The sequence below is a fragment of the Nuphar pumila genome, chromosome 16, assembly GCF_984573655.1.
Source record: "Nuphar pumila chromosome 16, dmNupPumi1.hap1.1, whole genome shotgun sequence".
NCBI classification, from domain to species: Eukaryota; Viridiplantae; Streptophyta; class Magnoliopsida; order Nymphaeales; family Nymphaeaceae; genus Nuphar; species Nuphar pumila.
In genome coordinates, this window is record NC_143264.1 from 41,658,882 (window position 1) to 41,730,970 (window position 72,089).

Sequence of the window (72,089 nt, forward strand, 5' to 3'; positions counted from 1 at the left end):
GACTTCGGACCCAATTCCATTTAGGATTTATATTTCAGATTCAAATCCATCTAGGACTCTAGATTTCAGATCAAATTCTATTCCAGATTTAAAATCCAGTTCCATTTGTAATTCTCATTTTCAAAGCCAATTTCAAATCCATTTCTCAAATCTAAATTCAAATTCAATTTCTGTTTTATGTTCTGAATTCAAAATTTTCTTTTTCAAAAATTGATTCTTGAAAATCGATCCAGAATCAAAGTCCATTCTGACTTTGAAAATTCATTCTTATTTCAAAATTTCAATTCTAAAATTCCTTTTCTCTTTATCTAAAGGCTTATTTTTTCAAATTATGATCACTCCAAGACTTGAAATTTCAAGTCTCTTCTTTTAGATTTATTTCAAATTTTGAGTTAGATTCAAAATCTAACTTTTTTAAACCAATTTCAAAACTTTGGATCATTTCATCACTCCATTATCAAATTCATTTAAGAATCACTTGGAAAATCCCAAAATTTCTAAACCATTTTCTCAAAAGCATACATTTCTGCATTTGCATCGCACAAGCATGATTCTTTTTGCATATTTAGACTTAGAATAAATTCTTAGACAATATTTAGGCAAAGCAAAAAGGCATAAGTTCGATCCTTGGATCGATTACCCCTGGTAAAGGCGCCAAGAACGGTCGAACCTTGTACCGACGAGTGAATCTCATCTCTCTATGTTCCCACAAATTTTTAAAATACCGAGGCAAGTAATTTCAAAATATTTTCAAAATTAAGGTCAAGTGAGACCTTTGCAAAAAAGTTCCTCTCTCTTTCTTTCTTTTCTCATTCTCTCTTCTTTTCTATCTTTTGTTCCCCTTTCAAAAAGGGAATAAAGGCTAGAAAAGCAAAGAAAAGAAAAAAGAGGAACACAAGAGGAAAATTTTTGCAATGATCACAGGTTTGGCGAATTTATGCCTTTTTGCTCTGCTTTGATATTATCTAAGTCTTTATTCTACAAATGTAAGCTTCATTTCCATGCAAACCTTAGGAACCTAGACTCTGGCCTAGCTGACATAATGCATATAGGATTTAAGTATGGTTTGGTAGGACCATATTGAGGAGATTATTCCATGTTCACTTAGACTTAGGTCTGAAATACAACTCTCCTCAATTCTAGGGATTGAATGCAAACAATGTATGCAAGTGTATGCCTCTCTTCATTTTAATTTCTATCTCTTTAGGACTTGTATTAGAAACATCTGATTTCTTGCATGTTGAACATGTTTTCGAAAACATCCCTACCTATATTGTCCCGGTCTTCACGTTGCTGGGCTGTCTCACTGAACCATAGTTCGGAAAAGAGCCTCACAACTGGACCACTTATTTGGGTTAACACCCCCCTACCACGTACCTAAGGGCCATAGTCCGAGGTACATCGGTAGGTGCTCAAGGATGTTGGGAGCCATTATCTTAGAACCGGAGAAATATTTCTATGCCACATACTTCGAGCTTCGGTTCGGGTATATCAGCATACCATGATTGGAATCAGATGATCTGAACCATAGAGTTAGGATTAAGGTCCTACAAGCCATTTCAAATATTGCATTTAGAGTCAGCCTTTAGGGAGTGCTGTATGCGCATCATTGTTTGTGCAGCTGTGATTATGCGATGTTTTCTTGTATTCTCCTATATATATCAAACCTTTTCAAACCCTGGGTAAATTATTCAAAATTTTCCCTTATTTTCAAAAACCCAGGTGTATATTTTTTCTCTATCTACATTCTTTTCTCTTTTGTATCAAATTTTCTTCAAAATCCTAGAAATTCCTTTTCTAAATTCTCTTGATCTTTCAAAATTTTCAGGATTTGTGCCTATTCTATTTTCTTCAAAATTCTATCCGTAAGTCTTGCATTCTATCTGATCTTCTTCATTCTTCTTTGCTTTAGTATTATTTCAATGGCATCCAATTCCCTTGATGTTGTCTTTCCCAGAGATCATGTCTTCTATTAGATAAGGGATGGATCCCTAGATCATCGGGTTATTCAGACTCATTCCTTCTTCGCTTGGTGATATTATTCTTGGTTCGCCACCTTCTCGCGTATGTTCCCAGACCACTTGGATGACTGTGGATTGTAGATGGCATCAACAGTAGGCAAGCGGACCATCAACAGAAGTCTGATTTAGGCTATTGCAGAGCGGTGGAATCCACATACCTGCACATTTTGGTTTCCATGGGGAGAGATGACTCTACTGATGGATGAATTCAATGACATTATGGGATTGTCAAAGCCAGATGATCCTGTCGAGTAGCAGTTCCTGATTAACATCAAGGGGGTCGATGTTCGAGAAGCTTTAGCTAAAGTAACAGGGAGCAGATCTTGGCTTCTCACCGAGATTAGTGGAAATCAGTTCATTGACCTGTTTGAACTCTATCACAAGTATGGAGCTTACGAGGAAGTTGACACCTTGTTCTGATAAGCGAAAGAAAGAATTCAGCATGCCATGGTCCTATGCAAAGTGGGATTAGCATTCTTTCAGGACGGTTAGAATTTTGTTGATGTCAGAACTGTTCAGCTCTTTTGAAGATGGGGAAACAAGCAGACCCATCATCTCTCAGTTTCTATGGCCGCTCTAGCCTTCCTCTACCGAGGCTTGGCTCGCTTTGCTCTTGGAGAGACCATTTTGGTGGAGGAATGCACCTATGCCTTGCAATCATGGTTTATGCGACACGTGCTATCAAAAGCCAGTTCCTTCAGGTTCAACAGTAAGAAGCCGAAGTTTGCCATTCAGTGTCGAGCTTTGATCGAGGGTCTGCATCAGGAGGAGATCGTTTGGGATTACTTCGACAGGCAAGGATCAAGTCCTCGCTACACTTATGCCCATGACAAACGTTACAGATTGTTGGGGCCGTTCTTCTGTGTCGATTATCAGCCCGAAAGGTGTCTTAGATAGTTCTCACAGTGACAGGTTCATGTCAACACTCATTTTCTGGTAGGCAATATGCCAGAATTTGATCTGTAGTCAAATCAGTGGTCTGGGCATACCATGCGGCCAAATACACTTGGGACTCTTTCATTTCTCTTTATGTATTTTATGGACCCAATGTATCATCTGAATATCAAGAGTGGTGGCAAATTGTCTATCCACCCTCTCTTTGTCTCTGAATCTATTATCAATAAAGTTTGCTTTTTGTTCTACTAAAAACTTTTTGGGCCAAATGTTATTCTTATATTCATTTTATAGCATAAATGGTCATGATTCTTGTGATAACCTTATGGGACATTCTTTTAAATATCTCCCTCGTTCTCCTTTAATATCTTTTAACATGGTTGACGACCTCGCCTAGTGTGATCATCGCAAAATTTTTCCTCTTGTATTTCTTCTCTCTCTTCCTTACTTTTTCCTTTCCAACCTCTATTTCCCTTTTTGAAGGGGAAAATAAAAGACAAAAAGGAAGAGAGAAGAGAAAAGAAAGAAAAAGAAGAGAGGAGGAACTTTTTTGCGAAGGTCTCACTTGACCTTAATTTTGAAAAGATTTAAAAGATTACTCACCTCCATTTTTAAAATATTTGTGAGAAAAATTGGGAGACGGGACTTGCTCGTCGGTACGAGGTTTGACCGTTCCTGGCGCCTTTACCAGAGGTAATCAAACCAAGGATCGAATTTATGCCTTTTTGCTTTTGCTAAAATATCATCTAAGAATTTATCCTAAGTCTAAAATGCACAAAGAGTTATACTTGTGCAATGCAAGGATGTATGCTCTTTTTGAAAAATGATTTGGAAATCTCCAAGTGTTTCTGAGATGAAGTTGATAATAGAGTGAAGAAATGGTTTCTAACTTAGAACTTGAGATAGATCTTGGAAAGATGTTTGAAGTTCTAAGTTTTTGGAATAATCAGGATTGAGAAGATAAATCTTGGTTTAAAAAGAATAAAGAGAAAGAGGAATTTTGAAGCTGAGATGGAAAAATGAAGTTTCAAAGTCAAAATGGACTTTGAATTTTGAAATTTTTGAAATGAGATTTTGAAGCAGAGATGAAATTTAAAATGGAATTGAATTCCAGATTCAAAGATTGAAGTCAGGATGGAGTTTTGGATTTAAGATATCCAAATAGAATTTGAAAATAAAATTGGATTTAAGAAGTCCAGATGGGATTTGAAAAAGGAATTCGGTTTTGAAATCTGAAGTTGGGAATAGAATTGGATTTGAAATCTAGAATCCAAAATGGAATTTGGATCCGAAGTCTGGAATCCAAAATGAAGTTGGATCCGGGATTTGGAATCCTATTTGGAATTGGATCCAGAGTATGGGATCCAAAATGAGGTTGGATTCGAAATCTGGAATCTTAGATGGAATTGGATCTGGAGTCTGGGATCCAAAATGAAGTTGAATTCTAGAATCCTAAATGGAATTGGATCCGAAATCTGAGATCCAGAATGAGGTTGGATTCGAAATCTGGAATTCAAAATGGAATTGGGTTCTAATTTTAGAATTGGATTTTGAAAATCCAAATGGGACTTTCGAAGATGGATCTGGGTTTTAAAAACCCAGATTGAACTTAAAACTTTAGGAAAAATCAAATTTTGAGATCCAGAATCAATCCCAAAACTTGGATTTTGAATTTGAGAATCAAGACTCAATAAAAAATAAAGGATGAACTTGATTTAAAGCTTGAGTTTTGAAAACAGAAGATGAATCAGAAATTTCAAAGTTAAATTGATCTTTGAAATTGAATTTTGAGATATTGAATTAAATTTGAATTTGAATTTGAATCTTGGAAATGAATTTAAAATTCCAAAGTTGAATTGAACTTTGAAATTTGATTTAAATTTGAAATGGAACTTAATCACCTCTTATGACCATTACTGCAAATCGTCAACTTAGGATTTAATCACCTCTTATTAGAATGGTGCACGTGCCATTCGTGTTTTCATTCGTGAATTTTTGAAAAAAAAAAGAGGAGAATGATATGAAAATGGATAATTCATGATATTTACATGCTCATTCATTCTAATCTAGTGCAGGAAAATAGATATTTTCATTAAGATCTAGCTATTACAATGTAGAATTTAAAATTTACAAGAGTCTCTAATTCTAGGAAAGAAAAATAGACATGCTCATGTATTTCCTGCAAAATACTGAGTTAGCACAAGATAAACTAATGAGAAAATAGGCATTTAGAATGCTTATATGATGTGTCATTCCAATGGGAGGATGCATGTTAGAATGTACATGTGATGCACTATATCAATGAGAGAGTGCATCGTTAGAAGACATAGATAACAGTGAAAAGTGTAGAAACTTGATAGAGTACTTGCAAATGATACACAATGATGAAGCCAGTATAGAAGGTGGGCACTATATTGTAGCAAAACTCTATGACAACACATAGGGTTAGGTTTAAGGAGATGGCTGAAAAGATGTTAGTACTAGTGACAGAGAGTGTGAATGCCATAGTGCATTAACGTGCAAGACTTGAAGTGCTATGCCAGTGAAGGAAGATGAAGTGGATAACTGCAGAAAATGTTAATGGAGCCAGTGTGGTAGCAGTTGTGACTGACTGCAAGTGAATGTGCTAATGGTGAATAGAGGGTGCAGGGAGTTGATGTGCTACATAGTGCAGTAATGTTAGTAGTGAGCTATATACGAGCGAAGGTACAGAGCTATTGTGCAGTGGCTAGATGTGAATGTAGTGAGGATGCTGCTATGTTGCAGGAGGTAAGTATGAATGCTATGTAATGCTGTGCATAGGTGTTGTTGTAGAGATCACAGTAGGTGGTGTGTGATAGGTGCAACACAGGGGGTCAGGAAAGCTACTGCATGCCTTGGAGCTGCTGTGCTATTAAAGCACAAGAGGTGCCAACAGGAATGGAAGTGCTGAGATTTTAGCATGCATTCTGTGAGATATCGAAGGAGGCCACCTTGACCAAATGAGTCAGTGAATATATGAACAAACAGAAAATGTGTTGTAACAGTGCCATGGGTGGATGAATGGGCACAACAGATGTAAGTATTGATGTGTAGCATGTAGAAGCAATGAAGAAGGTATATGAGGATGTGAAGCTGGAGAAGGTATCATGCATGCTGTGTGATAATCTGAGCATGGATGTTGTAGGTAAGTAAAGGTGCAGCAACAAGTGGGCATAATGGGGGTGTAAGGTGGTTGATGCCTAAATGCAGAATACAGAAATGTGAAAATGCAAGGAAATGAAGGGTGATTTTTAATGGTGCTCTGGAGGTACTATTGCAACTAATGACAACAGCAAGTGAATGAGGTGCGGATGGTATGACAGGTATGCTAGGACTGTAGTAGGAAATGAAAATGCCTGAAGATATGTGTAATGGTGTGGTGTAACAAGTAGGTGAATATGTAGTGGTGATATGTAGGGAAAAAAATATATGGCTGAAATGTGCAATATGAGATTGTGACAACAATGTAACAGGGGAATGAGCTGGGAGTGCTCGTAGAGTGGTGGCAGCACTGCGTGTACATAATTTCAGCAGATAGTTATGAAGGTAAAACATGTGAAGGCACACTTGGAGAAAAACATATATGTGACTACAGTGGATGTGTGGTATATGGGTATACCCTATGAAATGTAAGTGTAAGAGGAGGAGTGAAGTAATGAGGAACAATGATGTTGTACCTGTTGGTGGAGCATAATGAAATGGTGTGGATTTATGAAAAAAAATAACTGTTATGCTGAAGAGCACGAAGAAAAAAAAAAAAAGAGGGGGGGGGGGTGTTATGTGAGTGTTAAGAATACAGGGTGTTGAATATGAATGCAGGAAGGATGGAATGAATTGTGACACTGAAAATATAGGTGAAGGGGGTATGATTACACACGTTGCAGTTGGGGGCTCCTGTTTGTTACCCATTCTAAGAGTAGAATTTCAATGTTTTGGGCATGTCCCCTCAAACTTTTCAAAGTTATGAATGTCTAACTCATCATTGAAATCTGATGTAAATGTAGCTTCCATCTGATACAATTTGTCCCACTGGACTCCTTTAAACCATGAGTGTGCCTCTATTTCATGAGCTCCTCTTGTACCCAGCCTTTTGTTCAACATTGCATAGCAATTTATTCATGAGTTTTTTAGATTCAGCAGATAGCTTGGCTTCCTCCGAGAATTTTAAGTGAGTCCTCGAATTCACGACCTTTCTATAAGTTGATATTGGTTGATCAGGATAAAATGGTGGATAACCCACAAGCATTTTATACATGATAGCTCCTAGTGACCACCAATCACACTCCATCCCATACCCCTTTTTTTTAGCAGAACTTCAGGAGCAATATAGTCATGCGTACCAACAGTAGAATAAGCCAGCGTGTGCATGTTCCTTTGCCAATGTAACAGCTGCTCCTGTTGTACATGTTTAGGTGTCGGAGAGTTGTTTGAATGCCCCTCATTCTCTAGAGAGGATTTAACACTTAATCTTATTGTAAATTCATTCTCACTTAGGATTTGGTAGGTTGTTGTAGGAAAGTGCAGGTTGTGGCTATGATTCCTTTCTTTAAGGATACAAGGAATGATGTATTGCACTGTAATTCTATGACCTTCCTATAGTCGAATGTTACCGTGACAATATCATGTGACCCTAGTACACCGACTCCTTGATAAGTTTTTGTTACATCCAAATCATTACTTGCAGACATGCAGGTCTCCTGTTCACTATCAACCATTTGGTCCTTGCATACTTAACCTTGACATCAGAGGACTATCCTTCAGCCTTTTTAATCATACCTTCTAAGTTACAAGCCTCAACAATACTTCCGTGCATAGAAACCTTAACATCTTTCTCAGAATCTAATGAACAATATCATTGCTTTTTAAAATCCTGAAAGGGGTTGGGCTTAATGGAATGAACCAAATCTACTGTGAGATTGACAAATATATTGTTGTGGACATACATGTGAAATTATTCGGTTGAGTGTGATCATCGCAAAAATTTTCCTCTCTTGTATTTCTCTCTCTTCTTTCTCTTTTCCTTTTCTAACCTCTATTTTCCCTTTTTTGAAGGAGAAAAATAAAAGACAGAAAAAGAAGAGAGAGAAGAAGAACACTTTTGCGGGGTCTCACTTGACCTTAATTTTTTTGAAAATATTTAAGAAAATAACTCACCTCCGTTTTGAAATATTTGCGGGAAAAATTAAGAGACGGGGCTTGCTCGTCGGTACGAGGTTTGACCGTTCCTGGCGCCTTTACCAGGGGTAATCGAACCAAGGATCGAATTTATGCCTTTTTGCTTTGCTAAAATATTATCTAAGAATTTATTCTAAGTCTAGAAAAATGCACAAAGAGTCATGCTTGTGTAAAAGATGTATGCTCTTTTGAAAAGAATTTAAAAATTTCCAAGTATTTCTGAGATGAACTTGATAATGGAGTGAAGAAATGGTTTTAGACAGTTGAATCTGACTTAGAACTATGAGATAATTCTGAAAAGATATTAGAAGTTCTAAGTCTTTGAAATAGTCAGAGTTTTAGAATAAATAAATCTTTGAATTTGAAAAGAATGATTTGAAGCTGAGATAAAAGAAAAGAGAAATGAAGATTCAAAGTCAGGAATGGACTTTGAATTTGAATTTTGAATCTGGATTTGGGAAAGGAGATGAAATTCAAAATGGAATTAAATTCCGGATTCGAAGTTTGAAATCAGGATGGAATTTTGGATTTTGAGAAATCCAAATGGAATTTGAAGATAAAATTGGGTTAAAGAAGGCCAGATGAAACCTGAAAATGGAATTGGATTTGAAATCTGGAAATCAAGATAAAGTTGAATTCTGGAATCCTAAGTGGAATTGGATCCGAAGTCTTGAATCCAAGATGGAGTTGAATTCTAGGATCCTAAACAGAATTGGATCTGAAGTCCAGGATACAAAAATGAAGTTGAGTTCTGGATCTAGAATCCTAAATGGAATTGGATCTGAAGTCTGAGATCCAAGATGAAGAGTAGGTCTGGAAATCTGGATCCAAAGTGGAATCGGGTTCTAACTTTGGATTTAGAAAGCTCAAATGGGACTTTTAAAGATGGATCAGGGTTTTTTGAAAACCCAGATTGAATTTAAAACTCAGGAAAAATCGAATCTTGAGATTCAGAATCAATCTCAAACTTTTGATTTTGAATTTTGATAAACAAGACTCAAAAGGATGAATCTTGTTTTTAAAGCTTGAGTTTTTTGAAATCAAAAGATGAATCAGAGGTTTCAAAGTTAATTTGAACTTTGAAATTGGATTTTTGGGATATTGATTTGAATTTTGAAATTGAATCCTAAAAAATGAATTTGGAATTTTAAAGTCAAATTGAGCTCTGAAATTTGATTTGAATGGGAATTTTAAATATAAAATGAATTTGAAATTTCAAAGTCAAATTGGACTTTAAAATTAGATTTTGGACTTTTGAAATGAGATAGAATTGATGAGTTGAAATGGAAATTTGAAGAAAAAGATATTCAGGATCGCTTGGATTTTGGAAAAATAATTTTGAAAATATGATGCAATTCTATCCTAAATGATGAAATGAATTAAAGAATTTTGAAAATTGAATTAAAAGCATATTTCATTCTTTAAATGAATTAAAATAAGATTGAAGATACAATACATTCCTGACTATGGTCATTGAATGTATTATATAATAATCTATATTTAAATTCACATGAAGAATAAAACATATTTTGGTGCCTTTATAGAGTTTAAAATGAAATTAACTCTCAATATATTCTGACTATGGCCATTGATATATATCTTGAGTTAATTTTAAATTAAACTCTAATAAAGGAAGTTTTTTTTTTTAAAATATGATGATTTTTAAAGGCGATCCAGTGTAGATCCAGTGTTATTCCATAAGAGATAAGAATCCTAAGCATTGCCCACATTTTGACTATGGCCATCAATGTGAGTCATTTGCTTAGGATTAATCACCTCTCATTAGAATGGTGCATGTGTCATTCGTGTTCCCATTCATGAAATTTTTGAAAGAAAAGAGAAAAATAACATGAAGCAAGTATTTCTAGAAAATATGCATGCTCATACATTCTAATTTATGCAGGAAATGTAAATTTCTCATTAATATCTGATTTATTTACAACTTTGAATTGCAAATATCAAAAATTTCTAATCTAAGACAGAAATTCAAGCTTTTCATATATTCCTGCAAAATAGAGTTAGCATAAATACAAAGAGGGATGACAAACATCTCATTGGATCTAGAAGGCAAATAATAAAATGTGTTTAGAATGCCTATGAGGTGCATACATTCAATGGTAACATGTACATGACCATGTATGAGCAAGATTGATATCTGATGTAAGTGTGTAATGTGAAATCATAGATGTAACAAATATAAATGTATAGGATGCAGCAAATTATATGTTATTGGGGATGCTTGGGGATGACTGGGATGATGCAACAAGTGAGAAGTTTGAAGGAAATTGTAGGTGCAATATGGTACACATGCCAACGGATTCCATTGTTTCTTGGACACCTCATTTAGCAAGGCAAGAGGATAATAATCCTATGTCATATCTACAAATTGGACTTCTTTTGTAAGGTTACTAAGTGAAATACTCTTAAAATGACATAATCTGGATATAGGTGGACAACAAGTAGACTACAACAGTGCGTGGCACTACTGTAAATGCTATGGAGGAGTACATCAAGGAGGCTGAGGCTGTTGTGTGGATAATATAAGCAAATGGGAAAGGTTATAAGGGATGCTATATATGCATACTATGCACGATGAAATATAGTAAACTTAGCAGAGTATTTGTTGAAGATCTCTGCTGAAGAAATGCTACTACTAAGAATGCACTGACAAAGAGATCACTTCATGGACCGGAAGAGGGGTGATTAAAGATTTTCAAAATTTGGTTATATTAGTAACAGTTGGTATGAAACCTTGTGTCCTCGACACAGGTATCCGGCCAACCCAACTTGCTGTAATTGCGTAACACCTATGTAAGTATGGCTTTTTAGTTAATACTTATTGTAATTTGCCAATAAAAGTGTATGTTTGGTCTTGACTTTGGTTGATAGGTCCAAGCAGACTTATTAATTGCAATATTATTCTATGTCAGTGTTGTTACAAAACGATGTAGGAACCAAAAGAAGGTTGACACTAATATTGAGAAATATAAGAGCTGGTTTATGATTTTTCATTCACACTGGCATGGCCTTGATCTAACATTCTCCTAGAAAGTTGCTTCTACCTTGCCATTAATTTCTTAGAATGATTAGGACTTAATAAGACAGCAAATTGATTAGATTCGGCCAGACCTTGAGGTTGGATACATGCGAGTGCTTATTAAGAGAAAACTGAAAAAAATCGGGACCAGGCAAAACATAAGCAATGTTTATTTCATATATAGACAAATGATCCATGGAACATGTGGATCCAAGAAAATGATAAGAAATTGTATCTGTAAAAGAATATGGTAATGACACACTAAAGAAATGATAATAAATATGTTATCCATGTTCAACTGTAAAAGAATATGGTAATGACACACAAAAAAAATGTCACAGCCTTACCTTACCAAAGCCTTTCAGCAACAGGCAAACTTTATTCTTAAGCAATAACACCACCCACCAAGTTACAAAATGTACATCTGAGTAATGACCACCTGCTAATACCTCTAACCAATCCCCAAGTATATCCAGCAATTACAGATTCCCTGAAACCAACATTGAAGCTTTCCTGTGCAGAAGCTTCCTTCCCTGCCATCAACCCATCTCTGTAACCAATTGTATGGAATTGATTTTGCCTCCTATTCCATTCCCTATTAAGTTCTGATTTTTCATCAATACCACCATCCCTACACCCATCAAAAATCGAATCCTCACCCCAAAGAAAGTTGTTGTCACCTTCATCCACATAAACTTTTCTCAGAGTTAATGCCACAATTACATCATTTTCAACCTTTCTGACAAAGGCAATATTGTGTCAGGAATTATCCTTTCGAGCTTAGTCCCTGCATCCAGCATCCGGTTCATCAACCAGCTCTCTATCAATAAAACGATATTACTAAAATCTGACTCAAACATTCCATGTTAATCAATTTCATAATCTTTCTCATGCTTCCTCATTAAAAGTGTCCAAAAACTGAAAAATAAACCCTGGTATGTTGTTTCCAGACATGGATCTGGAACAACAACCCACATGCTAGAAATAGAGCAGTATCATTCCTTCATTGATTGACAAGCAAAACAAAAATTACACAGAAGACAACATCAATATCTCCTTCTTTTCACTGTATAACCTACAAAATTCAATCATCCCAAGTGCTTCCCCCCTCAGAAGATCTCAGAAAAAGAGTTAGCTTAATCTAGCTAAAAACTTATCAATAATGTCACCATGATGACACCCAACAAGTGACTTTAGTGAGTTCATAACAGAAAAAGACGTTAGATGACCATCTGCCAGTGAATGGCATCTAAACACTGTCTTCCAATGCATATTACAGAAATGCCGAACAATGATTTGAATAGCCTGTTGTAAATACCTCTTCAGCCCAATAGCCAGTTGCAAAGGGGTTTCTCACAATTTTCTAGGATCCATTGTTTTGAACGTTTCAAACTTAAGAGATCAATGACGAATTCCAATGAATGCCGAAGAAAAGGCATGAAGTATGGTCAGTGATGATAGAGGCTATGTACAGGGGGTGGGACGGTGATTGATGCCCTACTGCAAGACCCCAGTAGTTTGGATGCACAGGCTGGTTGGAGGGGAACGATTAGATATAGATTATAAAACACGCTGAACTGGTCCTAGAGAAATGGGATTTCAATATAGGAATCAACAATGCATTAGAGCCGATCTTTGCAAGTCAATAGTGCATTATGCAATACACAGCTACTGAGACTCATCTGCTGATGCACTCTACAGGGGGCGTGATTATAATGAGCCGATGCTATGGCACAAATGCACTATACAGGTATGATGTTGATTCTAAAACATGCGAACGAATGGGAAATGAAACCAATCTAAAAGACACACGGTGACCTATAGCAATGATGGGTTACTGTGAACTAAATGCAACCCAAAATGGGGGAATAGAATGCCATAGTATGAATACAAAACACGTATTGAGGAACATGGATGAAGATGCAATAATAAAAAAAAAATGAAAACTGATGAAGTGAGAACATGAATGCAAATCAATCCAGAGATAATGATCAGAGGTCATTGACAAAATTTGAATTCAGGCATCGAAATGCTGAACTGAAACTCAAGGAAGGGATACGTGTAAACACCCCAAATTATTCAAAATCTTTTAAATATTCCCTTTTTGCCCCTAATATTATTTTCTGAACAATTGAGTCACTTTTTAAATCTAAATTCCAGTTCATTTCTTAAGTTTTACTGAAATTAAATTTATTTTATATGTCTGACTTGATTTTGGATCCAGATCCATTGTTCAGATCCAAATCTGAGTCTCGTTGCCCAACTTTTAAATTAAAATTACAGAAAATACCAAAAATAGTTTTAAATAGCTCAGACAGTCCATCTGACCTCCGTATGGATCCATTACGTTGTATTTCTCGATTCGAGTTTCAAAACTCTTACATTTTCTCAAAACTTGGGTCCAAACCCATTCTTCTGAAGAATTTTCCCCAAAATGGCCTAAAATTCTCGGAAAAACACTTTTGTAAATATTTCTCAGAAAAATACAAAAAAATTAGTGTTTAATCTTTGTTTTCTCGTAAAATCTTAGATTTTTATTCCAAAAATACAAAAAAATGAAAAAATAACACAAAAATCAAAAAAATTGGAAAAACATAAGGAAAGCAAATGGTTTTAAAGCTTGAAAGAGTTGAACTTTGCTAAAAACCTCATTTTAAAACCACTTTTCAAAAATTTTCTTAAAAGGAGACCCCTCTTTGGAAATTAAGGAAAGATGCAACGGCTCGTTCCCGCGCACATCTTCCTCTCGCTTTCTACCCTTCGATCTTCAATGAATCCCTGGGTTCTCCTCCATCCATCTACAACCAAACCCCTCTTTGGAATCCTCCTTTTGCTCTTTAAAAGGGGAGCACGCAAGAGGGAGAGGGGATCCGTCTCCTACCTCTCCACTGTCATCCATTTTCTTCACCTCTCCACGATTCCTCATCCATTCGCACCCATCCTCCTTCTTCTTCTTCTTTATCCCTTTCTTCTGCCTCATTACCCTTCTTCCTATTCCTCAGTGGTAAAAGACCTCCCCGATAGAAGAGTAAGCCTAAGATCCCTCTCCTCAAAGGTCCCTCTCCTCAAAGGTCCTTTAAACAAGAGGAAGGAGGCCTAGCTTTGCAATGGTGCCACAACCCTTTTCTCGATCGATTGAAGGGAAAGTTGACCTCCCTCTACCAAAGGGCGTTGCTCTTTTCTCTGATCGAGGCCCAGCTATCAACAGTAGAGGAGTTCCACGAAAAAAAAAAGGAACCTCCCCTCCTTCAGAATCTTCGGCAAATTCAAGGTAAGAATCGCTTCTTCCATTTGTTAAAATTCGTTTTTCTCTTCTTCTATTTTTTTTTTGTCTTTCTTTTCTTTCCTTTTTCTTCTTTTTTTTAGCAGTCGTTGTAGTGTCGATCTGCTCATCACAAAATTGGCCTACACATATGCCATACCAAAAGGAATTGTTATATTTCGATATCCCCTAATTTTTTTTTTCTGCATCTCGTTGATTTTCTGTTTTACTGTTCCATTTTCATCTCTGTTATCCTGCAAATTCTTGATCTTCTGTTTGTATATGGCCTTCATCTAATCGTTGATTGGCATTCGATCTCTTGTTTGGATGATATTTGATCATTCTTCTGATGACAATTTTTTGTGTTCTTTTTTTTCCTTTTGTTGACCTCTTACACGTTACTTCTCTGTTTGCATTGTGCACATCGACTATCAGCAATTATATCAGTTTGTTTGGAGCTTCTTTTTTTTTTGTGATCCACGGCCCCTCATTAACTCTTCATCAGCTGGTGAAATTCGCAAGGCAGGCCTAGTAGGTTTTTCTTTTGGGACCCTTTGGAGTGACAAGAATTCTGTCACTCTTTGAATTCATCGTTGATGGTTTTGAAAGTTAAGGGCCCGAATCATTTTTGAATCTTTATTCATCATTCTTTGATCTATAGAATTACTCTGAAGCCTTACCTATTGCCAAGAGCAACAACTCTGGATGCTCTTTGTTTCGAAATCCCAACACCTTAAGATATATGTTTTGGCTTCATAGCATTCTACCCCTATTATTTTATTTTCTTTTGCTGTCTAGTATTATTCGTTCATAGTATTTGATGATGTATTACTTTCTCTTTATGTTGCCTTATGAATGCTAACAATTGTGTATTCTATAGCAATAATTTTTTTTTCCTTTTTCCTTCTTGCTTTCTCTTTCCTTTTATGCGCATCCATCTATCTCATGTCCTACTTATATTGTCCTTCTATGGAGGTAGGATGTCCAATAAAATGCATACCTCATTTGAAGAGACGATGCCCATGTTTTCTATCTCAGAATTGATCTAGAAGTGTTAAAACTGAGGTGCCATTATCTTAGAAAAGGGGGTGAGGGTATGATTCATCGTATGAGGTTAAATTGAATATCAGTAGTTGCTCTCCCTTAGTATGCTACATAATCGAAATGCTTTATATTGATCTCTGTGTGTAAGTTTTTCATATTCCATTATAAAAACATTCTGCATTGCTTGTGTTACAATGTGCTTTAAGCATTTGATGCCTCAGTGTTATATCCCATACCACCCTGTTACTGGGCAATGCCTCTTGGTCTTTATCTGGGAGCGTTAGATTCTATCCATGAGCAGATGAAAATATGCTCTGTTCAGCGCCGACAAGCAAGGATACCCTGGGAAGAAGCCTTCTGCTTCCAATGGAATCTCAAAAGATTAACCCCCAGCATGTTGGTCTAAAGCATTAGAAGCAAGAGGTTTAGAAATTTCATGCAGAATTGCACTATTGACAGCTGTGACGTTGATTGATGATACAACACCCAGCAACGATGCTCCTCTCCTTCAAAAAAAAAAAATCAACCAGAGTGTTTTAAAGCATGAACACAGGCTAATTAATCAGGGAATTATGAATGATAGTCTTATACAAACGACATTGATGCTGAATGTAACACTCACCTGCTTGCATCCATTTCTTATGTGTTGTTATAGCCATCTTCATGTAGCATCATCACCAATCCACTGCTATCACACCTCATTAACAGTAGTGTCATGTCCGGTTGTAACCCATTTATCACCTATCTCTATCTACACTTTCATGTCTCCTAACTCCCCTGCACAGCATCCTCCAACACACTTGTCACCTCTCATCCCTATTACCTGTATCTTCAGCTCTTCTGCACTGTTACCTTCCTCCACAGCTACCTTCACATGTTATCTCCATATGTCTGCTACACACCTATCCACAAGCATTAATCTACCACCCTCCTTCTCACACTATTCTTCACTTACACAACATACTAACTTCTCTGCAAAATACACATTCCATCCACTATCACATCCTCACTTCCTACATTTTATTATTTTACAGCATCATTTAGCATCACTTCCTTAAACCTATAAAACCTACACCGGCAACATTCTTCCCATCAGCACTCAATCTCCTATGGACTCCATTGCATAAACACTGTTTACCCCACTATAGTCGCACTACAACCGTCACCATACCTGCTTCCCACCATGCTTCCAACCACCTACAGATAATACACTGTGGTACTTCTGTCACAGTAACATCCACAAGTCCCTATTGGCACCATTATCAGCTACAATATGTCCTTCATCCTTCCTGTTTATTTCCAGCCATTACCTCATTGTATACCCTACTATGTGCCTGTTTTCACTCATTTCCAGTTGTCCACCTTATAGCCTCTACACTCCATAGCACATATTACTCATTGTCTACATATCATCACCTCCTGCATTTACCTTGTTTTAGTAAGCACCTGAAGTATATTATCATCTTCCACCTGTTGCACATGGAATCTACAAATACACACCAACATTCAACATCTTCATTTATGCATAGTATGTAGGTGCCAGGTGTACATCTTCACATTGATTTACATAGGTGTCATATTTGCATCCTCCTATCAATTCATGCATAGTACCTAGCACACCCCATGTACATTTCCTTAATTAGTTCACGAATGGCATTCCAACACTTTGTATACATCCTCTATTTAGAGTAGGCATAATCATGTATACCGCTAACCTGTTTTGCAGGTATGCATGGCAAATAATGTTTCCTTTCCAAGTTTAGAATTTTTTAGATTTCAATTCAAACTCCAAGTTGTAATAGCTAGAAAGTAATGAGAATTTATATTTCCTGCCTTAGATTAGGATGTATGAGCATACATATATCTTGAAAATTGTTGTCTTCATACCATTTTTTTTTCTCTTTCATTCCCGAATTCACAAATGAGACCACAAATGGCACGTGCACCATTCTATAGGAGGTGACTAATCCCAGGTTGATGATTTATATCAATGGTCATAGTCAGGATGTGAACAAAACTTGGGATTTTCATCTTTTATGGAATAACATTGGATCCACACTGGATCCTCTTCAAAAATCATCATATTTTTCAAATATTTCCTTCTTTTATTAGAGTTTAACTTAAAATTAACTCAAAATATATGTCAATGGCCATAGCCAGGATATATTGAGAGTTAATTTCATTCTAAACTCTATAAAAGCACCAAAATACATTTTATTCTTCACCTGAATTTAAATATAGATTATTATATAATACATTCAATGACCATAGTCAAGGATGTATTATATCTTCAATCTTATTTTAATTCATTTAAAGAATGGAATAGCTTTTCAAAATCCAATTTCAAATTCTTTAAATTCATTCATCATTTAGGATAGAATTGCATCATATTTTCAAAATTTCTTTTCAAAACTCCAAGTAATCTCAAATATCTTTCTTCAATCTCTATTTCAATTCATTCTTCTATCTTATTTCAAAAATTTAAAATTTGATTTCAAAGTCCAAATTGACTTTGAAATTTCAAAATTCAATGTTATATTCAAAATTACATTTCCAAATTCAAGTCTAATTTCAAAGTTCAATTTAACTTTGAAGTTTCTGATTCATCTCCAAAATTCAAAACCAAGTTTATCTCCTTATCTTCAAAACCAAAGTTTGAGATTGATTTTGAATCTCAAAGTTTGATCCTTCTTAAATTCTAAAACCAAATCTGGGTTTTCAAAACTTAGATCCATCTTCAAAAGATCCCATTTGGACTTTCAGAATCCAAATCCAAAAGATGGATTTTAATCCCAACTTGGATCCAGATTTCCAAGTACAATCTTCACCTTTTGGATCTCAGGCTTTAGATCCACAATCCATTTAGGATCTAGAATTCAACTTCCACTTTGGATCTTAGACTTCAGATCCAGAATCCATCTTAGGGTCCAGAACCCAATTCCACCTTTTGGATCTCAGACTTCAGATCCAATTGCATTTTAGGATCCAGAACTCAATTCTACTTTGGATCTCAAACTTCAGATCCAATTCCACTTTAGGATCTCAGATCTCAGATCCAAATTCCATTTAGGATCCAGAATTCAAATTTCATCTTAAATTCTGGATTTCAAATCCAATTCCATTTTCAGATCTCATTTGAACTTCCTAAATCCATTTTTATTTCTAAATACCATTTGGATTTCTCAAATCCATCCTGAACTCTAACTTTCAAATCAATCCTATTTCTCAATTCTATTTAGATTTCCCAAATCTCTTTCAGATTTCAAACTTCAAAGCCAGAGTTCAACTCCATTTCAGATATTCATTTCCTTTCCTAAATCCAAGTTTAAAATTCAAAATTCAAAGTCCATTTCTGACTTTGAAACTTCATTTCAGCTTCAAATCATTCTCTCTCAGAAATCAAGATTTATTCTTCCAATTCTAAATTACTTCAAAGACTTAGAACTTCTCTGATCTATCTCAAGTTCTAAGTTGGATTTTATCTTCCAGAAACCGTTTTCTCACTTCATCATCAAGTCTATCTCAGAAAACTTGGAGATTTTCAAAACATTTTCTCAAAAGAACATACATCCTTGCATTGCACAAGCATGATTCTTTGTGCATTTAGATCTTTAAGATAAATCCTTAGATAATATTTAGGCAAATCAAAAGACATAAATTCGATCCTTGGTTCGATTACCCCTGGTAAAGGCGTCAAAAATGGTGTGAACACCCAAAATTTTTCAAAATGTTGGGAATATCTCCTTTTTACCCCTGACCCCATTTTCTGAGCAATCAAATCAGCTCAGATATAAATTTCAGTTATTCCTCAGATTTTATTGAAAGTTAGTTCATCTTTATACATCTAACTCAGCTTCGGATCCAGATCCAGGTAAAAGATCTGAATCTAAGTCTCGTTGTCCAATTCTCAAATTAAAATTATAAAAATACCAGAAATAGTTTTGGACGGCTCGGGCAGCCCATTCGGCCTCCGTTTGGATCCACTGCTCTATATCTTTTCGGTTCGAGATTCAAAACTCGAAAATCTGCCCAAGTTTTGAATCCAAAACCCGGCTTTGGAGAATTTTCAGAAAATAGCTTTGAACTCTCAGGAAAACTCCTCTTTTTGTGAATATTCTTTAAAATATATATATATATATAAATAGTTTTAAATTCCTCATGTTGCCTAGATGGTAGAGCTTTGAAAAAAAAAATTACAAAAAAAAAAGAGAAAAGAAAAGAAAAAAGAAAATCTCTAGAAAATACCCAGCAAACAAACAAGGGAAATTGCGAAAAACTATTTTTGAAAAGTCTCCAAAAACCGGGGAACCCTCTCTCACTCTCACCCTCTTTTCCTCTGTCTCGTCTCGGTCTCCCTCCATCTCACCTTCTTAACTCCGCCCTGCTTCTCCCCATCGCACAGGGCCATCTTCCCCACCGATTTCTTCCACCCCTCATCTACCAACGACATCTCCTCCATAAGCCCTTCATCACCAATGACCCAGCCTCGCACGCTCCCGCTGTAACCCCCTTTCTTCAACCCTCAGATCACTTTTTTTTCTTCTTCACCCGTAGATCGCCAACAAACCCCTCTTCTCGATCTTTCCTCCATCGCCTATAAAAGCAAACCGCAGGAAGGAGGGTGGGGCATCCATCATTCTCGCATCAGTGATTTGCATCGATCTCCACTAGAGATTTCAGAACTACCCATCGACATCGAGGAGCTTCATCATCTATTGCCCCTCTCCCCTGATCGACCGGAGAATTCTGCAATCCTAGCCACAGCAACAGAAGGTAAGCAACTCACTCGCCTCCTTCTTCTTCGGTATCGTTTTTTTTTTTTTTGCTATTTCCTTACTGTGTCTTCTCCTATCTTCACTGTTTTTCCTTTCTCCTTATTTTCATCATTCATCGAAGGCAATTTTGTATCATTGATCTGCCTATCGCAGCCTCAAGGATACATATTGCTACAATAATGACACCTCCAACTCAATGTTCACTACATTAAAGGCTACAACAAATATATATGTAACATTTCTCATCTTCTGCGGATTTGTTTTTTTTTTTGATAGATTGATTGAGTATAATTGTTTATCAGATTATAATCTATATTTTAGTATCATTGTTGTTGTTCCCGACACTTGGTTTAATTTGATTCTCCTCTTATCTGTCACCAATTAGTATAAACATGTTTTTTTTTTTTTTGAAATCTCTCTTTTGTTTTCAATTTCCTGTTTATATGAGGGTTGGATGTTCTCTCTAATACGATTTCCTGTTTTATATCTTTATTTTTCTCTCTGATTTCTTGCTCCTTTCAGTAATCGTCTTTTGGTTTTTGTTATCATCGCAAATTTTTTTTACTTTTTGCGAGTCAAACTGACATTTGAAAAAGTTTTTGAAAATAACTCGCCTCCATTTTTAAAATGCGGGATAATTCCGAAGAATGGGACTCGCCTGTCGGTACGAGGTTCAACCGTTCCTGGCGCTTTTACCAGGGGTAATTAAACCAAGGATCAATTATGTGCTTAACTTTGCTCAACTTGTCTAAATCATATTCTAATTCCTAAATGCACAAAGAATCAGGTATGTGTTATGAATTTCTGAAAATGCATATTTGAAAACATGATATTTGCTTCAAAGATTGGAAAATATTTGGAAAATAAACTCTTTGAAAATCGTGAATCATGATTGAGATACTGTATTTGAGAAAGTGAAAATCGATTTCTGAAGAAATATAAGGATTTTGTGAAAATCGATTTTGAGAAATGTGACATAACTTTGGAAAACTTGATTTCTTTGAATTCAAACTTTGAAATTGAAAATATAACTTAGAAAATCGAATTTGTAACTTGGGAAACACTTGAAATATCATTGGAAAATCAATGTTTTGAGAAAATCGATTTTTGAATAAGACTTAGAAAAATTTTGAGAAAATTGATTTTCTGAATTGAAATTGGAATTTGCAAATGAATGAACTGAATGAATATGGATTTGAAAAACTTGATTTTGAGGAATTGTGGAAATCCTTTTCGTATTTTTGAGAAATGCAGTGCATTTTTGAAGTTATCCTAAGAGTGTAGGCTGAATGTGGCTAATACGAAGATTACAAATCTGGGTCTCATTCGTATTCTGACTATGGCCATAAATACAAATTCCACCAAGTTTGTCAACTCCATAAGAGCTAGTGCACGTGCCATTCGTGTAGACCATAGTGAATTTATGAAAATGTGCATGAATGATACATTCATCAGACATTTAATATTTGCAGAATTAAACTATATGCAATGCAATCCTAGTCTAAGCTGAAATTTAAATTTTTATTCCAAATTTAATTTAATTTACATCACTATTGAATTTAAATACAAGAAATTAAAGGAAAGTAAAGTCTTCAATGTCCCTGCAAAACTAGAAAACTTTGTTAGTGATGATATGTTGGCTTTTCTAGATTTATCCACCAATATCTGGAAATTGCTGGATTTTGCTAGACATAAGCCTTTTTTCATGATTCCCTTAAATTAAAATGATAAAATATGAAATAAAATTAAAGAAATAATAAACATGGAATTTAAGAATTTGAAATTGGGGTCAAAATGACCAAAATGCCCCTAATAACAAGACTATAACCTTGAAATTAGGGTTTTTAGAAAGATATTTGTTAAAATGCAAGTTTTGACATTCAAATGAGAATAAATCAAACTAAATATAATGTGAAATGACCAAAAATATGAAAATTAGGGTTACGGATTTTGAAGTTGAGGTCAAATGACCAAATTGCCCCTGATAGCAAGGCTATGGCCTTGAAATCAGGGTTTTTTGAAATAGATTTTGGTAAAAAAAAACTTAGGTTTTAAGGACTAAATGAAATCAAATTACCACAAAATTAAATATAAAACACCCTAATATGATTTGAAACATAGCTAAACCCTAAAAATACATGCTTATGCACGAAAATCCAAGAATATCACAAAATTTGTGATTTTGGCAATGTTTCGGGATTCTTCGGGTGCCCTGTTTTGCAATTTTATTAATTCAGACATCAAATGAATTCTAAATTTCATAAAAATTGGCACATACACTTATTATAGCCTAAAAATCAGATTGGAATTACAAAAATATTTTTTTGACATTATTTTAATCCGAAAATTGCATTGAACCCTAGAAATATGCTATTTTTGATCTAGTTCACCAACCAGTTTCAGTTTAGGACCAGAACCATGGGTCAGATCTTAATGGAAATCCTTGATTTTTTACAGAGGAAAAATAGATAGAAAAATAGAACTTTTCCTTTTTACAGATTGGAAAAATCATTTAGGACCATGGAGATCCTCTTCCGGCAATCCGGGCTTGAATATATTGATTTTAACTTTGGTTCAAACTGATACTTTCAATTACAAATTCCGGGATAAATCGAAGCACTCATTCAAAATGTCTGAGATTTTAATAGTGAATAATGATTAGAAAAATAACAATACTCACCTTTTACAGATCATGAATCGGACCTGTATTTTAGGATCTATGAATAACACAAGTCTGATTAGGGTTTTGGTAAACCCTAACGAGTTTTAAATTTTAAATCAGATTCTCTGACAGAGGCAAAATACTAAACAGTAATAAAAAAATATAAAAATTTCACAGTAGATAAATCTAACCAATATAAATCCATGGCACTTTACAGATCTCAAATCGGATATAAGATGAGAAAAATATCATAACAGCAAGTTACCTTCTTGATTTTAACAATGATTTTAAAGCTTTAAAAATCCGATTTGATGTCTAATTTTTCTGACAGGGTTCCCGATTCCCAAAATCTCTGATTTTTCTACAGTAGCTCATTTACATATGCATGTATCACATATAAAACAATTAGACATTAACAGCAAGTACTTCAATCCTAAATAGTATGATCTTGACTATTCTAAACTTAAAACACACAGAAATCTAAGAAACTTAAGAAATCATGCATTAACTAAAAAAAAACAATAAAACAAACCATAAAACAGTAAATGAAAATTATTTCTATGCTGAAAAATGTGTAATAAACATGGATAAACAAATAAATAAATAAAAATCAGGGAATCAATGGCTGGAACTCGATTTTACCTTTAAAGACATGGATCTAACCCATTAAAAGGGTAAATCACATGTTTTATTGGTTAATAATGAAAAGAATAATACTAAAATCGATTCTAATGGATTAGAATCCCTGTAAAACACAGAAAACAGTGTTAGATCACCTTCTTGGACTGTTCTTGATGGTTCTTGAGGTTGAATCTTGGTTGAATCCATATAAGGAGAGGTGTCCAAGGCTAAATCTAGGTTTAAATCATTAAAAACACTAAAAATAAAAAATAAAAGTGAAGAAATTATTACCTTGGAGTTGAAGCAATGGAGGAAGGGCTGGAGAGGAAAGAGAAGCTCCAAGAATCCAAGGAGAGAGCAATTGGGAAAATCGTCCCCCTATGGGGAGTTTTTATAGAAAAAAATTAGGTTTTAGAAAATCACACCTTTAAAAATTTTGGACTCTCTAAAGGGGGGGGGGGGGGGGGTGGGGTGTAGTTAATATCCTACCCCTAGCCTAAATTATCCTAACTAATGCCTAATTAACCCCTAGGCTATCCTAGAAATCCCCCAAATGTGATGCCACTTGGCATTTTCCACATTTGGGTTTTTAAAGCACTTTTAAAAACCTTTAAAATCACTAGTTTTAAAAACTAACTTTTAAAATGAGTTTTTGAAATAACTTTTGACTCTTCTAAACCTCTAACACTAACCAAGACACTGACTAAACCTAGTCTAGCCCTGACTTACTCGAATATGGCGCCATCCCGAGTGGGCCCTACTTGAGTTTTTCAAAAAGCGATTTTAAAACTTGAAATTGAGAAAGTTTTCAAAAGATTTTCAAAAGTAGACTTTAAAACTAACATTTTTGAAATGACATAGGGTTCTAACTGGGTCAGAACTCCTCTTGATATGGTGCCAACTGAGTGGGCCCACATCGAGTTTTTGAAAATTTTGAAATAAACACTGAAAACAGCTTTGAAAAGGGGTTAAAATCCATATTTGAAATTCAAGATTTTTGAAAATAGGGTCTCAAGCGAACTGGAACTCCGAGTTAGAGTCCTGAACTCTTAGGACTCTGACATTTTGGATTTTTTAAAAACCAGATGAAAGGATTTTTGAAAGATTTTATCAAGTAATGGTGAAATAAATTAAAAAAAACACAGTCAGGGTTAGACTCCTAACTCGACCGAACTCTGAAATAGGGTCCTGAACTAACTGGACTCTGTAAAATGACCTAAGTTTTGAAAACAGATGGAAAAGATTGAAAAGGGAAGTGAAACAGACTTCAAAACCGACTTTTGACTGGATCAAGACTCTGAGACAGAGTCCTGATCGGACTAAAACTCTCGAATTTTGAGAAATTTGATAAATAAAGGAAGCCAGAAGCGACACCACTTAAATGGGTCTCATCTGAGAATTGAAATCAATTAAAATTTGAATTTAAAATGAATCCAGATTGTTTTCTGAGAAAATATTTCGAAATATAAAGTCCTGGGGTTGGAAAATGAGAGAATATTGAATAAAAACCCAGATTTTGAAATTGGTTTTTGAAAGAAAGGTTTTAAAAATAGAATCTGGATTAAATGTTTTAAAAACAAGAGTGCTGGATCTCAATAATGAGATGTAATGACATGCAATGCTACGCAATGCAATGAAATGGTATGCCGAATGCATGCAATGATATGCAATGACACATGAAATGTAAGTACTGGATGAGGGTGAAAATTTGGGGTGTTTACAGATGCCCCTCGTTGCTGCTAAGATGGTTGAAAGCCGAGCTTAGTGGCAAAGAAAACACACCAAATTTGAAAAAAAAAATGCCCCAGTTAGAAGGATCTGACTGGTTATGAAGAAATTAGCCTTGATAAAAATGGTAGATATGAAATGGAGAATAAAGAAGAAAGAATTTACTTCAAAAGAGGTGAGATTCAGGTTTTGCCCTTAACCTGGATGGGACGGAAAATACCTCGTGTAGAAACGAAGCACAGGTTTGACCCTTAACCTGACTAGGCGACGAAATACCTCATCAGAAAGAGGCTCAGGTTTAACCCTTAACCTGATTGGGAAATGAAATACCTCCTCAGAGGAAGCTCAGGTTTGTACCCTTATCCTGATTCGGCGGAAAATGAAATACCTCATCAAAGAAGGCTCAGGTTTGTACCCTTATCCTGATTGGGCAGAAAATGAAATACCTCATCAAAGGAGGCTCAGGTTTATACCCTTAACCTGATTGGGCAGAAAATGAAATACCTCATCAAAGGAGGCTCAGGTTTGTACCCTTATCCTGATTGGGCAGAAAATGAAACACCTCATCAAAGGAGGCTCAGGTTTATACCCTTAACCTGATTGGGCAGAAAATTAAATACCTCATCAAAGGAGGCTCTGGTTTATACCCTTAACCTGATTGGGCAGAAAATGAATTACATCATCAAAGGAGGCTCAGGTTTATACCCTTAACCTGATTGGGCAGAAAATGAAATACCTCATCAAAGGAGGCTCAGGTTTGTACCCTTAACCTGATCGGGCAGAAAATGAAATACCTCATCAAAGGAGGCTCTGGTTTATACCCTTAACCTGATTGGGCAGAAAATGAAATACATCATCAGAGGAGGCTCAGGTTTATACCCTTAACCTGATTGGGCAGAAAATGAAATATCTCATCAAAGGACGCTCAGGTTTGTACCCTTAACCTGATCGGGCAGGAAATGAACAAAATCCTCGAAAGAAGAGATCGTGATAGAACCTTCGAATTTTGCACAATAAATCCGACAGGGGTTTTGCAAAAGGATGAAATTGGAGTCCCTAAAGTTTGAAAAGGGGTTTGATTTTGGGAACTTCATTGCTGAGACTAAATAACTTTTGAAATTACCTTTTGCTAGAATTGGTAGCTTAACCTCAAGCCGAAATTGGACTGTCTATGGTGGGACAGTGGGGACACAGGGAAGTGTGCGAATCTGAGAGCCCATGCGCTCAAATTATACCAAAGAAGGGAAGGACTCTTGAAAACTCCCGTTATCAAGTCCTAAAAGGGATGGTGTCAAGATGCGCCAAAGATGAACCTCAAGCTTTCGCTTTATGCCAGGATAGCTAGAAAATATTGTCAAAATGTTGAAAATTATTGTTGATTCAAAATGATTGAAAAATGATGCACATTGGTGCGAAAATATTCCTTCTTGTCTACCGAAAGTATTACCTCTGACTAGGCTTAACTCCGTAGAATCAAGATTCAAATTCAAATTCAAATTGCTTGCGATTGACTTTCTTTCAAGGAAGCTATCAATTTCCTTGATATGGACGGAAAAGAAAGTATTCTTGATATTGCGAGAGCTATTGGTGAAAGAATATTGATAAAAGAATTTCACAAAATTAAAGAAGATTCTTGATAGATTCTGCAGTCTGATATCCTGGGATTCTTTTCTCATGATGATCTTTCTGCACTCTCTTTTTAACAGAATTGGAGCTTTCTTGGATTTTTCAGGAATTACATCATCCTTCATTTTGGAGATGTCCTGACTTTTCTCTCTTTTCTTCTTCTCTTTTTTTTTGGAAGGGTATGTCACAAACTCCTTCATCTCAGAGATGTTCCGATTCTTCTTTTCTCTTAGGGATTCTCTTGACGGTTATTGGCTCTTTGCATGGAAATCTCTTGATGATAGCAGAAATTGAATATCTTTTAGGGTTTGTCGGTAGGCTCATCACACTCGCCTTCATCTCGACGGTGATCTGAACTTTCTCTGGAAGGATCCGTCACAAACTCCGTCATCTTGGAGATGATTCAAATCTTCTTTGGCCCCGGGGGTCGACTCGCTTAATTCGCCTTCATCTTGACGACAATTGAGAGATCCCTTTTGCAGATATTTAATTGCAGCTTAGGTGTTTGAGGAGATATGGAGATTGAGTGGATTTTTCTGTATCACCTAGGATACTTCGACTGCTTCATTTTTTAAGAATGATCTTTAAGAGTGTGCCATTGACTGCGATCAATATTAATCACTCATGGCTTTGCAACAACATTGAGTATTCTTTGCTGGCCATATCGCGGATTTATTCTGCATCCTTTTGGTTGGCTAATATAAAGATTTTGAATTTTGAATCATTTTTCGCGAAATCTTTGTCCTTTTGGAAGTAATACTGAAGGTATTCTGAGGTAATGTTTTTGTGCAATAAAGATTTTGAAATCAACAAATATTTAATGACAATTTGACAAAATTTTCTTGAAATCTTTTATGAAAGCGAGCACTTGAAGCACAACGCAACACATCCATGACTAAACTGAATCCTGAAAAGACTTAGTAAGAGATCAACTCGAAGGTTAGGTTTGGTTTTGATTTACCAGCTCGAAAGCAGAATTTGTTGACCAACCAGCTCGAAAGCAGGATTTGTTGATCGACCGGCACGAAAGCAGGATTTGTTTTGACTTACTAGCTCAAAAGCAGGATTTGTTGATCGACCAGCTCGAAAGCAGGATTTGTTGACCGACCAGCTCGAAAGCAATATTTGTTGACCGACCAGCTCGAAAGCAGGATTTGTTGACCGACCAGCTCGAAAGCAGGATTTGATGACCGACCAGCTCGAAAGCAGGATTTGTTGACCGACCAGCTCGAAAGCAGGATTTGATGACCGACTAGCTTGAAAGCAGGATTTGTTGACCGACCAGCTCGAAAGCAGGATTTGTTGACCGACCAGCTTGAAAGCAAAATTTGATGACCGACCAGCTCGAAAGCAAGATTTGATGACCGACCAGCTGGAAAGCAGGATTTGTTGACCGACCAGCTGGAAAGCAGGATTTGATGACCGACCAGCTCGAAAGCAGGATTGGTTGACCGACCAGCTCAAAAGCAGGATTTGAATAACCGACTAGCTCGAAAGCAGGATTTGTTGACCGACCAACTCGAAAGCAGGATTTGATGACCGACCAGCTCAAAAGTAGGATTTGTTGATTTGAAAATGATTGACATTAATGAAGTTGTAACCCGAAGGCTTGGAGCATGACTGATGTTGGTAAGATTGTAACCCGAAGGCTTGAATTGAGGATCTGATAGAGTGGGCGGCCTAGAGGCCTGATTGATCAAATTGGATGATCCGGAGGTCAAGATTTGAGAATTACATGACCCGAAGGTCGAAATTGGGAGTCGAACAACACAAGGGATTGAAATGGGAAGTCAAAGGTTGAGATTGAAAAATTGAATAACCCGAAGGTCAAAGTTGAGGATTTGAATGACCCGAAGGTCGAAATTAGAATTTGAGTGACCCGAAGGTTGAAATAGAGAATTGGGAATCAGAAATTAGAAATTGGAAATTGGAAATTGGAGATTTAAAAATTAGAAATTTAAAAATTGGAAATTGGAAATTGGAAGTTTAAAAATTGGAAATTGGAAATTGGAAATTGGAAATTGGAAATTGGAAATTGGAAATTGGAAATTGGAAATTGGAAATTGGAAATTGGAAATTGGAAATTGGAAATTGGAAATTGGAAATTGGAAATTAGAAGTTGGAAGTTTGGAAATTGGAAATTTGAAAGTTTGAAATTTGAAATTGGAAATTGGATGACTTAGAGGTCAAAATTGTGAATTGGTTTACTGGGAATGACATGGGTTCTGTAGGGATTCATCCTAAGAACGACATTGCTTCATTTGAGAATGACATTGATTCATTGGGAACGACATGGGTTCTGTAGGGATTCATCCTAAGAACGACATTGGTTCAATTAAGAACGACATTGGTTTCACAGGGGTTCGACCTACGAACTATCAATTCCATAGGAATTTAACATAATGATCATAGTTTAAGGAGGAATGATTCCAACTTGTGAGCTTTAAATGGACCATGTGCTAGACTGGGTTTTTGAGGGAAGATTCGAATCGGAATTCAACTCTTCAAGGAAAAACTAGATGAATTGAATTTTGAAAGAAAATTCAAGTCGGAACTCGGATCTTCTAGACCAACTCGCAGGATAGTTTGAGTAGAAGTTCAAACTTTTAAAAGAAAGCTAAACGGATTGGATTTGGAAGAAAATTCAAGTCGGAACTCTAATTTTGTAGACCAACTCTGAAGAAAAAGAAAACTCGAGTCGAGACCCGAATCTTCGAAGGAAAACTAAATCCATTGTGGAAGGAAAAGAAATTCGAGTTGGAACTCGATTTTCGAAAGAAAACTAGATTAACTAGGAGGAAAGGAGATTCGAGTCGGAACTCGAATCCCGAAGGAAAACTAGACCGGTTGGAAGGAAAGGAAATTCGAGTCGGAACTCGGATCCCGGAGAAAAACTAGATCAACTAGAAGAAAAGAAGATTCGAGTTGGAACTCAAATCCCGAAGGAAAACTAAACCGGTTAAAAGGAAAGGAAATTCGAGTCAGAACTCGAATCCCGGAGGAAAACTAGATCAGATAGAAGGAAAGAAGATTCGAGTCGGAACTCAAATCCCGAAGTAAAACTAAACTGGTTAGAAGGAAAGGAAATTCGAGTCGGAACTCGAATCCCGGAGAAAAACTAGATCAACTAGAAGGAAAGAATATTCGAGTCGAAACTCAAATCCCGAAGGAAAACTAAACCGGTTAGAAGGAAAGAAAATTCGAGTCGGAACTCGAATCCCGGAGAAAAACTAGATCAACTAAAAGAAAAGAAGATTCAAGTCGGAACTCAAATCCCGAAGAAAAACTAAACCGGTTAGAAGGAAAGGAAATTCGAGTCGAAATTCAGATCTCGGAGGAAAACTAGATCAACTAGAAGGAAAGAAGATTCGAGTCGGAACTTGAATCACGAAGAAAAACTAAATCAATGTGGACAATGAATTTTAAAGTGTACAAGTGCGAACACCGGATTTTAAGGATGTACCAATACAAGCATTGTGTTTTGAAAAATTACCAGTATGAATACTGGGTTTTGGAAGATTACCAGTACGAGCACTGGATTTTGAAAGATTACCAGTACGAGCACTGGATTTTAAATGGTTACCAGTACGAGCACTGGGTTTTGGGAATTTATCAGCACGACGACTTGGACAACTGTCGGGGCCTCAGGATTTATCCCTTATCCTGAATGGGTAGTTCGATGCAAATGCAAATTGATGCAGATGAATGCAGGTGAATGCAAATGAATGCATGCAAATGCAAATGAATGTAAATGGGTGCACATGCGTGCAAAATGAGAGATTTGTTTGATCCTGCCTGCATACAGGGTATTTGTAGATAAAATGAAAAATTAAAAATGCCCCAGTGTAATGGGGGAAGAATATTTTGAATAAAAGGATAAATGATTGATGTTCGAAGAGCGCTCTCTGAAGGTGACACGACAACTGACTTTTGATTGATTCAGAAGAGACTCAGAAAAGGTCATTCTTCATGAAAGAACATTTTGTAGAGAAGGAGAGTGAAAGGTGACATCAAGTCTATGAGGAAAATGGATCATTTATTCAATTATTGAAAAGAAATAACAAGTGGGTAAGAAAACTGGGACTGTATTGCCCAAAAGCAAAATGATTAAAGATGACATAGCCTTGACGCTGTCAGTTTCTTGGAAAATTTGATCAGGATGGTCAACTGGTATTTTCCTCATTTCCAATAGGGATATTCTTGTCGATGAAAATCTTGAATGATATTCTTTAGAACGAAACAATTCTCACTGTCATGTCCTACTGCCCGATGAAATTTGCAAAATTTTTCTTTGAATCTGCCCATGATTGTTGCGGGATCAGCTGCTTTAGGTAAACGGATCATATCTTTTGCGAGCATGTATTCCAGAACACTCTCTAGTGTTTGGTCCAGAGGGGTGAACTTTCGATCCGTACTCCAGTCTTTGCGCTTTGGCTTTTCTTGATCTTTCTCTTTATGCTGAGGACTAGATTGAAGAAGATTATCATTGTTGGAGAACTTTCCCTTTTGGCCCTCGGATCCCTCTGAATAGTGATCATGATTTTTCTTGTTGCTTTTGCTATCATTGGCAGAAAGAGTGAAGTGAGCCTTCAGAGATCCGACTATATCTTTTGCAAGCATATATTCTAGAAAAGTCTCGAATATTTGATCCAATGGGGTCATCTAGCGATCCTGGTTCGGATCATCACGCTGCACCTCTTGTCGAGTGTTTGATTTCTGCTGAGACTTGGATAAGACAGTCGACTGGTATTCTTTCTTATTCTCAACGAAGAAATTCTTGTCGATATGATCTTGGACAATGTTCTTGAAGACGAAACAGTGGTCTGTATCATGCCCTACCGCCCTATGGAATTTGCAGAATTGGTCTGTGAATCTTCCCATGACTGTAGGAGGATTTGTGACTCTTGGAAGCTTTACCAATTCCTTGGCCAACATATATTCAAGGATTTCATCAAGAGATTGCTCGAGAGGAGTAAACTGGCGATTGCAATCCCAGCCGTCCCGCTTTATCTTTTCTTTTTGTTGATTCAATTTTCCATTCTGCTTTAAAGATTTCTCTTTCTGACTTGTATGATTGCCTTTGTTATCTTTGCACCCATCGCGGTTGGTATTGACAAAGAAGGCGAGATTCGTCTTCTTTTTTGGATCTTGATTATTCCTGACGGGGGTGATGCTCTTGTAGAGGTCTTTGCTCGTGAAGACTTTCTTGCCCTTGTAGCGGGCTTCTAAATCTTTAATCTTCTTTGTCATTTTCTTCAGTTGTATTGGGACTGGATCATCCATTGCTTGATTTTTCAATTTATAGACTGTCCCTTGTCTATGAGAGGATCTTTTAAGTGCTTGTTGAACTTCATACTCTTCATCGGTGTCACCTACCGATCCTGATTCATCAGATGTATCTTCATGTTGGATATGTTTCTTGGATAGCTTCGAACATTTCTTGACTGACCGGGCTTTTGCCCTCTGACTGACCTGAATCTTTTCTGTACTAGCTTTGGTTTGTTCTGCCAGCATTTTGGTCATCATTTTTTTGAACATGACATACATTTGGGGATCGATGCCATCATTCGCCTGCTGACCCTGACTCTGGATTGATCGAGGTGAGTCCATTTCTTCTTTTGAGGCTACTGAATATGCGACGCCTTTGACTGATGCAATTTTCTTTCCTGACCTCGTCTGAACCATTTAATATCACGAATACTCTCTGCAGGGCAAAATTGATGGTTAGGCTTTTGAAGGAAATTTGGTTGGAGGAAAATATTTGTTGAGAATTTTGGTAGACAATTAAAAGAATATCCCATTACTAGGGATTGAGTCGTCGCTGGAGTTACGACAATTGCGCTGCTATTCTGTGCAAAATAAACAACTGAAAATATACCTTGTTACCTAGGCGAGGTCGTCAAACCAAGGTGAAATGAAGATTAAAGGAATTTTATTGAAAATATGATTTTAATAATACACTTGACAAAGGGGAGGGGGAGAGACAATTTTCTACCACTCCTGATAATCAGAGGACATTCGAGGACCAGGAAAAATAGTAAGAGTAACAAAGGAATCCCAGCCATGTCTGGAAGAATGGTATGCTCCAGACCACTAATCTGATGTGAGATCGAATTCTGGCAAAATCCTTGATAATAGACGAATTTCTATGCGCTTCTGTCTCTGAGAGAACTACCTGACACAGCGCTCTGGATGGTAGTATGCGCTGAAGAATGGGCCAAGTAACCTGAACCGCTTGCCGTATGCATACATATATCTGGGAGGTGACTCCTGACGATCAAAATAATCCCACACGACCTCTTCCTCCTGAAGGTTATCGATCAAGAATCGGTATCGCGCAACTGACAGAAGCTTTTCGCCATTGTATCTGAATGAACTGGCTCAGGCTGGCACATGCCGGATGAACCAAGATTGTAATGCGTAGGTGCACCCTTCGACTAGAATCGATTCTCCGAGTGTGAAACGGGTCAACCCTTGGTATAAAAAGGTGAGTGCAGCCATGGCAATGGAGAGGCGGCTGGTCTGTCGACTTCCCCACCTTCGCAGAAGTTGAACTATCCTGATATCCATGTAATTCCGTCCATCTGGAAAGAGAGCTAATCCCATAGTGCATAAGACCATCGCATGCTGTATTCTTTCTCGAGCTGTTCGAGATAAGGAACTGACTTCCATAAATGTCCCATACTGTCTGTAGATTTCGAGCAGGTCCACATATTTGTTTCCATCTTCTTCGATCAATGGCCAAGACTTGTATCCTGTCATGCGAGCTAAAGCGTCTCAGGGATCCAGACCCTTGACATTAATCAAAAACTGCTTCTCCAATGGATCTCCAGGCTGACCGGCTGGCTCGGGCAATCCCATGATTTCTGAAAATTCATCTATCAGTACTGTCATCTCGCCCCATGGGAACCAGAAAGTAGAAGTGCTTGGATTCCACTGTTCTGCTAGTGCATGGATCAAATTGCCGTTGACTGTCTACTTTCCCACTGCGGACGCCAGTTCTAACCCATAATCGTCCAAGTGGTCCGGAAACATACGAGAGAAGTTCTTGAACTATGAATAGTATCACCAGGGAAAGAAGGATCCGGTGCTAAGGACTTGATGCTCGGGAAGACTTTGTCGCACCTCGTAGGAGATTTGACCCTCAGGGAAGACTGAATCAAGCTGACTGGATGTCATCCGACTGGAAGACATAGAAATTTGGAATAAGACTTGGGAAAATACAGGAATTTTGAAAGAGAATTGCAGGCAGGATAAAATGAAGCAGAAATTCGAGATCCAGAAGAAAGTGAGGATGGAAAATCACCTGGAGTTTTGAAGGAAATTGAGAGAAATTTGGAAAATCGTCCAGGGTTTGATGAAATATGAAGAAATGCTTCATAAAATAAAGAATTTAAGAAATCGTCCAAGATTTTAAAAACATGGACAGTATATGGAAATGGATTGGAGATTTCTGAAAAGTTGTCCAGTATTTTAGAAAATTGGGAAAATATGGAAAAAAATGACTACAACACATTTAATCACATCCTGCACAAACAAGTATGCACATACAACATTCCCTAAAAGTTGACTCTAGATGCACAAGTTTTTAAATAGCTGTAGGACCTTAATCCTAACTCTAAGGTTCAGATGTGTCCAACCATGCTATGCCGATATACTCAAGCCAAGGCTCGATGTACGTGGCATAAAATCAATTCCTCCGGTTCTAGGTTCAAGTTTTCCAACATCCTTGAGCACCTACCGATATACCTCGGACTATGGCCCTTAGGTACGTGGTAGGGGGGTATTAACCCAAATAGGTGGCCCAATTGTGAGGCTCTGTCCCGAACTATGGTTTTGGAAGAGAGCCCAGCAACGTGAAGACCGGGACAATATAGGTGGGGTGGTTTTTTAAAAATATGAGCACATGCAAACAAATAGAAGGCTCTAAGTCCTAAAGAGATAGATTTTTGAAAAATTTGAAGAAGCAAACATTGTTTTCAATCAAACCTAGATTGAGGAGGGTTGTATTAGACCTAAGTCTATGTGAGCATGAATAATTTCCTCCTCTATATGGTCCTACTAAACCATACTTAGTCTACATGTAGTCCATGTCAGCTGGGTTCAAGTCTTGGCTCCCAGGTTCACATGATATAAAGTACAAGCTGACATTCCATGGAACACGATTTTGACAATTTGAACTAAGCAAAGCATTAGATTGATCAGGCGAATACAGGTCCCATCACGGTCGCCAAACCTGTTATCATCGCAATTTTTTTTTACTTTTTGCGAGTCAAACTGACCTTTGAAAAAGTTTTTGAAAATAACTCACCTCCGTTTTTAAAATGCGGGATAATTCCGAAGAATGGGACTCGCCTGTCAGTACGAGGTTCAACCGTTCCTGGCGCCTTTACCAGGAGTAATTAAACCAATGATCAATTGTGTGCTTAACTTTGCTCAACTTATCTAAATCATATTCTAATTCCTAAATGCACAAAGAACCAGGCATGTGCTATGAATTTCTGAAAATGCATATTTGAAAACATGATATTTGCTTCAAAGATTGGAAAATATTTGGAAAATAAACTCTTTGAAAATCGTGAATCATGATTGAGATACTGTATTTGAGAAAGTGAAAATCGATTTCTGAAGAAATATAAGGATTTTGTGAAAATCGATTTTGAGAAATGTGACATAACTTTCGAAAACTTGATTTCTTTGAATTCAAACTTTGAAATTGAAAATATAACTTAGAAAATTGAATTTGGAACTTGGGAAATACTTGAAATATCATTGGAAAATCAATGTTTTGAGAAAATCGATTTTTGAATAAGACTTAGAAAATTTTTGAGAAAATTGATTTTCTGAATTGAAATTGAAATTTGCAAATGAATGAAATGAATGAATATGGATTTGAAAAACTTGATTTTGAGGAATTGAGGAAATCCTTTTTGTATTTTTGAGAAATGCAGTGCATTTTTGAAGTTATCCTAAGAGTGTAGGCTGAATGTGGCTAATACGAAGATTACAAATCTGGGTCTCATTCGTATTCTGACTATGGCCATAAATACAAATTCCACCGAGTTTGTCAACTCCATAAGAGCTAGTGCACGTGCCATTCGTGTAGACCATAGTGAATTTATGAAAATGTGCATGAATGATACATTCATCAGACATTTAATATTTGCAGAATTAAACTATATGCAATGCAATCATAGTCTAAGCTGAAATTTAAATTCTTATTCCAAACTTAATTTAATTTACATCACTATTGAATTTAAATACAAGAAATTAAAGGAAAGTAGAGTCTTCGAAAACTTTGTTAGTGATGATATGTTGGCTTTTCTAGATTTATCCAGCAATATCTGGAAATTGCTGGATTTTGCTAGACATAAGCCTTTTTCCATGATTCCCTTAAAATAAAATGATAAAATGTGAAATAAAATTGAAGAAATAATAAATATGGAATTTAAGAATTCGAAATTGGGGTCAAAATGACCAAAATGCCCCTAATAACAAGACTGTGGCCTTGAAATTAGGGTTTTTAGAAAGATATTTGGTAAAATGCAAGTTTTGACATTCAAATGAGAATAAATCAAACTAAATATGATGTGACATGATCAAAAATATGAAAATTAGGGTTAGGGATTTCGAAGTTGAGGTCAAATGACCAAATTGCCCCTGATAGCAAGACTATGGCCTTGAAATCAGGGTTTTTTGAAATAGATTTTGGTAAAAAAAAAACTTAGGTTTTAAGGACTAAATGAAATCAAATTACCACAAAATTAAATATGAAACACCCTAATATGATTTGAAACATATCTAAACCCTAAAAATACATGCTTATGCACGAAAATCCAAGAATATCACAAAATTTGTGATTTTGGCAATGTTTCGGGATTCTTCGGGTGCCCTGTTTTGCAATTTTATTAATTCAGACATCAAATGAATTCTAAATTTCATAAAAATTGGCACATACACTTATTATAGCCCTAAAATCAGATTGGAATTACAAAAATATTTTTTTGACATTATTTTAATCCGAAAATTGCATTAAACCCTAGAAATATGCTATTTTTGATCTAGTTCATCAACCAGTTTCAGTTTAGGACCCGAACTAGGGGTCAGCCATTCATGGAAATCTCTGATTTTTCACAGAAGAAAAATAGACACCAAAATATAACTTTTCCTCTTTACAGATTGGAAAAAGCATTTAGGACCAGGGAGATCCCCTTCCGGCAATCCGGGCTTGAATATATTGATTTTAACTTTGGTTCAAACTGATACTTTCAATTGAAAATTTCAGGATAAATAGCAGAACTCATTCAAAATGTATGAGATTGTAACAGTGAATAATGATTAGAAAAATAACAATACTCACCTTTTACAGATCATGAATTGGACCTGTATTTTGGGATCTATGAATAACACAAGTCTGATTAGGGTTTTGGTAAACCCTAACGAGTTTTAAATTTTAAATCAGATTCTCTGACAGAGGAAAAATACTAAAAAGTAACAAAAAAATCTCACAATTTTACAGTAGATAGATATAACCAATATGAATCCATGGCACTTTACAGATCTCAAATTGGATATAAGATGAGAAACATATCATAACAGCAAGTTACCTTCTTGATTTTAACAATGATTTTAAAGCTTTAAAAACCCGATTTGAAGTCTGATTTTTCTGACAGGGTTCCCGAATCCCAAAATCTTTGATTTTTCTACAGTAGCTCATTTACATATGCATGTATCACATATAAAAAAATCATACATTAACAGCAAGCACTTCAATCCAAAATAGTATGATCTTGACTGTTCTAAACTTAAAACACACAGAAATCTAAGAAACTTAAGAAATCATGCATTAACTAAAACAAAAACAATAAAACAAACCATAAAACAGTAAATGAAAATTATTTCTATGCTGAAAAACGTGTAATAAACATGGATAAACAAATAAATAAATAAAAATCAGGGAATCAATGGCTGGCATTCGATTTTACCTTTAAAGACATGGATTTAACCCATTAAAAGGGTAAATCACATGTTTTATTGGTTAATAATGAAAAGAATAATACTAAAATCGATTCTAATGGATTAGAATTCCTGTAAAACACAGAAAACAATGTTATATCACCTTCTTGGACCGTTCTTGATGGTTCTTGAGGTTGAATCTTGGTTGAATCCATATAAGGAGAGGTGTCCAAGGCTAAATCTAGGTTTAAATCATTAAAAACACTAAAAAAAAAAATAAAAGTGAAGAAATTATTACCTTGGAGTTGCAGCAATGGAGGAAGGGCTGGAGAGGAGAGAGAAGCTTCAAGAATCCAAGGAGAGAGCAATTGGGAAAATCGTCCCCCTATTGGGAGTTTTTATAGAAAAAAATTAGGTTTTAGAAAATCACACCTTTAAAAATTTTGGACTCTCTAAAGGGGGGGGCGATTTTGGGGTGTAGTTACTATCCTACCCATAGCCTAAATTATCCTAACTAATGCCTAATTAACCCCTAAGCTATCCTAGAAATCCCCCAAATGTGATGCCACTTGGCATTTTCCACATTTGGGTTTTTAAAGCACTTTTAAAAACCTTTAAAATTACTAGTTTTAAAAACTTACTTTTAAAATGAGTTTTTGAAATAACTTTTGACTCTTCTAAACCTCTAACACTAACCAAGACACTGACTAAACCTAGTCTAGCCCTGACTTACTCGAATATGGCGCCATCCCGAGTGGGCCCTACTTGAGTTTTTCAAAAAGCGATTTTAAAACTTGAAATTGAGAAAGTTTTCAAAAGTAGACTTTAAAACTAACATTTTTGAAATGACATAGGGTTCTAACTGGGTCAAAACTCCTCTTGATATGGTGCCAACTGAGTGGGCCCACATCGAGTTTTTGAAAATTTTGAAATAAACACTGAAAACAGCTTTGAAAAGGTATTAAAATCCATATTTGAAATTCAAGATTTTTGAAAATAGGGTCTCAAGCGAACTGGAACTCCGAGTTAGAGTCCTGAACTCTTAGGACTCTGACATTTTGGATTTTTTAAAAACCAGATGAAATGATTTTTGAAAGATTTTATCAAGAAATGGTGTAATAAATTAAAAAAAACACAGTCAGGGTTAGACTCCTAACTCGACCGAACTCTGAAATAGGGTCCTGAACTAACTGGACTCTGTAAAATGACCTAAGTTTTGAAAAAAGATGGAAAAGATTGAAAAGGGAAGTGAAACAGACTTCAAAACCGACTTTTGACTGGATCAAGACTCTGAGACAGAGTCCTGATCAGACTGAAACTCTTGAATTTTGAGAAATTTGATAAATAAAGGAAGCCAGAAGCGACACCACTTAAATGGGTCTCATCTGAGAATTGAAATCAATTAAAATTTGAATTTAAAATGAATCCAGATTGTTTTCTGAGAAAATATTTCGAAATATAAAGTCCTAGGGTTGGAAAATGACAGAATATTGAATAAAAACCCAGGTTTTGAAATTTGTTCTTGAAAGAAAGGTTTTAAAAATAGAATCTGGATTAAATGTTTTAAAAACAAGAGTGCTGGATCTCAATAATGAGATGTAATGACATGCAATGCAATGAAATGGTATGCCGAATGCATGCAATGATATGCAATGACACATGAAATGTAAGTACTGGATGAGGGTGAAAATTTGGGGTGTTTACAGTTTTCCCTTCTGATTTTCAGTCTTCGTTCTTATATTTTAGAAATTCTCGGTTTTCCTATTCTGTTTTGATAATCTGTTTTGTCGGAATTCTCTACTCCCTCTCTGTATGCTGTAGCATTGATTTTTTTATCCCCCCCCCCCTTTACATTAATCTGTTTACCACACACAGACATGGCATGGTAAGATGCAATTTAGATCTGGCTTCATTTCAGTTATTTATCCTCACCCGATTCCTCGTTTTTTTTTAACCATCTTGAGCTATCTAAATGGAGGAATCTTCTTATTATTATGTGTTTTCTGAAGACAGTTGAGGTGTTTGGCCCAATCAGTAGATTCTGAAGGTGGCTATGATATTTACCCCATTCAGGGAAGCCATATATCCTCTCTTGCACGAGTTATTTATAGTTATTATCTCTGATTAATGTACATAGTCAGACCTTTGGATTTTTTTTTTACTCAACGCTCTTATTCTGCATGTTTCTTTTCTCGTTTGTATACATTATGCTCTCGCCATCGCGCCTCGTATAGGTACTTCATGATTTAATTGGTAGCAACAGGTGATATGCTCGATCAGGATGACTGTTAGCCATTCAGTCTCCAAACTCAGATCTTGAAGGATTCATATACGTGTTCACATGGATCCTTGTCATCCATTGGATCTCATCGTTCAGGAAAACCAATTACATTCACTGTTTATTCTGTTGATGGATTCTCAACAAGGAGCTTGGGATTGTTTGTCTATCCCCTGTTGTAAACACCACAAAATTTTCAAAATATTGTAAATATTTCCTTTTTACCCTTCGTCCCCATTTTCTAGGTAATTGAGTCAGTTTTAAATCTAAATTCCATTTTATTTCTCAAGTTTTATTGAAATTAAATTCATCTGACTCAATTTCGGATCCGGATCCAGATAAAAATTCCAAATCTGAGCTTCGTTGTCCAATGTTTAAAATCAAATTCTCGAAATTTCCAAAATAACTTTTTGAAAAGCTCAGATAGTTCGTCCGGCATTCGTTTGGATCCATTGCGTGGTATTTCTCGATTCGAGGTTTAAAATTTGAACATTTTCTCAAAACTTAGGTCCAAACCCATTCTTCTGAAGAATTTTCCCCAAAACGGCTTGAAATTCTCGGAAAAACACTTTTTTAAATATTTCTCAGAAAAATACAAAAATTTAGTATTTAAACTTTGTTTTTCATAAAATCTTAGTTTTCTTTTACAAAAATACAAAAAAATGAAAAAAAAACAATACAAAAACAAAAAAAAAAATTTGAGGAAAGCAAATGGCTTTAAAACTTGAAAAAGCTGAAGTTTGCTAAAAACCTCGTTTTAAACCGTTTTATGAAATTTTTTCTCAAAAGGGACCTTTCTTTTGAAAAAGGGAAAATTCTGCAACAGCCATCTCCCGCGCACTCCTCCCTCTCATTTCTACCCTCCATGTCCTCCTCAACCCTTCATCACCAACGGCCTGGCACGCTTCATTTCTCCACCTTCGATTGCCAACGGCCTTTGCCTCCTCCCCTCTCGCTTACACGGATCACCCTTGATCCCTAAACTACCTCCCACAGCCATCCAATCCCCAACCTCCTTTATCACCTTCCAGAGCCTTCTCCCTCCTCTTTAAAAAGAGGCACACAGGAGGAAGGTGGAGGAGGATAGTTGGAATCCATTTCTCACCCCCACTTGATCGAGTTTCCTTCTAATCCATCTCCAACCTTCCCCTCATCATCCATTTTTTTTTCTTCTAACCATCGATTTTACTTCGAGAAGATCGATCTCTTGCTTCTTCGGCATCCATCGGATTTCCCTTCTGAGATATCGAGTTTTCCATCATCGCCTCATTCTCCTTCCTTGTCAAGGTTTCTCCTCAGCCAGGCACTGCAGAGCAATTCTTCTTCGAAGGCATTTCCTCTGCAAGCAACCGAAGATCGACTTTCTTTTGAAGGATCAGCCATTGAAGATCGAGTTTCCTTCTAATTGATTATCAACATCACCCATCTTCTTCACATTGTCCATCATCGTGAGGCATCCATTTTTCATTCTGTGGGTCTCATCCCGACCTCCATACAACATCTCCTCTGCAAGGGTCCGAAGGAAATCGACCTCTGGAAGTAAGTGCCTCATCCTCTTCTTTCTTCTTTTTTTCTCATTGTTCGTCTTCTTTTCGTTAATGTATTTCTCTTTTGTTTTGTTTCATTCCCTTTTTCTTCCTCTTTTCAACGCGTTTTTTTTTTGGTGCTTTAACTCGTGTCCATTGATGTACACTTTGTAGCATCAGTTTGTAGATAACAAACTGAGTTACAAACAAGCAAAATCAAAGGGGAACAATCCTGTTCCAACATCCTTTTTCACATTTTCTGTCTCTTTTACGATTTCATTTTGACTAAGTTCAGAACATCGAATACAGTAATTTGATATGCTTATGCTAATCCCAGTTCTATCTGTCGCTTCTCCTTTCTCTCCAAGATGGAGTTTAGTTCTGGTGATTTCATCCTTTTTTTTATATGCTACGTTCTTGTAATTTACCGTCTATGAATTAATGGCTCTATGACAACACCCGACCTACAGAGCATGCCATCCCTTCCTTGATTTTCGGTTCAACATTTTGACGCTTAAAATCAAATCATGCAAATGGTTTTTTTTTCTCTAGTCCGATTTGCATTTATCAGTTCTCATTTTATTCCATCAACTTTTTTTTTTATTATTTACATCTTGAATCCCTATCTCCTGAATTGCCATAAAAGTAGACTGGATCTATTGCAAACTCACGATGTGTTTAAGATAGCTAGGAATCAACATGTAACCACCACAGGAAGCGATGCCCCTGTGTCTGCCTTTGAATTACGGTAAAATGTTTGGGCTAACCTCTAAGACCAGATCTCTGAGTTGTTGTGGAAAGCAAAGACAGGTCTGCAAGTTCGCCCATCTCATGGGTAAAATTCTTGTTGATCCGGCAATCAACGATTCCTTGTTACTAGATCCGGCTCGAAAATGGTTTTGCTCTGCACTTACTGGGAGATCTACTCTCATCCGATTCTCAAAGCACTTTGTTTTTTTTTTTTTTACCATTCATTTTGTTGGGTTTCTTCAATCAGGTAAGTATAAACATCAGTTTACGTTAACTTTAAGTTCAATGCTCTATTTGACCATTCATCATCTCATTCTATGCATTTTTTTAATATGCTATCTCTTGTTGCCATTATGTCATGTCTCCTTTTAATTCCTTAAGGTTGATCCTCTGTTTCAGGGATATATGTTATGTTGGGTATAGCTAACATCAGTTCCTCTCTATGTATGCACTTCTATGCCTTTGATTTCCCTGTAATTCACATACGTCATTAGCAATTCTGCTAAAGCAACCCACTATGCAACAATACTTTCACTGCAGATTACCCATAAGACTTGCCATAGCAGTGCCCACTGCTGCAACCCATTTCCAAATCCTGCAGTACATTCATTAATCATTAACGGACTATTCAAGCCCTAGTTAGGAGAAAAAAAAAAGAGGGATGATAATGGAAGAGAACATCTGGGCCTAAAAAAAGAAAAAAAGAAAAAAAGAAAAATCTGGACTAAGTCTTCAAGCCAAACCCAGGTTCATGAAGTGTGTTTGACCCTTATTAGCTTACCTGCTAGACTATTGGAGGGGTTATTGAGTTCCAAGGACAAAAGTTTGAATTTCAGGATGCCTACACACTCATTTTTTTTCTTTTGCTGGGTGTTTTGAAAAGTCCATCAATTAAAGATCCGATGAACAGAAGTGTTCAAAGATGGTTGAATAATTTTATTCATACTTTATGGATCAGTGAAATCCTTGAATGTTATTGCCAGTACTCAGCAAATTCCCGAGTATTACTAATATTGAGCATCTAATTTATTTGATGTCTTTCAACTCCCGGAGGTTTTAATGAGGAAATGAGACTGCTGGCTTCTTTGTGGAAAATATTGAGGTATCATTTGGGAATCAAATTCTGAGTCACTGTAAGATGCGTTCTGTCCAGCTTTTGGTTTGAGGTACATTACAATTGGCATCTTGATGTCACCGTCTGCATATATATATATATATATATATATGTATGTATTTTCTTCTTCCTCTGCACAGTTGTTGCACATGTACATGTTAACTATGCCTTTCTCAACACTTTTACCCAGCATTTATATCCAACTGTCAGGATATGATATTTGTTCCTGCATCAATTACATCTCTATATTTTCATTATCATCCATATCTAGCTTTTTGCATCAATGAATGGCGTCTGTACACACTCACTGCACATTTTACCTATTGCATCCTTCACTGGCAGCATTAGTCATTACACCTTCTGTAGCATCACACCTCCAGCTCAAAACCCCTCCATCTGCTGACATAAAACCAAGTTTTCATTCTCTGCATCATACTACCTGTCATCATTTCACAACAAGGCAATTTCTTCCTCTAGATGCACACAGCTACACTCATGCTTTCACTGCATGTTCATCACCTACAGGATCATAACACCCCACATTTGCTGAACTAACCTCCATAATACTCCCTATCAATGGCTTTTTTTACTGTTAGCATGTTACCACCTGTGAATTCCTACTTATAACATCTAATGACTCATAGCACTTAGTGTGTTATTATAAATTATACCTACCTGCATATCATTTCCATTGATAGCAGCACCTTGCTGCCTCTCATAGCATCTTCACTAGTCAGCCCCACCTTTGCCTTACTTCACCACACTTACCACTGTCTACACCCTCTATCCATATTGATAACACTTCCACAACCTATTGTTGACGCATCCTGGGCTGTCATAATGGTTCATATGCGCTATTTAATATCAGTCCGACCCTTGAGCAAACCTTATGTTACATCTTTCCTTCAGTCTTAGCCTGGTGTAAGCCTAAGAGTTATCATCTTTTAGTCAAATACAAGCTTCGTAGGTTCATTTAGATGGTGTGTCATAATTCAGAATATCATTCACATGCTTCAATATCTTAGGATATCATTCATATCCTTCCTACAAGTCTACTTTAGGACATTACATTTAGTATGTCATATGTATATGCTAGTACTCACCCCATGTATGATTTCAGTATAGAAGTGGTCATTCATATTGCATTTTCATTAAAGTAAGATATATACATTTCATTAATTATATCTTAAGTCCCATATGATATATATGATTTGTTTTCCATGCCTAATACTAACTTACATTTCGCAGGAAATACATGATGAGTGCTATCTTTCTTCCTGGATTAAGATTTTAATTTACATTCAATAATGTAATAGTTAGATATCAATGAAAAATTTACATTCCCAGTCTTAGATTAGAATGAATGAGCATTGCAAATATCATGAATTGCTTGTTTTCATGCATTTTTGCCTTTATTTCTCAAATTCTCACAAATGGCAACACGAATGGCACGTGCACTATTTCGTAAGAGGTAACTAATCCTAAGTTGATGATTTACATCAATGGCCATAGTCAGGATGTAAACAAAACTTAGGATTTTTATCTTTTATAAAATAACATTGGATCCACACTGGATCCTTTTCAAAATTCATCATATTTTCCTGAAATATTTTCCTCTTTTATCAGGGTTTAATTTAAAATTAATTCAATATATATATCAATGGCCATAGTCAGGGTATATTGAGAGTTAATTTCATTTTAAACTCTATAAAAGCACCAAAATGTGTTTCATTCTTCATATGAATTTAAATATAGATTATTATATAATACATTCAATGACCATAGTCAGAGATGTATTATATCTTCAATCTTATCTTAATTCATTTAAAGAATGGAATAGCTTTTCAAAATCCAATTTCAAGATTCTTTAAATTCATTCATCATTTAAGATAGAATAGCATCATATTTTCAAAAATTCTTTTCCAAAATCCAAGTAATGTTAATACCTTCTTCTGCAATTCTTGTAAAATCCAATTCATCTTTTCATTTTCAATCTCAAAATCCAATTTGACATTGAAATTCCAAATTCATTTTATATTCAAAACTCTAATCAAATTCAAAGTTCAATTTAACTTTGAGGTTCTTGATTCATTTTTTCTAAATTCCAAATTTTAAGCTCCAAATTCAAGTCCAATTTTGAAATTCATTTATTCTCAAATCAATTTTGAAATTCCAAATCCAAAGTTAGATCCAAATTACATCTTGGATTCCAAGTTTCGGATCCAATTCCCATTTAGGATTCTGGATCCAGAATCCAACTTCACCTTGGATCTCAGACTTCATATCCAAATCCATTTTAGGATCCAGAACCCAATTCTACTTTGGATCTCAGACTTCAGATACAAAATTCCATCTTAAGGTCCAGAGTCCAACTCTATCTTGGATCTCAGATTTCAGATCCTAAACCCATTTTTAGATCCAAGACCCATCTTAGGATCCAGAACTCAATTCCATCTTGGATCTCAGACTTCAGATCCAAATCCATTTTAGGATCCACAATCCAATTCTACTTTGGATCTCAGATTTCAGATCTAAATCCATCTTAAGATCCAGACTTCGGATTTGAATTCCAGGTTTCAAATCAAATTCTATTTTCAAATCCAACTTTCAAATCCAATTCTATTCCCAATTCTAGATTTCAAACCCAAGTTCCATTTTCAGATCTCATCTGAATCCATTTCTATTTTCTATACCATTTAGGATTTCTCAAGTCCATTCTGATTTCAAATTTAAAATTCAAAATCCATTTCAAGTATTCATTTCAAAACGGAGGCGAGTTAAATTTTCTAAATATTTTCAAATTAAGGTCAAGTGAGACCTCGCAAAAGAATTCCTCTTCTCTCTTTCTTTCTTTCTTTTCTCTTCTCTCTTTATGTTGTATCTTTTATTTTTTTCCCTTCAAAAAGGAAGAAAATAGAGGTTAGAAAAGGAAAAGAGAAGGAAGAGAGAGAAATCACAAGGGAGGAAAATTTTTGTGATGATCACACCTGTGATGTTTTCAAGATTATTGAATCTTGCAATTTGGGTGTAAGGCATGTCATAATGGATGTTCTATCTTTTGATTGGTTTATCTAAGTGTATTGATATTGGATATGAGTGCTAACATTGCTGATCCAATAGTTATCCAATTTTGCCAACCCTATGGTTCCACTACTCCACATGAACTCTGATATCACGAATCATTGGTGGGCATTAATGTTTCCCATTGTTCAGATGGCTTTTCGTAAGGAAGGACAGGTAACATTGGCAGGGCCTCTGATCTGTCATTTGATAAAGGACTGGCATATTAGCAACAGGAGAAGAGACTCATTGTTGTCCGGGCTCTTTTGAGAGGACCCACATTCATATCATCGTCAATCAAGAATATCTAATGAGCCCATTGGGTTTCTGGGCAATATGCACAGATGCATGGTATTTATTTATTTATTTTTTTTTTGCTAGCTTTGAGAATTATGTCATTGGTGAAAGAAATTTGGTGCACCAGGGGGTATTTGCTGAACTATATCAACTGCTGAATAAATAAGGTATGGGTTTGGCTTGGAAAGAAAAAAAAAGATATGAAATAAAATAATAGAATACTGCAGGGTTTTCACTAGCTCAGTATAGTTGCTGGTAAGGTGCCTGAAGCCCTTTTGGCCCAAATACTAGTTATTCCATTATTTTGTATATTATCTCCACAGTTGTGCAAAACTCGCACATGTCATTGTATATGCACCACTGCATCCATCACCCTAGTGTAAAATCCCCGCTCCCTTTGCATTCAGTTACCTAGCACAATGCCTGTAGCATTTTACATGATTGCCACATTTCTTGTTGCTCTTGTATGCCCACATACCATACATATTAGAGGCTTCATCTGAACCATAGTACTACTGATTCTTCTTTCTTTTTCTTTTTCTTTTTCTTTTTTTCATGTTTGATAGTTATATTTTCAGAACCATTACTGTTGACACAGAAATCATTTAACTGTATCATCTGCATCTGACTTTTGTGTGTATTATAATTCTTGTATATTGCTTCACATTGTATATACCCTACAGTCGGCCATTACCACTGGCAGATAGCATCTTGTTACACTCTTGCTATCAACATCCAATCACACAATCTTAACCTTTCCTTCCATCCCCAGCCCAGACCTAGCAATGGAAGTTGCACCATCAGTTGATTAATCCAATACACAGTCACAATAGGTTGCTTCCTGCCATACCAGTATGCGCATAGGATATAGGCATATCATCATTGTCTGCTTCGCCAGTCCACTACTTCCCCATGGTCACTACCTACAGGTAACATACTTTTGCCATCCTTCTTTTCACTGTGGTACCTGTCTTTTCTCACATTTATCTGAGCTATTGAACTTTCATCTTCACCCCATTTTCCGCCACCTCTAGCATTTGCAGACATAGGATTGCAACAACTCTCATGTATCTACAACAGTGCCAACGCACTATTGTGGCTTTCTTTTGGCACCTACAGCAGGTGCCGACACTGTAGTGGTTAGTCCACCATGTTAATAGAGGTTGATAGTTAGCCTAAAATCAGTAGGTGTCAGCCTATATTGAAAAGTGTGCATTAATGTATTAGCAGTCCCTGTTAGCCTTACCTGTTTGTCATAAAGGTCATGAATGTTAGCATGTTTGCAGAATAGATGAATAAAAGTAATATCAGTAGCATGTCGGTTAAGATTGGCATAAGCTGGGTGGGTCAAATCCGTGAGTAATTGCTTGGCAAAAGTTCGGTTAGACTTTTCTATCCGTTGAGGTTTGAATCAATAAATATACTCTCCAAATGCATATTTCCATTTCATATACTTTTCTCCCAAGTATGCATTCTTAATCATGTATATCACTTGAAAATTCTCAGTTAACTTAGATGCAGCACTTAGGTTCTACATACACATCTGTCATCCAGCTTAGCTATCATCATCTCAGCTAAAATCTCATGCATTCTCATGTAGACCCTTTTGGTTGGCAGACAGACACTTCATGTATATTTTTCATTTGTCATAAAAGTAAAGATTTATTGGTGAATTCTCCAAGAAGATTAAACATATACACGTACATTTGTATAATCTTTCATTCATCTTGTACTAACATTACTTTGCAGGGAATATGTGGAAAATATCATTACTTGGGATCTGTATTCTCCATTTTAAGTGTTGTAATAAGTTAGGACTTAAAGAGAATTACATTTCCTGTTTTAGATAAAATGAATGAGCATTGTAAATATCATTGATTGCTTATTTTCATGCTTTTTACCTTCATTTTCCAAAATCTCATAATGGTGAAACACGAATGACACGTGCACCATTTCGTAAGAGGTAATAAATTCTAAGTTGATGATTTACATCAATGGCCATAGTCAGGATGTAAACAAAACTTAGTATTTTTATCTTTTATAAAATAACACTGGATCCACACTGGACCCTTTTCAAAATTCATCATATTTTCTTTAAATATTTTCCTCTTTTATTAGGGTTTAATTTAAAATTAATTCAATATATATACCAATGGCCATAGTCAGGGTATATTGAGAGTTAATTTCATTTTAAAACTCTATAAAAGCACCAAAATATATTTTATTCTTTACTTGAATTGAAATATGATCATTATATAATACATTCAATGACCATAGTCAGGGATGTATTATATTTTCAATCTTATTTTAATTCATTTAAAGAATGAAATAGCTTTTCAAAATCCAATTTCAAGATTCTTTTCATTTCATCATTTAGGATAGAATTGCATCATATTCAAAATCCAAGTGATCTCAAATATCTTTCTTCAAATTTCTGTTCATTCTTCTATCTTATTTCAAAAATTTAGATTTCAATCTCAAAGTCCAATTTGACTTTGAGATTTCAAAATTCAATTTTATATTCAAAATTTCATTTCCAAATTCAAGTCCAATTTCAAAGTTCAATTTAAACTTTGAGATTTCTGATCCATCTTCTGATTCAAAATTCGAATTCAAAGTCCAATTTGACTTTGAAAATCATTTTTATATCCCAAAAAAAATCAAATTCCAAATCAAGCTTCAAAGTTCAATTTAACTTTGAAGTCATCTTGTGTTTCAAAATCAAGTTTAAGTTTATCATCTTCAAATTCAAAATCAAAGTTTGAGATTGACTCTGAATCTCAAAACTTGACCCTTCTTAAATTTTAAATTCAAATCTGGGTTTTCAAAACTCAGATCCATCTTCAAAAGTCCCATTTGGACTTTCAAAATCCAAATCCAAAGTTAGATCCAAGTTACATCTTGGATTCCAGACATTGGATCCAAATCCATTTTAGGATCCAGAACCCAATTCTACTTTGGATCTCAGACTTCAGATCCAAAACTATTCTAGGATCTAGAATCCAATTCCATCTTGGATCTCAGACTTCAGATCCAAAATCCATTTTAGGATCCAGAATCCAATTCCACCTTGGATCTCACACTTCAGATCCAAATTCCATTTAGGATCCGGACTTCAAACTCATCTTGGATTTCAATTCAATTTAGGATCCAAACATTGGATTCAAATTCCATCTTGAATTTCAGATTTTAAATCAAATTCTATTCCCAATTCCAACTTTCAAATCTAAATTCCATTTTTTTCCAGATTTTAAAATCCAAGGTTATCTTGATTCTCAAAATTCTAAAAACCAATTCAGTTTCTTAATTCTATTTGGACTTCTCAAATCTCATTCTGATTTCAAACTGCAAAGCTAGAAATTCAATTTCATTTCAAACATTCATCTAGGTTCAAAAATTTAATTCAGAGTCCGTTTATGACTTTGAAACTTCCTTTCTTCTTCCTTTTTATCTCAACTTCAAAATCATTCTCTTCAAATCAAAATTTATTTTCCCAACCCTGATTATTTCAAAGACTTAGAACTTCAAATGTCTCTCCTGATCTATCTCAAGTTCTAAGTTAGATTGAATCATTTCTTCAATCTATTATCAAATTCATCTCAAAAACACTTGGAGATTTCCAAATCAATTTTCAAAAAGAGCATACATCCTTACATTGCACAAGCATGATTCTTTGTGCATTTAGACTTAGGATAAATTCTTAGATAATATTTAGGCAAAGCAAAAGACATAAATTCGATCCTTGGTTCGATTACCCCTGGTAAAGGCGCCAGGAATGGTCGAACCTCGTACCGACGATCGAATTTCGTCTCTCCATTTTCCTGCAAATATTTTTTAAAACGGAGGTGAGTTATTTGCTAAATATTTTCAAATCAAGGTCAAGTGAGACCCCGCAAAAGAGTTCCTCTTCTTCCCTTCTTTTCTTTTCTCTTCTCTCTTCTTTCCTTGTCTTTTATTCTTCTCCCTTCAAAAAGGAGGAAAATAGAGGTCAGAAAAGGAAAAGAGAAGGAAGAGAGAGAAACCATAAGAGAGGAAAAATTTTGCGATGACTTCAAACCTTTACAAATTGAACTTCAAACCATAAGAGAGGAACATGAAGGTTTGCGATAATCACAGAAGATGACTTCAAAGTTAAATTGAACTTTGAAGCTTGATTTGGAATTTGATTTTTTTTGGGATATACAAATGATTTCAAAGTCAAATTGGACTTTGAATTCGAATTTTGAATCAGAAGATGGTTGAGAAATATCAAAGTTTAAATTGAACTTTGAAATTGAACTTGAATTTGGAAATGGAATTTTGAATATAAAATTGAATTTTGAAATCTCAAAGTCAAATTGGACTTTGAGATTGAAATCTAAATTTTTGAAATAAGATAGAAGAATGAATAGAGATTTGAAGAAAGATATTTGAGATCACTTGGATTTTGAATATGATGCAATTCTATCCTAAATGATGAAATGAAAAGAATCTTGAAATTGGATTTTGAAAAGCTATTTCATTCTTTAAATGAATTAAAATAAGATTGAAAATATAATGCATCCCTGACTATGGTCATTGAATGTACAATATAATGATCATATTTCAATTCAAGTAAAGAATAAAATATATTTTGGTGCTTTTATAGAGTTTTAAATTGAAATTAACTCTCAATATACCCTGACTATGGCCATTGGTATATATATTGAATTAATTTTAAACTAAACCCTGATAAAAGAGGAAAATATTTAAAGAAAATATGATGAATTTTGAAAAGGGTCCAGTGTGGATCCAGTGTTATTTTATAAAAGATAAAAATACTAAGTTTTGTTTACATCCTGACTATGGCCATTGATGTAAATCATCAACTTAGGATTTATTACCTCTTACGAAATGGTGCACGTGCCATTCGTGTTTCACCATTGTGAGATTTTGGAAAATGAAGGTAAAAAGCATGAAAATAAGCAATTAATGATATTTACAATGCTCATTCATTCTATCTAAAACAGGAAATGTAAATTCTCACTAAGTCCTAACTTACTACAACACTTAAAATGGAGAATACAGATCCCAAGTAATGATATTTTCCACATATTCCCTGCAAAGTAATGCTAGTACAAGATGAATGAAAGATTATACAAATGTACGTGTATATGTTTAATCTTCTTGGAGAATGCATCTATAAATCTTTACTTTTATGACAAATGAAAAATATACATGAAGTGTCTCTCTGCCAACCAAAAGGGTCGACATGAGAATGCATGAGCTTTTAGCTGAGAGGATGATAGCTAAGCTAGATGACGGATGTGTATGTAGAACCTAAGTGCTGCATCTAAGCTAAATGAGAATTTTCAAGTGATATACATGATTAAGAATGCATACTTGGGAGAAAAGTATATGAGATGGAAATATGCATTTGGAGAGGTGATTCATTGATTCAAACCTCAACGGATAGGAAAGTCTAACCGAACTTCTGCCAAGCAATTACTCACGGATTTGACCCACCCAGCTTATGCCAATCTTAACCGACATGCTACTGATATTACTTTTATTCATCTATTCTGCAAACATGCTAACATTCATGACCTTTATGACAAACAGGTAAGGCTAACAGGGACTGCTAATACATTAATGCACATTTTTCAATATAGGCTGACACCTACTGATTTTAGGCTAACTATCAACCTCTATTAACATGGTGGACTAACCACTACAGTGTCGGCACCTGCTGTAGGTGCCAAAAGAAAGCCACAACAGTGCGTTGGCACTGTTGTAGATACATGAGAGCTGTTGCAATCCTATGTCTGCAAATGCTGGAGGTGGCGGAAAATGGGGTGAAGATGAAAGTTCAATAGCTCAGCTGAAGGTGAGAAAAGACAGGTACCACAATGAAAAGAAGGATGGCAAAAGTATGTTACATGTAGGTAGTGACCATGGGGAAGTAGTGGACTGGAGAAAGCAGGCAATGATGATATGCCTATATCCTATGCGCATACTGGTATGGCAGAAAGCAACCTACTGTGACTGTGTATTGGATTAATCAACTGATGGTGCAACTTCCATTGCTAGGTCTGGGCTGGGGATGGAAGGAAAGGTTAAGATTGTGTGATTGGATGTTGATAGCAAGAGTGTAACAAGATGCTATCTGCCAGTGGTAATGGCTGACTGTAGGGTATATACAATGTGAAGCAATATACAGGAATTATAATACACACAAAAGTTAGATGCAGATGTGTAAACACCCCAAATTTTTCAAAATCTTTTAAATATTCCCTTTTTGCCCCTGATATCATTTTCTGGGCAATTAAGTCACTTTTAAATCTAAATTCCAGTACATTTCTCAAGTTTTACTAAAATTAAGTTCATTTTATATGTCTGACTTGATTTCGGATCAGGATCCATCGTCCAGATCCAAATCTAAGTCTCGTTGTCCAACTTTTAAATTAAAATTACAAAAAATACCAAAAATAGATTTTAAATAGCTCGGACAGTCCATCCGACATCCGTTTGGATCCATCACGTTGTATTTCTCGATTCGAGTTTCAAAAACTTGAACATTTTCTCAAAACTTGGGTCCAAACCCATTTTCTGAAAAACTTTCCTCAAAATAACCCCGATTTTTCATAAAAACCCTTCTTTTGTAAAAATCTTAAAATTTTTGTAAAAATCAGTTTAAATTCCTTAGTTTAGAGTTTTGTTTTAAAAAAAATACAAAAAAATGTAGAAAATTCAAGAAAAGAACAAAAAATAAGAAAATTAAAAAAGAAAATAATAGAAAAATTCCAAAAATTTAGAAAAATATGCAATTAAAACTCTTTTTGAAAATTGTTTTTGTTAAAACCTCTCTTAAAACCCCTTTTTGAAAACCAAAAACCATTTTTTAGAAAAATCCTGAAAGGAAGCCCCCCCTTGGGAATTTTTGGAAGATGGCAACGGCCATCCTCCTGCGCACCCTCCATCACTTTCTTCCCCGCTGGGTGGCCATCCATCTCCAACAGCCTCCCTCTCTCGAACTCTCTTTTGTTCTCTAAAAGGGGAGCACGTAGGAGGGAGGAGGGATCTATTCTTCATCCCTCCATACACATCCTCTTCATTCCCTCTTCTTATTCTCCTCCTTCTTCTTTGGATTCTTCTGGTCTTTTCTCCTGATTTACTGAAGGAAATTCTCTGTCTCTCAAGCCAAACAAGTAAGTATTGCTTTCCCTCTGTAATTTCCGATTCTCCCTTTTTTTTTTTACTTGAAGCTCCTATTAACGCACCATGGACTGGGTTAAGTTGCTTATAACAACTTCAATACACTCCCGTGCAACAGCAACAGAAGGGAATCGTTCCAACACCATCTTAAATTTTTATGTTTTTCCGGTTTTTTTTATATATATCTTATATTTACTGCCATGTTTAAACAGTGTTCGATTGTGTATTATTCTTCTTCTTTTTTTTTCTTTGTTTGTAATATCTCATTCGCTTTATGCATCTGTTCTCTAGTGTTAATACAAGATACTCTGCATCTCGATTAGCATTTCATCATCGTTGTTCATATTTTCTGTGTTCTTTTATGACATTTTATTTTTTTTATCACCTTCTAAATCAGTAATGCGTCTCATCGATCGATCCTTACCTGCATCACGCTGTAGCATCTCTTAGCATTATTCATTCTCTAGGCTTTATTTTCACTATGTCAACGTAATTTGTTATATTACCTATGCAACACCTACCTGGCTTTATCAGAATGAATGATGGCCCCTGTTATATTCACAACTTCGCGTTACATAATCCTGTTTTGATCGTTTCATACAGTATACAGAGTCAGTTTGTATATGCCTTGATTTCTCTATACATGGTCACATATAAGTTACCTTCAATAGATCAAAACCCTTGAGTCGATGAACTCTCCTCACACGCCTGGTCAATTTCAAAGTCCTGCTAAGAATCAACAGGAGGTTATACCCATCTAAGTTTTAAATCTGAATCGATCTCATTATGTTTTTTAGCAAACCTGGATTATCTACATCGAGTTCATGTAATTAGTATTTTCTGTGATTTAAATTTCATTCTCTCAATTCTTGCTTTCTTTGATTTTAGTTATGTCATTCTGTATACTCTAGATCATCCTCGTATCTTCATTCCATTAGATGCTTCAAACTCCATTTTCTGCACCATTTTTTTTTTTTTACATTTCAGGTTTATATTCTACAGTGCATATAAACCCCCTTCTTAGATTTTTGATATTCGTTGACCTCTGTAATTTGTCTTATAATGTTATACAGTTTGTTGTTTTTTTTTTTGTTGTTGTCATCCGATCTATTAGTTTGGAATTGGGCAAGATAAAGCCAATGAAACTTGGTTTGGATGAACCACAAGAACAAGCTCGTAGGATAAGAATTACTCTTTCTTCCAAAAGTTTAAAGAACCTTGAAAAAAGTTTGTGCTGACCTTGTCTGGGGCAAAGGACAAACAACTTATAAATTTTTATATTTTTCTTAGACTACTATATGAATTTAGTCAAGATTGAAGGATTTGAAGAAAGCCATTGTGGGGTTTCATTTTTTTTCTTCTTCTCTGCTAGTGAACTGACGTTCCAGCCGAAAATCTGAATTAGGAAGTAAGAGCTGTTGATTTTTTGTATTTTGATAGTTTTCAGATTTGGCTACATTAATCTTTTATTTGGTTTTGGACATTGGTTGTGCCTTTTTGCAGGGCTTATGCTTACTGTTCTGATATATATTTGCAAATTGTTCTTGTTCTTAGTAAATTGTTGCAGGAACCATATGATCATGCTATATACAAAAGGCATATGCTTTCATAACGAAATCGTTCGCGTAATATGCTATTGACAGGACACTGTAGCAAGGTTGTTGTATGCTTGATGAGGAGGAAAACAGTTTCTTTCAAGAATTATATTCAGTTACATCAAGAAATTTTAGGTCAGCTTGTTGATTTGATGGGCATTATGGAGGTTTTGATATGACCTATTGATGCTGATGATCATAGTGTATAATAAAGTCATGGATATGGTACCCAGTTGAGAGCAAAAAAAAACAGGAACACACCACTTCTCTACTTTGAAGGTTCACTTGTGCACAGGGTTCTCCACCTGCTGTAGCTACAACAGTGTGTGCACCTTTTTTTTTCTTTTTAGCTCACTGTGTATAGTACCACCCCTTCCAGCTATTTCTTCACAACATTTTTTTTTACTACCACTTTCACCTCCTAATCATTACCTACCACACATTCTGTGCCTACAACAAAATGCCTTACCCACCTTCATCACTCTGCAGCCCCGCTACACTTGTCTACATAGGCTAACGCCTATGCATATCATTTCCGTTGCACTTCCTGTCATTTGTAACAGCTAACACCACTTCCTTATCTTCCTTCACTACCGGTCTCTATTCTCATTTTGCCACAATTTTTCCTTAGGTTTCCAGCCATATCCCCTTTATTCAACAACATGCACCTGTTGCACCTCCCCCACTGCGTTTCATTGTCATCTCCTGTTAGCCCCTGCTTTACCTACCTTGTAGCTTCGTCCAGCCTTCATACTACCTTTTACCTGTAGCTCCCAACTGCCACCCTTTTGTCTTTCATACCTCTAAATATACCCTCAGCACCATTTTTTTGCCTTCTACAGCAACGTTGCTGTCACCATCATGCAGAAAATCGTCCCCTGCTACCGCTCATTCCCCTACAATACCATCTTGCTGTATCATTTCAGCTACATCATCACTGTCAAGCTCATTGCATCATATCCATAAACTTCCTGCACTTTTCAGTTTCAGCAAAGACATCTCATATACTCCTTAGCAAAAGTATGTCAACTCATATAAATTGTACCCAAGCAAGATAAATGCATCCTTTCATTTGGCATATACATAAGCATGTCATGTAGGGAAGGCATATGTAATCTTTCCTTTTATGAGCATATCATTTGTAACATATATATATATATATATATATATATACATATATATACATGTATATTCGAGCATTTCATTTAGCATGTATACTTTCTATTTAACATGGGCATTTTAGTATAAATATACCATTTTTCATTCTCCTCTATATTTTGCAAATTTTGCATTTGGCTAACCCTGTTTTGCAGGAATCTCTGGAAAATGTTGATTTCCTTTCTTAGACTAAGACTTTATCATTCTAAAATCCAATTGTAATAGTTAGATCATAATGAGAATTTATATTCCAGTTCTAGATTAGAATGTATGAGCATTATAAATATCATAAATTGTTCGTTTTCATATATTTTACCTTTATTTTCAAAAATTCACTAATGGTGAAACACGAATGACACGTGCACTATTCTAATAAAAGGTAATAAATCCTAAGTCTATGATTTACATCAATGGCCATAGTCAGGATGTGAACAAAACTTAGGATTTTCATCTTTTATGGAATAACATTGGATCCACACTGGATCCCTCTTCAAAAATCATCATATTTTCAAATATTTTTCTTCTTTTATTAGAGTTTAATTTAAAATTAATTCAATATATATACCAATGGCCATAGTCTGGGTATATTGAGAGTTAATTTCATTTTAAACTCTATAAAAGCACCAAAATATGTTTTATTCTTCACCTGAATTTAAATATAGATTGTTATATAATACATTCAATGACCATAGTCAAGGATGTATTATATTTTCAATCTTATTTCAATTCATGTAAAGAATGAAATATGGTTTTTCAAATTCCAATTTCAAAATTCTTTAAATTCATTCATCATTTAGGATAGAATTGCATTATATTTTAAGAATTCTTTTTCATAAATCCAAGTGATTTCCTTCAGATATCTTCTTCACTTCTCAAATCAATTTTCAACTCTTGTAAATTCAAATATCATTTTCAGATTCTAACTTTAAATTCGAAGTCCAATTTGACTTTGAAATTCATTCGTATATCCAAAATTCAAAATTCTAATTCAAATCAAATTTCAAAGTTCAATTTAACTTTGAAATTCCTGATTCATCTTCTTTAAATTCAAAGTCCAATTTGACTTTGAAATTCATTTGTATACTCAAAATTCAATTTTCAAATCAAATTTCAAATTCATTGTCGAGATTCAAATTTAAATTTAAATTCAATTCAATATCTCAAAATTCCGTTTTCAAAGTTCAATTTAACTTTGAAACCTCTAATTCATCTTCTGCTTTCAAATTCAAAATCAAGTTTATCTTCTTGTCTTCAAAATCCAAGTTTTGAGATTGATTCCAAATTCAAGTCTTTTTTTTAAGTTTTAAATTTAATCTGGGTTTTCAAAATCCAGATCCATCTTCAAAAGTCCCATTTTAGAATTTCAGAATCCAAATCCAAAGTTAGATCTTACTCTCAACTTGGATCCAGATTTCCAAGTACAATCTTCACTTTTTGGATCTCATGCTTCAGATCCAAATCCATTTTAGGACCCATAATCCAATTCCATTTCGGATCTCAAACTTCATATCCAAGTCCATTTTAGGATCCAGAACCCAATTCCACTTTGGATCTCAGACTTCAGATCCAAAATCCATTCAAGATCCAGAATCCAATCCCAATTCTAGATTTCAAAACCAATTCCATCTTCAGATCTCATCTGAACTTCCTAAATCCATTTTTATTTTTAAATACCATTTGATCTTCTTAAATCCATCCTTACTTCAAATTTTAAATCTAGAATTCAATATCACTTTAAATTTCATCTCCTTCTCTTAGATCCATGCTTAAATTCAAATTCAAAGCCTGTTTCTGACTTCAAAGCTTCATTTCCTTTTTACTCATCTTCAAATCATTCTTTTCAAAATTCAAAGATTTAATTTTCCCAACTCTGATCATTTCAAAGACATTAAAACTTCAGAATATCCTTCCTAATCTATCTCAAGTTCTAAGTTAGATTCAACCATTCATAAATCATTTCTTCACTCCATTATCAAGTTATTCTCAGAAAACTTGGGAACTTTTAAAACATTTTTTTCAAAAGAGCATACATCCTTGCATTGCATAAGCATGACTCTTTGTGCATTTAGACTTAAGATAAATTCTTAGATAATATTTAGGCAAAGCAAAAGGCATAAATTTGATCCTTGGTTCGATTATCTCTGGTAAAGGCGCCAGGAACGGTCGAAGCTCGTATCGACGAGCGAATCTCGTCTCTTCATTTTCCCGCAATATATTTCAAAACGGAGGCAAGTTAAATTTTCTAAATATTTTCAAATAAAGGTCAAGTGAGACCCCGCAAAAGAGTTCCTCTTCTCTCTTCTTTCTTTTCTCTTCTCTTCACTCTTCTTTTTCTGTCTTTTATTTTTCTCCCTTCAAAAAGGAGAAAAATAGAGGTTAGAAAAGGAAAAGAGAAGGAAGAGAGAGAAACCACAAGAGAGGAAAAATTTTGCGATGATCACAGTTTTGGTGACCGTGATGGGACTCGTCTTCGTCTGGTCGAAATATGCCTTTGCTTTGCTTTGATATTTTCTAAGTCTTTATTCTTCTATGTCAGCTTCATTTTTCATGCAAACCTTAGGAGCCTAGACTCTGTCCTAAGCTGACATTATTTGCATATAGGATCTAAGTATGGTTTGGTAGGACCATATTGAGGAGATTATTCCATGTTCACATTAGACTTAGGTCTGAAATACAAACTCTCCTTAAATTTAGGGATTGAATGCAAAACAATGTATGCAAGTGTATGCTTCTTTTCATTTAAATCTATCTCTTTAGGACTTGCATTAGAGCTTTCTGGTTTTATTGCATGTTGAACATTTTTTTGAAAACATCCCTACCTATATTGTCCCGGTCTTCACGTTGCTGGGCTGTCTCACTGAACCATAGTTCGGGAGAGAGCCTCACAACTGGGCCACTTATTTGGGTTCGCACCCCCCCTACCACGTACCTAAGGGCCATAGTCCGAGGTATATCGGTAGGTGCTCAAGGATGTTGGGAAGCCATTACCTTAGAACCAGAGAAATATTTTTATGCCACGTACTTCGAAGATTCGGCTTGAGTATATCGGCATACCTTGATTGAAAATAGATGATCTAAATCTTAGAGTTAGGATTAAGGTCCTATCAGCCATTTCAAAAATTGCATTTAGAGACATCCTCTAGGGAGTGTTGTTTGTGCATCCTTGTTTGTATATCTGTGATATTTTATATTCCTTATATTCTCTAAAACCCTGGGTATATATTATTCAAAATTTCCTCTTTTGTTTTAAAACCCAGGTGTATTTTCCTTTTATTCTTCTTATTTATTCAAAATTCTTCTGATCCTGCCTGCAAGTTCTTCAAATTTTAAATCTTTACCATTTATTCTCAAATTTCATTTTTCCTCTTATTTTCTTCTGATTTGATATTCTTGTTTATATTTTCATAAAAATCTCTTTCCATCAAGAGATATCCTTTTCAAAATAATATTTTCTTTCATATTTTTAGTTGGTTACTCTCCCTCGTAGAGTAAACAATGCAATTGTCATAAATTTTATGACGACTCAATCCCTAGTAATGAGATACAATTTTTAGATTTCAACCTAAATCCTTCCTTTTTGTCAAAATTTCTCAAAAAAGTTTCTTTGGTCTAAAAACCTCCACTTTCCTCCACAGAGAGAGCGCTGATATTCAAAAATGGTTTAGACCAGAGCTAGAAAAGAAACAATTCCTCAATACAACGACAGTGAGGCGGAAGGGATGAGCTCTCCTAAATCAGTCAGGGGACAGGGCCAGAACAAAGGAAATGACATTGACCCCGCTATGTATGATATGTTTCAAAAGATGATGGCGAGGATGATGTCGGAGCAAGCCGAGGCCAAGCTGAAAGAGGCAGTTCCTAAAAGCAAGCTGAGGAAGAAGCCTGTAAAAAAGCAAGTCAGAATCATAAGAAAGAAGGTACATCCAAACACTGCTTCTGAGGAATCAGAGTCAGTCGAGGAAGAATCAGAATCAGAAGAGCATATTGTCTACAAACAGAATCCTCTGAGACAGTCCATAAAGACATCTGCAGAGGAGCCCGAATCCATCAACAAGCCCAAGTCTGGGACTCTAGCAGAGGATCTAATGAGCAATCAGATAAAGGAGATGAATCGAGCGATCAAGGACATTCAAGCCAAGGGTAAGGGCAAGTAGACCTACACTGGCGAAGATTTTTATGATGGTCTAGATGGGGACGATAACCTGGAGAATCTTCCTCGCAAGTTTCTCAAATTTGACGGGATTGGCAACCCTAAATCCCACTTAGCCACCTTTTATGCAGAATGTTGTCGTTTTAGAAAAGACAACAGGGCTCTGTTCATCTGTTTTTCCCACAGTCTAGAGGGTGTAGCGGCCAGGTGGTATGCTGACCATATCAATCCTATCGAACTACGAAAGTTCGATAAGGTAGTAAATCTGTTCGTCAAGCGCTTCTTATTCAACACTGAAGCCTCACCTACATTAAATCATCTTTACAACCTAAAGCAAGGAGAGACTAAAAGAGCAGGTGATTTCATTCATAGGTGGAGAAGCACCTGTAATAAGATGAAGGTACCCATTCTAGAGGAGCATGCATTGCAGGTAATCCTCAACAATTTCTCTCATCCCATAAGGAGCCTCATCGCCACTTCCCTGGTGAAATCCTTCATCAAGTTGATTGAGTGAGCTGAATGGCTCGAGGCAGGAATAGAAAGCGGACTTTACGAGGGCACACCTCTGGTCAAGAATATCCAAGACCAGAAGAAGAAGGCGCAATTCGCTCATTCAGTTGATGCCTCCTGTAATAATCTTGGCAATAGCAGCAAAGGAAACAAAAACAATAGTGGGAGTGGCCCGAGAATAGATCAGAGCAAGGGGCAGAAGGAGAGATCCTATAAGAACAATGACAAACTGCTTCCAATTGGCCTTCAGCAAAAGGGTGATCTTCAAGAGAAGCCCAAGTATATCAAGTGGGAGAAAGACCGAGTCTTCACTCCGTTAGCTCAAAGTTTAGAAGTGATTATGGATTACCTTTTAAAGCATGGGATGATCAAACTCCCTAAAATAGCGGATCCTCTCATAATCTTGGAAAAGTTCAAGGACCAATTCTGCAAGTACCATAGGGCAACAAAGCATGACACAGAGCACTGCTTCGTCCTCAAGCACATGATACAAGACTGCATTGATAGAAGTGAGCTGATAGAGGACTAGGAAGAAAAGCACCCCGCAGTCCTGACAGAACCATTTCCGGACCACTCGAAGAATTGATAAAGCCAAAGTTTTTGCTTTCGTCTCTTTTTGTCAGTTGTCTTGTAGGGGCTAGTCAGCCCAGTCTTCTATGAATCTTTTCTTTTCAAAGTTCTTGTAAATATTCAGTTTTTGTTATCAAACCTTTGCTTATCAATGAAATGCCAATTTTTCTTTATATCTTTTACTTCTTTCCTTTGCCATACTGGGGCATTTAAATTCTTGTTCTTTTTCAGAATGCGAGACAAATCCTGACATCAGTCATGAGAGAAATGATATTACCTATGAGGACTTTTTAAAAAAATCATGAAATTTTGAAAGTCTTCGTTATGACCAAAGAATTCAAATATTCTTTGGTCCAACCTTTGTAAAAAAATCAACCCTCTTGTTGATCATGTTTTCAAAAATAGGTTTTCGAACCATTGCATTGAAAAATCAACCCTCGTGTTGATCATGCTTTCCAAAATAGGTTTTTGAACCATTGCATTGAAAGATCAACCCTTGTGTTGGTCTTATCTTCCAAAAATAGGTCTCAAATCTTGTGTTGATCATATTTTCCAAAAGTGGTTTTTTCAAACCGTCACATTTAAAGATCAACCCTTGCGTTGATCTTATCTTCCAAAATGGGTTATAAATCATTATATTCAAAGATCAATCCTTGCATTGGTCTTATCTTCCAAAATGGGTTATAAATCATCATATTCAAAGATCAATCCTTGCAATGGTCTTATCTTCCAAAAATGGGTTTTAAATCATTATATTCAAAGATCAACCCCTGTGTTGGTCTTATCTTCAAAGATTGGTTTTTGAACATTATCTTCAAAGATCAACCCTTGTATTGATCTTATTATCAGTTTCAAACTATTGTTTTTAGAAATCAGATCTATTGTTGATCTTCTTCTTCAAAAAAATAGGTTTTCAAACCATTGCCTTCAAAAATTGACCCTCATGATGATCTCTCATGTTTGATTTAAAGGATCAGATCTCGCGCTGATCATTCTTCTTATGGTGGATTTTCTTCCCCCAAAATGATTTCTCACTTATCTTTTAAATAAACATTTTCCTTTCAAGATCCCATATGCAGACAAGATAAAAAAAACTCCTTTTTTTTGTTAAATCTTATAAATTTTTAGTTAATTTTGGATATCTTTATCAGTTTCATTCATTTTATTCATATTTTTATCAAGTTTACATCAATCTATCAAGTTTTATCAAGTTTATCAATATTTCTTCAATTCTATTAAATTTTATCAATTCTTTACCCTTTCAGGTTAAGGGATAAACCTGACCCTCGTTGTCCGAGGTGTTCACCCTTTCAGGTTAAGGGATAAAGCTGACCCTCGTTGTTCAAGGTGTTCCCATTCAAGATAAAGGATAATCCTGAGACCCCTCGTAAGAGCAATAACGCTACCTATGAGGATTCTTTTATAAATACAAGTTTTGCCAATCTTTATTGATTTTCTAGATTTATATCAATTTTCCTTTATTAAATTTTCTTAAATTCTATTCTTTTTTCCATTCAGGATAAGGGATAATTCTAAGACCTCTCGTAGGGGCAACAATGCTACCTATGAGAATTCTTTTTGCAAATACAAGTTTTATCGATCCTTATTGATTTCTAAATTTATATCAATTTCTCTTTAAATTATATTCTTTTTCCCATTAAGGATAAGGGATAATCCTGAGATCACTCATAGGGGCAACCATGCTACCTGTGAGAATTCTTTTTACAAAAATAAATCAATTTCCTCAAATGTTCTACATTTTTTTTTCAAAGTTCTATATCCTTCTATCTTCTCAAATTTTATTCCTTCTATTTTCCCATTCAGGATAAAGGATTAATCCTGAAAATTGGACCGCATACCTGGTCCATCTAAATCATAGATCATAAATTCTAAATCTTGTCATATCCCTTCTAAATTCAAGTTATTTCTTCACAAAATCTTCTTTCCTTTTCAGGTTAAGGGGTAAACCTGAATCATTTTTCCTAAATTCCCATCAAGTATCTATTCTATTTCCCCTTCAGGATAAGGGATAATCTTGAAAACCTCGGCAATCATTCTTGCTTCAATCTCTAAATATCTTAAGAATGCAGGTCTCCTTCCCAACTCTCAGTTGGAAAACCCGGTGCTCGCACTGGTTATTTTGCTAAATTTTTGAATCTAAAGATCAAGCTCATTCATAAGAATCAGTCCTCATGCTGTTTGTCTTTCAGAAAGTCTTAATCTTAGATCAAATCATTAAATCAAAGGTCGTTAATCGAAATATCCCAGCTACTTCGCTGGTCGTTAAATGAAATGTCCCAGTTACTTCGTTGGTCGTTAAATGAAATGTCCCAGCTACTTCGCTGGTCGTTAAATGAAATGTCTCAGCTACTTCGCTGGTCATTAAATGAAATGTCCCAGCTACTTCGCTGGTCGTTAAATGAAATGTCCCAGCTACTTTGTTGGTCGTTAAATGAAATGTCCCAGCTACTTCGCTGGTCGTTAAATGAAATGTCTCAGCTACTTCGCTGGTTGTTAAATGAAATGTCCCAGCTACTTCGCTGGTTGTTAAATGAAATGTCCCAGCTACTTCACTGGTCGTTAAATGAAATGTCCCAACTACTTCGTTGGTCGGTAAATGAAATGTCCCAGCTACTTCGCTGGTCGGTAAATGAAATGTCCCAGCTACTTCGCTGGTCGTTAAATGAAATGTCCCAGCTACTTCGCTGGTCGTTAAATGAAATGTCCCAGCTACTTTGCTGGTCGTTAAATGAAATGTCCCAGCTACTTCGTTGGTCGTTAAATGAAAAGTTCCAACTCCTTCGCTGGTCGTTAAATGAAAGGTCCCCATTTTTTCTGGTCGTTAAATGAAAGGTTCCAGCTCCTTCGTTGGTCATTAAATGAAAGGTCCCCGTTTTTTCTGGTCGTTAAATGAAAGGTTCCAACTACTTCGCTGGTCGTTAAATGAAAGGTCCCAGTTTTACTGGTCAGAATGTCCAAAATCATAGATTCAGCTCAAGGTCGCATCAAAATCTATATTGAGTGATCATTTCACACAGAATTCGTGAAAACTTCACCAATTTGCTAAAAATATTTGTCGATTCCAAATATCTTACTGCACAAAAGAATCACCTCAAATTACCTCTAGTATTTCTTTCCAAAAAGGTGAAACTTTTTGCGAAAAACAGGTAAAATTCAAATATTTTCCTGTTAATCAACCAAAAGGATGTAAGAAATGTCCTCGATATAATCAGTGAAAGAAATATTTGATGACGTTGAAAAGCCAGAAGTGAATTGATATTGATCATGGCTATGACGCATGTTTAAAGATGATTTTCTGGCAATCAGACAGTGGAAATATCCTGAGCTACAAAAAGAATCCACTTAATCCATATCTTCTCATTCTAAAGCTGCAATCAAATATCTGCAAAAGGGATCTCTCAATTGTCGTCAAGATGAAGGCGAATAGGCGAGCAGACCCCCGGGGCCAAAGAAGATTTGGATCATCTACCGAGATGAAGGAGTTTGTGAAGGATCCTTCCAGGGAAAGTTCAGGTCACCGTCGAGATGAAGGCGAGTGTGATGAACCTACCGACAAACCCTAAATGATATTTGATTTCTGCTATCATCAATAGACCTTTTGAGCCAATAACATCAATATAATTCCTGAGATAAATGAAGGATCAGAACATCTCCAAGATGAAGGAGTTTGTGACGTACCCTTCCTCGAAAAAAAGAGAAAAGTCAGGACATCTCCAAAATGAAGGATAATGTAAAAGCCCGAAAAAGCTCAATGACTCAAAAAGAGTGTAAGAAGATCATCATGGGAAAAACACCTAGATATCAAACTGCCAAAATTGCCAGAAGTCATCTTTTCTCATGCAAAATTCTTTTATCAATGTCTTTTCACTACTTACTTTTATGAAATTAAGAATATTTCTTCTCTTTTCATATCAGGGAAATGGATAACTTCCTTGAAGAAAATCATCAGCGCTAAAATTTTGAATTTGACTCTTGAAACCAAGGAGTTAACCTCATTGGAGGAAATACTCTAGGTAAAAAAGGAAATGTCTTTTGCACATACATGCACATTTTCAAGCATTTGAGTCGACTATAAATTTATCTTATTGGCAAAATTCTCTAGATATTCCAAGAATGAAATAAATATTCAATATCCATTTTGATGCAACCTAGCATTGTTTATATCTTCCAGACGAGTTGCCCCATTTAGTTGAAGTATCTCTCTTGTCCCATCACGGTTTCTTTATTCGAGAAATCCGTATGGTTGTTTCCCACTCAGGTTAAGGGTCAAAACCTGTATTTTCTGCGAGAAGTCATTAAATTCAAAAGCTATTTTTAGTCTCAGCCATGAGACGCCCAAGATCGTCCCTTTCTCCAAGCTTTAGGGAACTCCATCTTCCTCCTTTCGCAAACCCCTTCCGGATTTGTTCATCCAAACTCTGAAGGTCCCATCATGGTTTCTTCATTCAAAGATTCCATTTGGTCGTCCCCTTCAGGTTAAGGGTTAAGCCTGAACCTCGTGCCAACGAGGTATCTTCCTTTTCAGGTTTTGGTTTAAAACCTGAGTCTCGTTTCGACGAGGTTCCTCGTTTCAACGAGGTGTTTTCTTTCAGTCCCATCATGGTTCTCCCCATCGAGGAATCCATGCTTTGTATATCCATCTAGGACAGGATCCTACTTGAGCATCATCTTCCTTTCCAAAAAATGTCCCATCAAGGTCATCATATATTCCTTTCCCCATTCAGATCATCTTGATATATCTTCGTCCCATCCAGGTTAAGGGCTAAACCTGAGTCATTCCACAAGGCTGATCTAGTCTCACCCACGAGACTTGATCTAAATTCTTTATCTTTTATCACTTCGGGATCTTCACCCAAAGTCCCTTCACGATTTCCTCATTTTCTACTCAATCATATCATTTTCGAGGATTTCATCTTCCCAAAGCCATTCAGGATAAGGTATTAAGCCTGAGAAGCCATGTCTTTCAAATCAATTCTTCCACACCCAGTTCAGACCTGCTGACTGGGGCATTTTTCAAAATTTGGAGTGTTTTCTTTGCCACTAAGTTTGGCTTTTCAACCGGCTTAGTAGCAAAGAGGGGCATCTGTAAACACCCCAAAATTTTCAAAATCTTTTAAATATTCCCTTTTTGCCCCTGATATCATTTTATGAGCAATTGAGTCACTTTTAAATCTAAATTTCAGTACATTTCTCAAGTTTTACTGAAATTAAGTTCATTTTATATGTCTGACTTGATTTCGGATTCGGATCCATCATCCAGATCTAAATCTAAGTCTCGTTGTCCAACTTTTAAATTAAAGCTACAGAAAATACCAAAAATAGATTTTAAATAGCTCGGACAGTCCATCCGACATCCGTTTGGATCCATCACGTTGTATTTCTCGATTTGAGTTTCAAAAACTTGAACATTTTCTCAAAACTTGGGTCCAAACCCATTTTCTGAAGGAATTTCCCCAAAATAACCCCGATTTTTCATAAAAACCCTTCTTTTGTAAAAATCTTAATTTTTTTGTAAAAATCAGTTTAAATTCCTTAGTTTAGAGTTTTGTTTTAAACAAAATACAAAAAAATGTAGAAAATTCAAGAAAAGAACAAAAAATAAGAAAATTGAAAAAGAAAATAATAAAAAATTCCTAAAATTTAGAAAAATATGCAATTAAAACTCTTTTTGAAAATTGTTTTTGTTAAAACCTCTCTTAAAACCCCTTTTTGAAAACCAAAAAGCATTTTTTAGAAAAATCTTGAAAGGGAGCCCCCCCTTGGGAATTTTTCGAAGATGGCAACGTCCATCCTCCCGTGCACCCTCCATCGCTTTCTTCCTCGCTGGGTGGCCATCCATCTCCAACAGCCTTCCTCTCTCGAACTCTCCTTTGTTCTTTAAAAGGGGAGCACGTAGGAGGGAGGAGGGATCTATTCTTCATCCCTCCATACGCATCCTCTTCATTCCCTCTTCTTATTCTCCTCCTTCTTCTCTGGATTCTTCTGGTCTTTTCTCCTGATTTACTGAAGGAAATTCTCTGTCTCTCAAGCCAAACAAGTAAGTATTGCTTTCCCTCTGTAATTTTCGATTTTCCTTTTTTTTTTTACTTGAAGCCCCTATTAACGCACCATGGACTGGGTTGAGTTGCTTATAACAACTTCAATACACTCCCGTGAAACATCAACGGAAGGGAATCGTTCCAACACCATCTTAAATTTTTATGTTTTTCCCGTTTTTTTTTATATATATCTTACATTTACCTCCATGTTTAAACAGTGTTCGATTGTGTATTATTCTTTTTTTTTTTCTCTGTTCGTAATATCTCATTCACTTTATGCATTTGTTCTCTGGTGTTAATACGAGATACTCTGCATCTCGATTAGCATTTCTTCATCGTTGTTCATATTTTCTGTGTTCTTTTATGACATTTTATTTTTTTATCACCTTCTAAATCAGTAATGCGTCTCATCAATCGATCCTTACCTGCATCACGCTGTAGCATCTCTTAGCATTATTCATTCTCTAGGCTTTATTTTCACTATGTCAACGTAATTTCTTATATTACCTATGCAACACCTACCTGGCTTCATCAGAATGAATGACGGCCCCTGTTATATTCACCACTTCGCGTTACATAATCCTGTTTTGATCGTTTCATACAGTATACAGAGTCAGTTTGTATATGCCTTGATTTCTATATACATGGTCACATATAAGTTACCCTCAATAGATCAAAATCCTTGAGCCGATGAACTCTCCTCACATGCCTGGTCAATTTCAAAGTCCTGCTAAGAATCAACAAGAGGTTATACCCATCCGAGTTTTGAATTTGGATCGATCTCATTATGTTTTTTAGCAAACCTGGATTATCTGCATCGAGTTCATGTAATTAGTATTTTCTGTGATTTAAATTTCATTCTCTCAATTCTTGCTTTCTTTGATTTTAGTTACGTCATTCTGTATACTCTAGATCATCCTCGTATCTTCATTCCATTAGATGCTTCAAACTCCATTTTTTGCACCATTTTTTTTTTTACATTTCAGGTTTATATTCTATAGTGCATATAAACCCCCTTCTTAGATTTTTGATATTCGTTGACCTCTGTAATTTGTCTTATAATGTTATACAGTTTTTTTTTTGTTGTCATCCGATCTATTAGTTTGGAATTGGGCATGATAAAGCCAATGAAACCTGGTTTGGAAGAACCACAGGAACAAGCTCGTAGGATAAGAATTACTCTTTCTTCCAAAAGTGTAAAGAACCTTGAAAAAAGTTTGTGCTGACCTTGTCCGGGGTGCAAAGGACAAACAACATATAAATTTTTATATTTTTCTTAGACTACTATATGAATTTAGTCAGGATTGAAGGATTTGAAGAAAGCCATTGTGGGGTTTCATTTTTTTTCTTCTTCTCTGCTAGTGAACTGACGTTCCAGCTGAAAATCTGAATTAGGAATTTAGAGTTGTTGATTTTTTGTATTTTGATAGTTTTCAAATTTGGCTACATTAATCTTTTATTTGGTTTTGGACATTGGTTGTGCCTTTTTGCAGGGCTTATGCTTACTATTCTGATATATATTTGCAAATTGTTCTTGTTCTCAGTAAATTGTTGCAGGAACCATATGATCATGCTATATACAAACGGCATATGCTTTCATAACGAAATCAATCGCGTAATATGCTGTTGACAGGACACTGTAGCAAGGTTGTTGTATGCTTGATGAGGAGGAAAACAGTTTCTTTCAAGAATTATATTCAGTTACATCAAGAAATTTTAGGTCAGCTTGTTGATTTGATGGGCATTATGGAGGTTTTGATATGACCTATTAATGCTGATGATCATAGTGTATAATAAAGTCATGGATATGGTACCCAGTTGAGAGCAAAAAAAAACAGGAACACACCACTTCTCTACTTTGAAGGTTCACTTGTGCACAGGGTTCTCCACCTGCTGTAGCTACAACAGTGTGTGCACCTTTTTTTTTTCTTTTTAGCTCACTGTGTATAGTACCACCCCTACTAGCTATTTCTTCACAACAATTTTTTTTAACTACCACTTTCACCTCCTAATCATTACCAACCACACATTCTGTGCCTACAACAAAATGCCTTACCCACCTTCATCACTCTGCAGCACGCTGCACTTGTCTACATAGGCTAACGCCTATGCATATCATTTCTGTTGCACTTCCTGCCATTTGCAACAGCTAACACCACTTCCTTATCTTCCTTCACTACCAGTCTCTATTATCATTTTGCCACAATTTTTCCTTAGGCTTCCAGCTATATTCCCTTTATTCAACAACCAGCACCTGTTGCACCTCCCCCACTGCGTTTCATTGTCATCTCCTGTTAGCCCCTGCTTTACCTACCCTGTAGCTTCATCCAGCCTTCATACTACCTTTTACCTGTAGCTCCCAACTGCCACCCTTTTGTCTTTTATACCTCCAAATATACCCTCAGCACCATTTTTTTGCCTTCTACAGCAACGTTGCTGTCACCATCATGCAGAGAATCGTCCCCTGCTACCGCTCATTCCTCTACAATACCATCTTGCTGTATCATTTCAGCTACATCATCACTGTCAAGCTCATTGCATCATATCCATAAACTTCCTGCCCTTTTCAGTTTCAGCAAAGACATCTCATATACTCCTTAGCAAAAGTATTTCAACTCATATAAATTGTACCCAAGCAAGATAAATGCATCCTTTCATTTGGCATATACATAAGCATGTCATGTAGGGAAGGCATATGCAATCTTTCCTTTTATGAGCATATCATTTGTAACATATATATATATATATATATATATATATATATATATATATATATATATATATATACATGTATATTCGAGCATTTCATTTAGCATTTATACTTTCTATTTAACATGGGCATTTTAGTATAAATATAACATTTTTCATTCTCCTCTATATTTTGCAAATTTTGCATTTGGCTAACACTGTTTTGCTGGAATCTCTCGAAAATGTTGATTTCCTTTCTTAGACTAAGACTTTATCATTCTAAAATCCAATTGTAATAGTTAGATCATAATGAGAATTTACATTCCAGTTCTAGATTAGAATGTATGAGCATTATAAATATCATAAATTGTTCATTTTCATATATTTTACCTTTATTTTCAAAAATTCACTAATGGTGAAACACGAATGGCATGTGCACTATTCTAATAAAAGGTAATAAATCCTAAGTCGATGATTTACATCAATGGCCATAGTTAGGATATGAACAAAACTTAGGATTTTCATCTTTTATGGAATAACATTGGATCCACACTGGATCCCTCTTCAAAAATCATCATATTTTCAAATATTTTTCTTCTTTTATAAGAGTTTAATTTAAAATTAATTCAATATATGTACCAATGGCCATAGTCAGGGTATATTGAGAGTTAATTTCATTTTAAACTCTATAAAAGCACCAAAATATGTTTTATTCTTCACCTGAATTTAAATATAGATTGTTATATAATACATTCAATGACCATAGTCAAGGATGTATTATATTTTCAATCTTATTTCAATTCATGTAAAGAATGAAATATGGTTTTTCAAATTCCAATTTCAAAATTCTTTAAATTCATTCATCATTTAGGATAGAATTGCATCATATTTTTAAAATTCTTTTTCATAAATCCAAGTGATTTCCTTCAGATATCTTCTTCACTTCTCAAATCAATTTTCAACTCTTGTAAATTCAAATATCATTTTCAGATTCTAACTTTAAATTCAAAGTCCATATTGACTTTGAAATTCATTCGTATATCCAAAATTCAAAATTCTAATTCAAATCAAATTTCAAAGTTCAATTTAACTTTGAAATTCCTGATTCATCTTCTTTAAATTCAAAGTCCAATTTGACTTTGAAATTCATTTGTATACTCAAAATTCAATTTTTAAGTCAAATTTCAATATCATTGTCGAGATTCAAATTTAAATTTAAATTCAATTCAATATCTCAAAATTCCATTTTCAAAGTTCAATTTAACTTTGAAACCTCTAATTCATCTTCTGATTTCAAATTCAAAATCAAGTTTATCTTCTTGTCTTCAAAATCCAAGTT